This window comes from Chenopodium quinoa, unplaced genomic scaffold, assembly GCF_001683475.1.
Source record: "Chenopodium quinoa cultivar QQ74 unplaced genomic scaffold, ASM168347v1, whole genome shotgun sequence".
Taxonomy (NCBI): domain Eukaryota; kingdom Viridiplantae; phylum Streptophyta; class Magnoliopsida; order Caryophyllales; family Amaranthaceae; genus Chenopodium; species Chenopodium quinoa.
Genome location: NW_018745523.1, coordinates 840,074 through 901,021, shown reverse-complemented (window position 1 = coordinate 901,021; position 60,948 = coordinate 840,074). Strand labels below are relative to the sequence as shown.

The window sequence follows — 60,948 nt, the reverse complement described above, 5'->3', positions numbered from 1 at the left end:
AAAATTGTTTCAATTTTCTACGATAAATTGGTAGGTTTTAGTTGAAATGTAGAAGCTTCCAATATTTATGGAAAAAGCGACACGTGGGCAATGGTGACGTGAGCAACTTCTGTTTTAGTAATATTTAATACATTACGGAATATTGTAAGATAATCCGTGACATAGATTTAGCGTACACGAGTTTTTTTTTTTTTTTTATGTATTTTGTATATTTATCGAGTATTATAATACAAGTATGAATTTCCTAACACGGTTTTCCTCAAAAATAAATATAGTTGCAAACACGATTAGGACTAGTTTATACCACCAAACCCATGTATTCAAAATAAATGTAGTTGCAACTTCTGTTTTAGTAATATTTAATAGATTACGGAATATTGAAAGATAATCCGTGACATAGATTTAGCATACACGAGATTTCCTTTTTTTTTTTTTTTTTTTTTTTTTTGCTTCAAAATGAGTTACATGTATTTCCTTATTTTTTATAACCATATATAGACTATGAGATACTTACTACATATATCAGCATTAATTAACCTTCAAAGAAAGTTTTCATAATGTACATATTTGATAGTTCATCACCTAAAAAAAGTAATAAGTATTCGTACAATTTTATATATAAATGGAAAACATCCTACCCTATGTTCACCAAGAAAAAAAAAAGGAACATCTTATCCTATTTAAATTCTTATCCTTTTTTCTTGTCAAAAAAAAAAAAAAAATCTTATCCTTTTTAAAAATAAAATTAAAAATTGTACTTTTGGGGTGAAAATATGCTAATCGTAGCCTTGTAGGGTTGTCGTGATCAATTATTTTTAGAATTGACCCTTGCAAATAATCCTAAGGTGTGGTTTGTCAATTGCTACTAATTGTTTGATTAAAATAATTAATTTTGCCTATAATAACAATAAGAAAACTTAATTACGTACACGTTAAATTCATTATATAAAAGTCTCATATAGGAAATATACGTGAAATTAGCTACCCTATCTTTTATAATTATTAGGCTAATACGACACTACATTACATTGCACACGTCAAAAATTTTGGCTGGTTCACTGTGTGGAGTAGCATAAAAGAAATTGATATATTTGATTTTGCAACTTAAACAAATGGTGTTTAGGTCGGATTAGGAAAAATATTTCCATAATAAGCAGTAATTTCTTATCTCTTCCCGTCTTAATTAAAGCTTGTCTTCTTTGTATTGATACTATGAGCGTCACCTCCTTCCATAATCAAATAAAATTCATTACGAATGATAGAGAAAAATCTATTAACGTAACACAAGATAATTTACTTTTAATTTATACCGAGGGACAACATTCACATCGATCACACATTCACACTTGTACCAAGCAAAATGATGTCTCTTTGACCGTCCTTATTAGTATTTCTCCTTCACATCATTTTCACGAGGCAATTTTAAATTCTTTTCTTAACAATGACCAAAATGGCAAAATCAAATGGTTAAGGATTTTTCACAAGGTGCTCTAATAATAATAGTTTGAAAAAATAAAATCATTTTGTATCCTTATATTTTCATTCAATATAATTAATCGACTCCTTGAGATATATTCATTATCGCAATAATAATGTTGCCCCCACATTTCTTTTTTCCTTTATTGATAGAAATTTGAATGATTGTTTGTAGTTTAAAAGTAATGAATTTATTAAATGAAGATTTAGCGAAACTCATAGATTTGTGACACATTTATTTTGAAATTATAAGCGCACTACACCTCAATACCTCATCATAGATTCCTAGTGATCCTACTACTATTAATGAAAATATAGTTTTTTCTTTAAAAGTAACTTTAATTATGTTTTTCCCGTAATTATTTTAACAAAAACACAAAATGGTCAATGTCAAAATTAATAATTAAAAAAAAAAGAAAAATAAATATTATGTATAAAATTTTCACACCGAAGCTAAGAGCAACTATAATGGTTGGCTAATTCATATAATAGCTTGTTATGTCAAATTATCTTTGTAAGGTACAACAATTCTAGCTATTTGTTGCTCCAATGGTTAAGCTAGTTATAAATTAATTTATTTTTAAATTTAAAATATTTTTTATCTAATAAATATCTACCAAGCTAATTAGCTCTACAAAGCTAATTTGCTTGCCAAAGCTAATCAGCAAGATGTGCAACAATGGTATAGCTATTAGTTTAAGAATTTTAATATTTGCAAGCTAGTCCCTTTTTTCAACCATTAGAATTGCTCTAAACTACCTACTTTTTGGCAACTTTTTTTTTTCTCGTGACAAATTTGCGGTTCTAGTTGATGCAAGGCAAAAATGCATGGGCCTATAACTAACAACCCATTTTTGGTTAACTTACATTCAACAAGGAAAATTAATAAATTATTTGTGACAGCTAACCCTAGCTTTAATTTGTTGAAATATCTTGATCAAAGCCACTAAAGCTTAGCCTAGCAATATGGTGAAGACATTATATTTAATGTACATGAATTTAGCTCCATAACATCTTGTTATTTTAATCAAGCAATATTTTTGTTATAATAATGAGCACTATCATTAGGTTTTTTACTAGCAATATTTTGTAATAATAATGAGCACTTTCAGTAGTTAAATTTATTCAGTTTTCAGCACTATAAATATTGTATTGATTGCTTATATACATAAAGTGTGCTTATAATTAGTTAGCCTTAGAGTTATACTCGTATTTGTCAACTTTACATGTTGGAAAACATAAATAATGTGGAGTCTTTATTACTTGATTAGAACTACTATTTTTTAAAAGAAAAAGAAAAGGAAGAAGAAGGAAACATATCATGTGGTTGTAAGGGTCAATACTCAATAGATACAATATAATCCAACATACAAGAACATAACTTTCAAAGTACATTAAAAAAAAAAAAAAAAAAAAAAAAAAAAAAAAAAAAACCTCTTAGTTAAACCTAGGCATGTTATCAGTAAATTTATTGATGGTAAGACCCAATTTTTTAATTTGTTGCAAAGTTGATAAATATACACCAACAGTACGTATGACGATTATAGTCCTAAAGTTTAAAAATCATGAAGAACAATATAAAGAAATCTAAATGTATTTGGTAGCAAAACTAAGGGTCTGTTCTCTTACGTTGAAATTCAGTTCGGTTCAGTTCAGCTCAGTTCAGCTCCTAATTTCCTTCTCTTATAAAATATTCATTTCAGTTCATCAGTTCAGTTCAGCTCAATTCAGTTCAGTTCAGCTGAGTTCAGTCAATGAGAACAGACCCTAAATAACTTTGTTTAATATTTCTATTGGGAATTTAGATCTTGCAAGTTGCAAACGGTATGGACTTTTGTTCAAGAAAATCACCCATCCCTTATATCTCATTAATAAAAAAAATAAAAAAAAAAAATAAAAAAATAAATAAACATTTAATAAAAAGAGATCAACATGCCATACTAGGAGCGGACTTTAATTTACTTTAGGGGAGATGAAATTACCAATTCCTAACTCTAAAAATATATGTTGTGTACATTTTCAATGGATATACATTTTCAATGGAAACTACTAATGTTCATAGTTTTAGGGTAGTAGTGAATGAAGGTTAAAGAGAATTTATGTATGCTTGAGCCTTATGTATGCTTTTTAATTGAATAATAAATAATAAAACAATAACATATTGAGTAGGAGCATTACGGTCAAATTAGAAAGCTTTTAAAAATATATTATTCTACTAAGCACAATAAGAATTAAGAGGCATAGTATGATGGTACATGTCGTTCTTAAGTTTAACAGTTTAAATTATAATTCAATCATTAATTAACATTGAATATTGGTATTTATTATAGATGAATAGGTCATTATATAATATAATATAATATAATATATATATATATATATATATATATATATATATATATATATATATATATATATATATATATATATATATATATATATATATATATATATATCTTTCGTTATCAAATTACAATGTATACTTATAACTGCATGAACGTATTTTAATGAACCACCAACATGACCCAAACCTGCGCATATGTGCTAACAAACCACACAAAGATAAGGCTATCAGCCCACTACCAAGTACCAACACTCCTACTTTGTAGTTTATACTTTATACTACTACTTACGTTTAACACGAATGATACCTAATTTGGTCAATCTTTTGGAAGTGATACTCAAAATCCATATAAATTTCATCTACATTATTTGACCTTTCTACGCTAATGAAAATTACAATTGAATAAACATAGTTGTTACCCCTAAACAAATGAATTTACAAGTACGATAGCTCAAAAAATGACCCAAACCACAAACCATAAAATGGATTTATAAATTTTTTAAAAATAAATTATTTGTTACTATTGCAATATTAATACTTGAATATGTGCTTGTTTGATTGAACCTAAAGCAAATTCCTTAAAAAAAAACTTATCCTTCCACTTCCTTGATTTTTTTTTTCCTTTTTTGATTTAGTCATCAGCCAAACAAGCACTAAATAAACAACTTAAAAAACGACGCAAATTCTTTCATTGACTCAAAATAAAAATTGTAAATACTTTGTATTTATTTCATGAATTTATCACCTTAGAAACGCAAAGAAAACCCTTGTTCAATTCTCCGAACCTCAGCTTAATTGGTAAGCGTAATTGAGTATGAGGTGCCTTATTATATAATTCCTTAAGAAACACGCTAGCAACTCCAATTTCTTGGTCCGACCTATTCTCCTTAACTTGGATCACACGAAACTCGAGTGTAGCACTTTGAAATAGACTTTGAATACAAATCTTGAACGTCATAGGGTAATTCCAATTAACGCAAGACGTCCCTTCATCATTCCTAGTGAGTTGTATTTTAGTCGTTTGTTGGCTCATGCGCAACTTTTGGCCACGGACCATGGATTTTACATAAAATCGCGGTGGCTCTAATGGCTTCGTATTGACTAAATCATCACTTTGCTTAGGATCATTAGTGAAGTTTTCGGCGAAAAGGACTTGAATTTTTAGCTCATCGAACCATCGAATGCTAGAGGTTGACAAGCGACACAAAAATAAATCCTTGAAGGGTGGCATTGTTTTGTACAATGTTCGTTACATGGGAATTAAATGTGGAATTTTTTGATGGATTGTGGTGTATAATTTGTTAAGAGGCAAAAATGTTTACTGAAAGAGATTGGGATTGATTATATGGTGTAGATAGATAAGCTTAGAACTTCGGAGTTAGTTAGGGTAGAATTTGTTGTAGGTTTTTTTTTTTTTTTTTTTTTTTTTTTTTTTTTTTTTTTTTTTGTAAAAAATATAGTAATTTGTTGAGAGTTATTTATTTATTTATTTATTTTGAAGAAAATTTGTTGAGAGTTTAGATATTGGAATGTTAAGACGTAGTCAAAACAGTATTAAAACCTTTTTTAAGTGGGTTTTTTTTAGCAATTTTTCTAAGAGATTTATTTTATTTATTTATATTTTTTTTAAGTGTTAAGTAAACTACAATTCCGTTCAAAAAAGAAAAAAAAAAAAGTAAACTACTTAGCGAATAGAAATGCGAATTAATGCCTTTCTGTCTTTAGAATAGTTGAACTAAAACAAAATATTGATTATTTTTTTTTTTGAAGCAAAAACAAAATATTGATTATTGGATGGCGAGAAATTTTATTTTAAAAAATTAAATATCTATCTTTGAAATTGCGATTGATAAAATTGGAGAGGATTTCATGGGAAGGATTTTAAGGCTGTTGATTAGAGATGTCAGTTTCTGACCTGAACCGTTAAACCCGATTGTTTCAAATCGATCCGAAAAGGAACTGAACTGTTTAAAACCCGTTTTTTGGAAATCGAAAACTGATCCGATCCAATTTTTTCCAAACCGAAACTGAACTAAACCGAATTTGTGCAAATCGTTACTAACCGGACCCGTTATCAAGCCAAACCGTTACAACCCGAAACTGAAAGCAACCCAAACCGATTACGTTTAAACCCGATAGTAACCCGACCCGTTTTAAACCGAAAACCGTTAAAACCCGATAAAAATCCGATAAACCTAAATCGTTCCAACCCGTAACCCGTTGTGACCGAATCGGTTATAATCCGTAACCCATTGTGACCGAACCGTTTACGACCCATAGCCCGTTATGACCAAACCGTTTAAAACCCGTGACCCGTTATGACTGAGTCATTTACAACCTGTTACCCAATATGTTTATGATCTAATCTGTTTCAACCCACTACTCGATAAACCCAACTTATTTATGACTTGACTTGATTATAACATGACTCGTTCCTACCCATTATCTGACTAATTCGACTCGATAATCATCCGACTCAATTTTAACCCGATATGATTTTGATTAGAAACCCGTTTCAAATTGGGTAAACTCGTTTTCAAACCAACCAAGTTCAATCTAAACCGATTATAACCGAAACAATAATGGTTGGACCCGATTTCACCCGATCTATTTTGAACTGAAACCCATTTTCGAATCGACCTAGTTAAACCCAAACTGATTATGACCCGAACCAATTACGACCCGTCTTGATTAAGACCCGAACTTTAAACCGAAACCCACATTAAATGGGCTAAACCCGTTTTCAAACCGACCCAGTTCAACCCAAATTGATTATGACCCGAACCGACTAGAACCCGACCCGATAAGGACCCGATCCGAATAGAAACTGCAATTAAAAAAACCAAACCGAACTGACCCGATAATTTTCAAAACCGACCCAAACCGACCCGCTTATTATTTCAATCCGTTATAAACCGACCCGTTATAACCCGAAACTGATAAACCCAACCCAAACCCGAACTGTTTAACCGAATTGACATCCCTACTGTTGATAATAGAAGAGTTCTTAATACATACTATGTGCCACGTGTTGCCTTTTTTAAGCACTATAAATATATTATGTTTGCAATATGTGTCACATGTAGAGGTGGTTATTGGATAGGGTAGCCCAATGATAATAGGGTTAGGGCCAAGTTTATAGGGCTTTTAATGGACAGGGCTATTAATGGACAGGGCCCTTATTGGATAGGGTCAATATAGGGCTAACATGTTTTTCCGATTTAGTTGATAAAGAAAATATATAATGTAAAAATAATTATATAGATTAATTTGTATTCATATGTATTTAATAATGGCTTTGTCCAATATTTATTTTAATTGATATTTTGTAGGCCCGCCCATTATCGACCCGCGACCCGCATTGGCCCGACCCTATATTGACCCTATAAAATGTGACCCTCTTTGACCCTGACCCGCAACCTACCCGCACCGACCCTGACCCGACCCACCCAATAACCAGGTCTAGTCACATGTCATATCTTTGAACTTTATAAGAGTATTATGTCATCTTTGCGCGGTTTTCAATAAACATTGTTGACCATGAATATCTTTTGCTATATATAAGTGAAAATTTTAAAAAGTTGACATTTTTAAAAAATTTATATTAAGAGGAATTTAATAAGATCTTGCATGAAAGAATAAAGCATTGTTCTATATTTTATAAAGTTGGATGGGAGCCCATCACAAGCTCAAAATGACATGAGATATTGCCATGGCCTATGCATCAATATAGTACAAGTAGTATAATATTTGAAAAGTTGGCATGGGCAAGACGAGTGTGTTTGCGTGTTTATCTTTAACTATTACTTGTATTATATATGTCTATGACATGATATAGCATAATACTCCCTCTGTTTTTAAATACTTGCTCCATTTTTCTTTTCTGGCCATTTTTAAATACTTGTTCCATTTCCTTATATAGAAAGTTTTTACAATATTTAATTAATTTCTCTCACCAAGTGGACCCAATAATATTAATTACATATTCTCTCTCCTTCAATTCTCTCCACTACTTTAGGGTTTTTCCAATTTTTTATTCTTCCACTAATCCCACTACCTCTATATTTTATTACTTTCTACAATTTTTCCTAAAACTCCGCGCATGGAGAAATGGAGCAAGTATTTAAAAACAGAGGGAGTATGTGAGTAATGTGACCATATAGGCATGTACGGACTCTGTCTCTATACTTGGTAGGGAGATTTCGTGTTCGATCCACCACAACAACAATTGAGAGGAAACTGAAATCTAACCACTCAAAACTAATCTCCATATTTGGATTAGCCCAAAGGGTGAAACAAATGAAAGTTGAAAAAAAAAAAAAAAACGTATGGACTCTGTCTAAAAAAAACTAGAACTTTGGCTCGTTACAAATATGACCTAGTTGGACACAAGACACGTTCACATGGGATGTGGGCTTACATAGCCAGACCCATACTCATACCCAATGCAACTTTAGTTCAATAATGCTAAAACCAAGCCCACCAACCTCCCTATATACAAACACATGAATCACAAATCTTGTGTAACAACAAACATTCAAATGCTACTTCGAGAAGGTCTCAAACTTGCCAATTATTTTTATTATCCATGTCATAAACAGCTCAGCAGGAAGACTAACTGACTAACCAATATTCTACTTGTAGTTGGCCGTTTAACATCCCACTAAACCTCTCGAACTTTCGATCATTTTGTTCTGTTTCATGTCATAATTTGATTACCTGCAAAGGTACTCGATCAAACTTTCTTTTTATAGAAAAAATATTTTTTAATTTCTGATTGGATTGAGTTTTATATATTTAATTCAAAAAGCTGATTGATATATTACACGTTACAGTTGGAGAGAAGATTTCAAGGAAAATGACGATCACTAGCATTCCTTCATCCCCCGTAATCCAAGATGGTTGTCTGTTGGTCAACGGTAAAGCTGTTTTCACCCGAGTGCCGAAAAATGTTGTCATTTTTCCGGCGCCGTTTGGGTCTGCTTTGGTTGGGGCTACTTCTCCTACGTCTAGTTCCCGTCATGTCTTCTCCCTTGGCGTACTTGAGTTAGTTCACTTCTTTCATTTCTTTAATTTGTTCCTTTTATTTCTCTATTCGGAATTAATTGTCACGTTGATTGATTTTTTTTTTTTTCCGTTGGGTGTTGGGGGGGAGGGGCTAATTTTTGATACTCCAAAATGTCTAATTCTTTCAAAATGACTATATAAATAAAAATTACTACCTCGGTTACATATTATTTGCAGCGATTTGTCAAAGTAGAGAGGAAAAATGTCCAATCGTTGCAAATAATAAGTAACGGAGGTAGTATAATCAAATGTATGTTTGTTTGCGAGTATTTAATTAATCGAGAGGTTCAGCTGTATGCAACCTTAATTCTGTTGTACCGATCAAAGGGGTAATAGAGGATTAAGTATAGTAATGCAATGAATTTATGAATGGGTGTTGCAGGAAATACACATTTCTATCACTTTTTAGATTTAAGATATGGTGGATGATACCAAGAGTTGGACATTCTGGAAGTGAAGTACCAGTTGAAACACAAATGTTGCTGTTGGAAGCTAAAGAAGAATCTGACCTCTTAGATAAGGAAACTGAGACGAATACTGACAGTACTTTCTACATTTTGGTGTTGCCTGTTTTGGAGGGAGCTTTTCGAGCGAGCTTGCAGGGGACTAAAACAAATGAGCTCGAATTTTGTGTTGAAAGTGGTCAGTTAATGGGTTTAAACTCATGCAGTGATTCAAGTCTTTGTAGGTTGGTAGTGTGTTTGTTCTGATTGTTTTTCGTTGTTCTGCGTATTGATGCAGGAGATCCTGATGTTCAGACTAACAATGTGTCAGAATCAGTGTTTATAAATTCGGGGGATAACCCTTATGAGCTAATGAAGAATTCAATTAAGTATGCTTGGTTTTAGCACATTACATATCTTAGCATAGAATTAGTCAGGCATTTTTTTCGACTTTGGTGGAAGAGGATTTTAAGTGTGTTCTGTCTCAATGTAGGATCCTGGCTGAACATAAAGGGACATTCAGTCACATAGAAAATAAGAAGGTAAAGCAGTAGGCCAATTCTGTAATCTGTATCAGCACTTAAACAAAAAGGACTTGTTTTTCTGATTGGTGTAGTGTTTGGTTACTCGCAGATGCCTGCTCATTTAGACTGGTTTGGATGGTGCACCTGGGATGCTTTCTATCAAGACGTCAATCCAGAAGGAATCAGAGCGGGTCTTGAAAGGTATTCAAGTCACAATTGCCAGAAGAAATTTGTTGTTTTGTGTCTGTTACAATAGGCCTTTGCTACTAGTTAGAACTATCTACTTTAAGGCATATTTACAGCAGTTATTAACAGGTTGTTGCTCATTTTGTATCAGTTTATCCTCCTTGGTGTCGACTGCTGCATTGTGCATTTTGTCTAACACGACTTGATATTCTTTGTGAACCACAGTTTTTCAGTAGGAGGTTGTGTTCCAAAGTTCTTGATTATTGATGATGGATGGCAAGACACTTATGATGAATTCCGAAAAGAAGGTGAAGAGCGTATTGAAGGGACCCAGTAAGTTGTCTTTCTAGTAAAGAGTTTATCTGCAAGACAATTTTGCTTGCTTAAGAAACATTAACAATTTTCTGTTTTGGTATTTGATAGATTTGCTATACGATTAAGGGACATTAAGGAAAATGAGAAATTCCAAAGGCTTAGTTCAGATGACTACACCTCCCTTCCCGAGTTTATCAAATTCATCAAAGAGACATATGGATTGAAGTAAAGCTCTTTGCATGTGTTTTTGTGATTACATTTGTCTTTTAGATTGTGAGATACAACAAGACTAAGGCAGGTGTAATTGGATAATATAGATATGTTTATATGTGGCATGCTCTTGTTGGATACTGGGGAGGGCTCCTGCCATCATCTGAATCGCTGAAGAAATACAATCCTAAGATTGTATATCCTGTTCAATCACCGGGTAATGTAGGAAATCTTCGAGATGTTGCAATGGACAGCATTGAGAAATATGGACTAGGAGTTATTGATCCAGAGAAAATTAGTGATTTCTACAACGATTATCATAATTATCTTGCCAGCATTGATGTGGATGGTGTCAAAGTGGATATTCAGAATGTGGTTGAAACAGTTGGTTCTGGTTATGGTGGCCGGGTTCATTTTACTGGTCTTCACCAAAAGGCACTCGAAGAATCTGTTGCAAGGAACTTTAAGAACAATAACCTCATTTCTTGCATGAGTCACAATTCAGACTCTATATTCAGGTATGCAGGTTTAGTTTGTTAAGAAGAAAGTTTAGGTATCTTTGATCTGTTTGAAGTAACTTCTGATCGAATATTTGCTTGACAGCTCAAAGAAGAGTGCAGTTGCTAGAGCATCAGAGGATTTTATGCCTCGGGAGCCTACACTTCAGACACTGCATATTGCCTCTGTGTCTTTTAACAGTCTCCTTCTAGGAGAAATAGTGGTTCCTGATTGGGACATGTTCCATGTAAGTAATCTTCTAACTTATGCTAATTTTTCTTTCAAGTAGTTATGTACATAATCTGCTTAGCCGAAAAATCTAATCTTTTATTGTTGATGGTGCTGTTGTTAACATTATAGAGCAAACATGACACTGCTGAATTTCATGCTGCCTCCCGAGCAGTGGGTGGCTGTGCAGTATATGTCAGGTTAAACACTCTACTCGTAGCAGTTTCTGTCATTTAGTTCAGTTGTTGAATTTTCCTTCATATGAATTTCAATTTCTAAACTTCTGTACAATGATATTTAGTTGATGAAGTTGTTGCTGAACTGCAGTGATAAGCCTGGAATTCATGATTTTAAAATTCTTAAGAAGCTTGTGTTATCTGATGGTTCAATCCTAAGAGCCAGGTATGCTGGTCGGCCTACTCGAGACTGCTTATTCAAAGATCCTGTTATGGATGGAAAAAGGTAAAACTTTGTCTCAATAAACTAGTCCAAATTGAATGAATAACTTATAGTTTATTATAGTTGCTCTGCATTTCTTGCTTCTTGATAGTTTAATGAAGATCTGGAACCTGAACAAATTATCTGGCATTATCGGAGTTTTTAACTGCCAAGGAGCAGGGAGTTGGCCATTGAAAGATAATACTCTTGATACTCCAATACCAGAAGTTATTTCAGGCCAAATCAGTCCCAATGATGTCGAATTCCTTGGAGAGGTTGCTGGTGATAATTGGCAAGGAGATTGTGCAGTTTACGCTTTCAATTCTGGTAAACTTGTACTGTATTTTCTAGCAGTGCAGCCTAGCCTAGCTTAATAAACCTCCCTGATATGTATCAGTAGTAGCTCAAACAACTAATAATTCTTCAAATTACCGATACATTACAGGAACCATCACCAAAATTACAAATAATGGAAAAGTGGAAATGTCATTAGGCGTTCTTACATGTGAATTATATACAATCTGTCCTATTAAGGTTAGTAATCAACACAGCCGGTTCTTACTTTTAGTATCCTTATTTTCATTTCTTGTATTAAGTGCGGCTAATTTTTACTTTGGTTGTGTTCAGGTATTTGATGAAGCTGTTCATTTTGCTCCTGTCGGATTGCTTGACATGTACAACTCTGGTGGAGCTGTGGATGCTTTGAGTTCGGCTACAGGGCCAGATGGATGTATTGTGAAGATCAAAGTGCGGGGTTGTGGCCGCTTTGGAGCTTATTCAAGCACAAAACCAAAGCATTGTACTGTTGACAAGAAGACGGAAGATTTTACATACAGTCCAGAAGATGGATTACTGACCATGACACTGGAAGGGGGATGCCAACTTAAAGACATCGAATTTGTTTATTAACATGAGATGTTTTTATCCAGGAACTGATTTGTTCTAGGATTCTTTGGTTGATTACTTGATATTCTCTAATCTCTATATTGGTTAAAGGGGAAACTGTTCCTATGCTGTGGAATTTGTTTGTTTAAATAACATATGATTAACATTATATGCTGACGATTTATAATGACTGAATGGCTGATTATGATTTCATCAGTCTCAAATATTGCATTTTTGCTACCTACAATTATTGTTCCTTTATTTGTGATTAATTTATATGATAGTTTAGGGGAGAAATTGATGTAGTCAAATGTCTTGTGAAAATCCTTCAGAGTAGTTACTCCTAACATACTTACTTACCTACTCAGAAAATATCCCTATTTTTTTAGAGGAAAAATACAGTAGATAGTTAGGAGCCTATATATAGTACTCCCTCCGTTTTTAAATGCTTGCTTTACTTTTCTTTTCCGGCCGTTTTAAAATACTTGCTCCATTTCCTTTTTTGGAAAGTTTTTACAATATTTAATTTATTTCTCACATCTAGTGGACCCAACATAATACTCTCTCTCCTCCTATTCTTCCACTACTTTCGTTTTTTACAATTTTTTATTTTCTCAACTACCCCACTACCTCCAAAAACGGTTCCCTAATATCAAATTGACTGATTTTAAATAATTGTTTTGAAAAGAGCAATTAAATAAAAGTAAAACCCTATCTGCCAACAAATAATCTTTTTGTTGCTTAAATTTCCTACTCAATCCATGTGAAGGGGATTATTTCACTTTTTCCCTCACTCCACCTCCCAATTTCTTTAATATGGTGTTTAAGCTTAACAAAAAGATTATTTAAGGACTTTCATTTATACATAAAAACAAAAAAAAAAAAAAAAAAAAACAAGGACAAAGGGAGTAGAAAAAGTGGAGTTAAAGGCTTAAGTGACCCTTTAACTTATAGTAAGACTTTGTTACTATTTTGGAACCTATTATCTTATACAATTACATAAATTCATAGTTTACTTGAAACATATACTCCACTTAGGTAGTTAATGTTTTAGGTCAGGCCAGGTCATTTAATGTTTCTAGTGAAGTTTGAATTGTTATTTCGAGTCCAAAGTCGGATTACATATTAAGTAATCGGATACGAATCAAATTTGTCAGGTCTAAACATGACCATAAGTATTAAAACTTATACTAACAAAAGAATAGTTCTTATATACTGACTATATGCCCAAACATGTCAAAGTTTACATCAATAATTTGCATATTCCCACTTTGAAGAATTGAGTTGTTACCTTACACAATTACACGGACCAATTTAGAACAATGCAAGATACAAGTCACGCATTGAAATCAACTTTTGACATACTACAATAAAGAAAATCTTCTAAAATTTTGTACTATAGCCAAAGTATATTAATTAGTCATTCAAATCGTGCTTCGTATGAATTAATCTAATCTGTCTAGAAAAAAATAAGTTAGATATTAAAATGAGATTTCATATAAATTCATCGCACTGTTTACATAGTAGCAAACAATTGTATAAACCTAACAATATCTCGAGACTCAAACCCCATCTAAACCATCCAAACATCAACAACAACCCCATATCCATAGAACCAAATTGACAACAACCCTTAGATTTAAAGATTTTACACCAAAATTTAAGATTATTTCTCCAATTGAGTCAAGTGGGGGTGAGTAAAGTGTGACTCACTTGTTCTTGGTTGTATCTTCATTTCTACTCCCACAAAAAGCCTCACTCTATCAATCCTCTTATCCTCACTCACCCCTTTTCTCCTTAAACCCTCTCTTCTCCTCTTCCCTTCCCTTCTTCTTCGCCTCCCAATTCAATCTCTCCCCTAAAAAAATGGCGACTTCAACAGCAAACCCATTACTCAAAACCCTCTCAATGTCCCCAACTTGCTTCTATACTCCCTCAATTTTCAACCCTAGATCTCTGTATTTCTCAACCCCATTAAAACCCACCAAGCTAAGTCTTTCACTCTCTCAAAGACCTCCTGTTGTTGCTTATGTTGCGCAGACCTCTGATTGGGAGCAAGAAGGGTCCACCAATGCTGTTCTTGAAGGAGAAGAAGAGGTTGCGAGTTGGGGTTCTGAACCTCAAGTTGCTGAATTTGCAGGTGAAGATGAAGGTGCTGTTGAAGGTGGTGAAGGGTTCCCTGAACCTCCTGAAGAGGCTAAATTGTTTGTCGGTAATTTGCCTTATGATGTTGATAGTGAGAAATTGGCTCAGCTTTTTGATGGTGCTGGTGTTGTTGAGATTGCTGAGGTAATTTCATTTCTTTTTTGGGTTTTTAATTATGTGAATTTTGATGGGTTTTGTTGAAAATTGGGGAGTTTGATTAATTGTTTGTGTTTAAAGTTTGTTAATTTTATTGGGTTTTGCTGATACAATTGTGAATTTTATAATTTTTTTTGGGGTTTAAAGTTTGTAAATTTTGATGGGTTTTGGACTTTTGGTGATGATTTGGTTTATTTTTGGTTTTAATTTTGTTAATTTTTGATGGGCTTTGTTGATAATTTGGAATAATTTCTGGGTTTTTCTTTGATGTTGTATTTTTGTAGGTAATTTACAACAGGGAGACTGATAGGAGTAGAGGGTTTGGATTTGTGACAATGAGTACAGTTGAAGAAGCTGAGAAAGCTGTGGAATTGTTGAATGGATATGTAAGTTTACTTTCTTATTTTAGTTTGCTGCTTAATGCTATTGAATTTGCCTGTTTTGTTTGTTGTAGTTCATATATATACATTTGCAAAATTTGGTGTCATATGTAGTGATAAAAAGTTTTTCCATGTTATTTGTGGAAATGGTGTTCAATTATTGATGTTATTGTTAACAAAGAAGTGATTTTAGTTGATATAGCTCAATTATGCTGTTGAGTGATGAGTTTAATTTATGGCTAATGAAGTGTATTTAGATAATGTTTCTATGTGGAGTCATAAGCATGACTGTTGAAAAATTCCTGCTAATTCTGCATTTTATGATCAATATAATACTATGATTTTGCGATTTATCAATGTATATGACAGTTTTGAGATGAAGGAGAAAAACTCTAGATAGTTGTAGTTTGCAAATGCTGGTAACCTTCCATGGGATGTTGCTATTCATGTAAATGATGCTGCAACAGTTTAAAATGAGGAAGCAATTCTATCTTATGAATGAGAATTGGATAACATGTTTGGATGTGGAGGGCATAGTGATTTTAGACTTAATGATTAGAAAGGAAAAGATGTCCTTTGCATTTGTTTCTTGTTGCTTTGGCTGGTTTTCTTACATATAATTTTTATTTAGTGGTATTTAAATCTTCTTTTTTTCCCCCCTTTTTATGGGGTTGAGGGGAGGGAGGTCAACTGACACCCTAGAACATTGTTGTGAGTTCAAATATGGAAAAGAGTGAATCTGTTTATGATGTCTGATAACATATAGATGAACAAGTTTCTCCTAGATTGCTGACCTACAGTTGCACCGTTAGACATTTTTGATGCGATTTTGTTGCTGAACTTGTGTAAGTTCTAATTTAGCATCACTTTTTAAAGCTTGCCCAATTTGTGGGAAGCAATAAAGGCTTGAACTGGTAACCATCTTGGGGTAGAGCAGACTTCAGACTTGTGGGCTGTTTGTTTTTGTTTATGTTCATTCATGATTCATTTGAGGCTATTGAAATGAATTCATAAGTTGTGTTGCATCTCTTGTATTTTGAACAGGATGTGAATGGAAGGCTATTGACAGTAAACAAGGCTGCCCCAAGGGGATCACGCCCTGAAAGGCCTCCCAGAGAGTTTGAACCTTCTTGCAGAATTTATGTTGGCAACCTTCCATGGGATGTAGACAGTTCACGCCTGGAGCAACTTTTTAGTGAACATGGAAAAGTTCTTAGTGCCAGAGTAGTTTCTGACAGGGAGACTGGCCGTTCACGTGGATTTGGCTTTGTTACAATGGCCTCTGAATCAGAGGTGAATGATGCCATTACTGCCCTTGATGGACAGGTAACTCTAATATGCCATTCTAAGGAGTTTAGTATCTGTTGTTTACATGCTTTTGCTATGGTGTGTTACTGATCTCTAAATGCTCTTTATTATCACAGACCTTGGATGGAAGGGCAATCAGGGTAAATGTTGCTGAAGAAAGACCAAGGCGTAGTTTTTGATCTGCTCCACAAGCACAACTCAGCTGGTTGATAGTATTAGTTCTTTGTCTTTTTTTTTTTTGCCCCCAACCTTTTGATTGAGACTATTTATAGCTCATATTTTGACAGCAGCGGTTCCAAAGAATGTTGTGATTTTAGTTAGTTTATGCAATGGCTGCAATTATGGCAATACAAACCCATTTCATATTTTAATATACGTAAAGTTTGTTAAATTCATTATTCTAGGTTTTGTAACTGCTGTCAAAATTTTGTACTGTATAAGGAGCAGCAATTGTTTTTTTTTGCAGTATCTATTGTTTAAAAGACTACAAGTCGGTTCAACACCCTTAGGATCAATCAGTTATTGCAACCTGCACATTACACCCTTTGCTCCCCTCGGTCCTTTCATCTTAACTACCTTAAAGCAGCGTCCTAGTGGTTTTCAACGGTCTCCAAGTCTTGAGACAATGAAGCCTTCATCTTGTTAAGTCTTTGTATACCGCATAGTTTGTGTTTCGAGTAAAACCAATTCAACGAATTGTAATGAAGAACCCCTTTTCCACTGATGAACTCTGGGCATGTTCACTTACATGCTGAGATATTCAATGGTAGAATTACCATAGATTTGGCCTGTGTGGGAGCATACAGAATCAGAGTCATCTGCCGTTTCATGCTCGTCCAATCATCCAAATTCACGCCATGAAACTGAGCAAATCTTTACATTTATGAAGATTCATCTGCTCATATTACATGTATACAAAATACAGTTGGCAAAACAATCAGTATTAGATATTATAACTCATGGAACCAAGTCTTTAGTGATGCTCAATCACAACATGGTGTTGTCATGACTTGCAAGTAGATGAGCTCCAATACTCCAGACAGCGACCCACCTGTACCTTCATCTCCTATTGGTGATACGCTCTATTATGCGCCTCATTTGAATTTTATGAATATATGCAGTTAATCTGTAATTAGATCAGGGAGGGGGTCATTCTAAAGTAAATTAAGTGATGAAACATTATTTTCCCCAATCAAGATTTGATATACTTACCCCTATTATTCTGTCAATATATACAACGGGGGAAGTACATACTAACATAACTCATACTTGTACATAACGTCTTGGCAGATAAAAAGGAAAAAAAAAAAAAGTAAGATGATCAATATAGAGCATATATAAGCTGAAGGGAGTTCATTTAACCCCGCAACTGATCCTCTCGACTAGTCAGTGGAACATATCTCACGGAAGTTTCAGTTTTGACACTGAGAGAGCCATCCTCTTTTTTGTCAATCACCTTCAAATCCTGGAAGTAGGTCCCCACAGGAATCACCAATCTACCACCAGGCTTCAGCTGCTCAACCAAAGCCTTTGGAATTTCTGGAGCTGCAGCCCCAACATGGATCGCATCATAAGGCGCAGCCTCAGGATATCCTAGCCTTCCATCTATCATCACGTTGCCATATGATCATTGCGTTAGAAGAAATGAAATTACAGCATTATAAACAACCTATTGTAAAACCTATTGCTGGCACCAAAATGTTGCAACTGAATAGCCAAAGATGCATCAATACATTCTCTGAAAATATTACAGGGCAAAAAAGAAAAGATGTTGTAGAGTAACGTGCAAGTGCTTTGTGATCTTACCACCAACATGAACAGACAAGGATCCTTCTTCCAGAAAAGGAGCAGCTTTACTTTTTTTGATATTTTCAATAGACCAATTGACCAGTTCAGGTATGTGCTCAATGCCAACCGCACGACCTTCTGATCCAACCATAATTGCAAAACATGCAGTCAAGTATCCTGTGCCTGCAAGCAAAGCAATAATATATCAGCAATGACACTCACTAGAATAGAAAACAGGGCTAAGCTAACAGCCAATTTAAAGGGTGTTTAAATGATGACGAAGCATTGAAACTATTGAATGATTGAATCAATTCAATCACTCAAACCAAATTTGGTTATTCCGTGTAGTCATCAACCAAAATCTTTCTTCTCCATTACGATCCAATGCCATATACTTCAAATCCATATCCTCGTGCATTTTGGTTGATGACTGTTAGTTTAGCCCTGTTTTCTACTCTGCACAGTGTAGGAAACAGGGCTTAATTATCAGTCATCAACCAAAATCAATTGCTTATTTTTATTTTATCTCAAACATAACCCTCAATCTCTCATCCTCAACAATTCTACTCAATTAGATTTTGCAGTACACCAGGCTTGATCATGCTTGTTTATAGTTAATGACCTTGAAAAAAATACATCGATACAGCAAGAGCGAAATGAGACTGCATAGGCAAGCATATGAAGAAGAAAATCACCTGAACCAACATCTAAAGCGTGCATCCCAGGCTGCAGGTTATCCTTTAACAGTTCAAGGCACATTGCATGCATATGAGGAGCAGATATTGTTGCATTATGGCCTATCGGCATGGGGCTATCCGCATAAGCCGGAGTTCCATCAGGAACAAACAAACCTCTATCAATAGTTTCCATAACTTCAGCTACCTTCTCAGATCTAAAAACTCCACAACGCCGTAACTGATCCACCATACCTTTGTTTCGATTCATGTCACCACCAGACCCAGAAAAGTATTTCTGTAGATAAATCACACGAAAATAAATAAATGCTTTACTCAAGTGAAACACACAAAGGATATCAGTCAGAGTGCAAGCAATCAACTTGCAACGAGTACAATAAAACCTTCAAAGTTCCAAGCCATCAGACCAAAATATGTCTTTGCAGGTTGTTCAAGTGTTCGTTTACAAAATTCAACACAATATATTCAATTCAGCCACAAATTCATCTGATTTTATGCTGATAGTGAGAACTCATATCCCCAAACAAAGGATTCCAAAATAACAATGACAGCACTTTAAAACTAACAGGTCATTGTACAATGAACATTTCACTATACCAGTCTCCAAATTTTTGATTACTGAGTTCTGACTAGTATCAAATTAATTAACCTACATCATCCTAATTCAATTTAAAGATTCAATACAGCATCATAAGCCAAATATGGCTTACAACAAAAAGCTAAATCTTTTTTTCCTAACCAAGACTCTAATAGAAGACATTAAGAGTGCTTACAACAAAGCAACAAAAATCAATAGAAGACATTAAGAGTGCTTAAGACCACCATCTTCCACAATAGTCATGTAAGTACTAGTATTAATAAAATCTCTTCAACTTATTCAAGCCTTTCTGTAGAGCCATTGATTTTTACATATACAACACCAAATTACAAAGTCCAAGTACTTATTTTTTGTCATAGGGAGTCGCAAAGGTAGTGATGTAGACGAAACTCAATCAAATAAATCAATATCAACTATGTTACTGACTAAAACACTTCATTTCAGCTACAGTACCCATGTCAGACCCTCGACACTCCAACAATATAAGAAGCAACATTTGGGCACTTCACTTGGAGCCAAAAGCATGGAAATTTTCACAAATTAGCCAAATTTTAATACTATATCAATAATCACATGTCAATATCAAGAGTCAAAGATCATCATTCATCATCTCCATGATAATTATACAAATTCAACACCTTATTAGTAAAATCAACCTAAACCCATTCATCTTATTAACAAAAAAAAGCATGGTATTACATAATTTGATACATTCATCATCAAATAAAATCATAAGAAACCCCATAATCTTGTGGGGTTTTGACTCAAAATACAAAAAACCCAAATTACCATTAAGACGCTGGAAATCAAAACAAGTAGGACCAAACCAAACACCTTTCTCTGTCACAATTTACGCAAAAATTAAAAATAATTTTCTAAATACCATATTATAAAAATAAAATACAAATATTAAAAAAATGAAAGAAATAGATAGAGAGAGAAAGAGAACCTCCATGCGAGAGAGAAGAGAGTTGCCCGTGTTGGGAAGAGGAGAGCAAGAATTGAAAAGAGAAGAGGTGACACGTGGAAGAAGGAGAGGAGAGTAGAGTTGAAACGTGGGAGAGGAGAAAGGAAGAAATTGCTTGTAATATGGCGCACGATAGCGGTAACCATACGCCAGGATAGAAGATGGAACAAGTAATGGCATCTCTTTCCTTTTCTCAACTCTTCTTTTTTTCTTTTTTATCTAAAAAAAAAAAAAAGAATTTTCTGGGAGTTTCATTTGTTTTAAATTTTTTTTTTTTATTTATTCTAGAATTTTGGATTATCTATCCATTTGCAAAAAATTGTATTGTTTTGGGTTGGGTAAAGATATTGGTTGAATAAGTAGCCCAAATTCATTTTCAACAAAAAAAAAAAAAAGAGCCCAATTTCATATTTGCAACCCAAATCTATGTTAGGGTTAAAAGATGGCCTGTTTATGCTATGTTAAACATGTGAATCAATCTCATACTTGTGGGCTAGAGTGGCTAGACACATATGTGGTGTAGGGTTGGCAATATATGATCATAAAAGTATTATTACTATCCAACGTGAAGTTATCAAGAAGTCTGAACACAACTTGAACCTTACCCGAACAACTCAAACTCAACGTGTTTTAATCCATATTATTTTTTGTAATAATCATAATATTATGTTATAGTACAACCCAAAAGCGACCTAAATGTGATCTAAATCTATGAATGGTCATCCCTAGGATGGAAGAGGGGGACATTTTGGATCACAGAGAAAATTGCAAAGTGAGTGGATGCATAAATTTTCAAAGGAATTTTGTTAGAAAATATTTACTCCGTATGAAGGACTACATTTGAAAATAATTAACTTTTTTATTTCTTTAATAATGAATTACCCATCTGCGACCCCCACTTTTTAGATATTGGGAGATCAAAAGACTTCTTTGCTAAGTTTTCTAGTATTCGTTGATTAATTTTCGAGTGCTATTGATTTGCAATTTCAAGAGCTTAATAACAATTACGACCAAGTAAAAATGTTTGAAGTTTCCTATTTAGCTTGCTTAACCCCTACCAAAATTATTTTGTCAATAATGATTTGTTGAGGCTTGGATTTAGACTTAAACTTTATATGACATGCAAGATTCGGAACATAATTAACTTTTATCTATTAATATCTTCATACATCTACAATTAAAATCAATAAAATAAAAATACGTTTTACATATAAAAAAAAATGAATAATATGATTTCACATTATTATAGATTTTATTATCCAAATTCCAAAAATCACAATAAATGGTCAAAATGAATAATATGATTTCACATTATTATAGATTTTATTATCCAAATTCCAAAAATTACAATAAATGGTCAAATGCAATCAATTGTTGTGGTAATTATAAAAGAGCAAAGAAATCTCATTGTCATTTATATATTGTGAAGTAATAACCTATAGGCTTTTTTCCCGTACCACTTTTTCACATAAGATACACGTGCTCATACTAATATATGATTACTATTAGTACGAGGGTTTATAAATATATTATTACTAACAAAATGTGTTTTAAGGTTATAGGCAGAATCTTATTATTATTATTATTTTTTTACTTTAGTTGCTTTTACTTTTAATATAATGAACCACATGCAATCATATTATTCTCATATACTTCAGACAAAACTTAGTTGATTATTAGCTAAAGAATTTCCAAGGAAGAAAAAAGATGAAATAATTAATATATTATACAAGAGCATCATTTATAGAACCACATATTACTCCATCCAAAAACTTTACAATTCAAGTAGTAACGATACTATATGGTCTATATCATAAGTCAATTTGATCCCAAGTCTCCACAAGACCACGACATCTAAATAATTTTAAGATTATGCAAAAAACTTATATTAGTGTCAACAACATTTATAGAGGAAATGTTTTTATAAGACCAAAATATAATTTTAATTTTATTTGCATGAAATTGATAATATTTTATTACTATTACTCAACCCTAATAGTATAGATAATGAAACAAAATTGTAAAATTTAAGCTTGTGTTCACCCATAACTATATATATATGGAGTATATAACTTGCTCATTAGTTTCTATATCCCTTCTTATATATAATTTTACACAAAATAAAGAAGAGATTGAAGACGGTAAATGAACTAACTTATATTTTGTCCGGTTCACCTATTTAATTTAATTTAATTTGATTTGAATTTTTATAATCCGATTTGATTTGATCTAGTCTCATCTATTTCCTAGATTTGACCAATCTTGAATCTATTTACATACTAATTTAGGATAAAATTATCAAATGAGATTTCAATCATCAATTTCGTATTAATATGCAATTTCCACATATAAAAATTTTATACATTTTTTTATTAAGAGTTTAAAGACAATTATTATGTAATAGTTAAATTATAAGTAAAAAAAATTATAAAAGATAAGATTTGATTTAGTCTAGTCTGATATGATCTAATTATGTACGAAACAAACAAATATCAAATTAAATTCTTGATATAATTAATATAGATATTTAAATTCTTGATACTCTGTATTTTTTTTTTTAAAAAAAAGTATAACATTATGTTTTCCATTGCATAATATTGAACATTTTTATATTTTTTTTTTGGTGTTTAGAGAGTCACAAATGCAGATGATGATAATCGATCGCATCTATGAAACCAAGACAAAAGTTTTAACCAATTGAACTATCCTTCATTGTTAAATATTTATATATATCTTTATCAATTGTCATATAATAAAATTATTAAGTTTTTCATATATTAAAATTATATATTGAAACGGTTTCAACAAGACCTCAACATGAATTTATGTTTCTCTAATATTTAAAAATTGAACTTGTTGGTTAAAGGGTATTAGTATGTAAATAGTGCTAAAGTCAACATTATGTAGTTAAAATTATATATAAAAAAATCGAAGGAAGTAACTCAATTCACTCTAGCCTTTTAGTAATTACTAGTACTAATTACTAGTGTTTAATGTGTTTTTGATTTGTCCTTTTATTTTGTATTGATATTAATTGTAGTAAAAAAAAAGTTTTTTTTTTTTTTTTTGACAAAAGAGCTATCAAATAAATGGAAAACTAACAGAAACAACATCAGTCAACGAAAAGCTAAAACATAAAATACAACAACTGACGACGCCGGACACAACCTGCTAACCAGTGACCCGGAGTAACCCACAAACGAGGAACCTTTTGAACCTGGCAAACCAAAAGGGATTGAACTGAAGCCCGCAACTCCTGAATGAGCCACCAAACCGAAATTTCCATTGACCCAGACGGAGGACAAAGAGCAAGAAGGGCAGCACAATCTGTATAAACCCGAATTTTCAAGAAGCCTCTACGGATAGCAAACTCTAAACCCCAAACACAAGCTTGAAGCTCAGACTGCAACGCTGAACTTGCCATAAAAGCCCGACATCCACCTCCTAGTACCTTAGAAGAATGAATATCACGAACTATCCAGCCTGCTCCAGCCCTATAAGTGGAACAATCCTAGGCCCCATCTATAATCAAACAAACCGTTGGAGAGATATTAGGTAACTCTCGCAGACACTGCGACCTGACATCCTGCTTATCCTCCAAACGAACCAAACAAGAAGATTTCGAAGACCTCTTCCACTTTTGAGCCTGCATAGCACGAAGAAACCACTCTGACGTCAAACCAACAATAGTCCCAAGCGACCAAACAGCTTTCCTAAACCTCAGATGATTACGAGAAATCCAAATTTCCCAGAGAAGAGAAAATAACAAAGCAACACCCTTCCAATCCCTCAGTGACGAAAAATGAAAAATTGTACACGAGAACCAAACACCGAACGAAGGAAACTGCATAAGATCCCATTGAATGCCCAACGCTCCAGACAGCCAAAGACTACTGATAACAGGACAATCTCTGAATGTATGAGACATAGATTTCACATCCACATGACAAAAAGCACAAACTGGATCGATCGGGAGCCCTCGAGCATGGAGAGTAGTCGCTAAAGGAAGAGCGTCATGCAACAATTTCCAACCAAAGATTTTCCACCTTGGAAGAATTGGTAAAGCCCAAAACTTCCTCCACCATGCTGGAGAAATTTGAGATTGACTACTAGACAAGACCCTAGGCTCACAAAGAAGTGCATAAGTAGATTTTGTTGAGAAAACACCATCCCTAGTGAACTTCCAGTAAACAAAATCATCCATCAACTGCAGTGGCCGATCCAACGAAAGAATTCTAGCAGCAGAGCTAGATTCAAACAGACCATGAATGATAGTAGCATTCCACGCGCAAGAACGCGGATCAAGTAAAGAAGACACAAGAGTCGGTCGAACCGACTTAGACGGAAGATCCTTAAAATGAACCGGTTCCCCCGGAACCCAAGAATTCTCCAAAATACGAACACGAGAACCTGAACCAACCTTCCAAAACAGACCTTTCGACAACACGGAAAATCTCAACATAAGACTTCTACAACCCCAAGAGGGACAAGAAACCGAGAACGAAGAGCTGGATATTTTGCAAACAGAAGCCGGGAAACCAACAACTGAGGGCACTGAATAATCCGCCAACTCTGCTTAGCCAACAGGGAAGAGTTAAAAGGGGCAATACTGCGAATTCCCAATCCTCCTAAACCCTTTGGAAGATGGAGCAATGACGAAGAACGAAGAGCTAATCCTCGATTAGAAGAAGAGGACTTCCACCAAAACCTGGCTAACAAATTATCCATCCTAGAACATATAGAATCAGGAATTTTTTGAAAACAGACAAAATATGATTAAAGGAGGCAATGAGCACTGAGTTGATAATAACAAGCTTCGCCGCCGGTGAAAGTTGAAGAGCTGCAAAGGCCTGTAAGCGTTTGGCAACCTTGTCCAAGAGGAACCCAAACTCAGAGCATTTACTACGGCCCAAATCAACAGGTAGCCCCAAATATGAACCAAATCTAGATTCAGACCGCATTTTCATACAACCAGAAAGATAAGCTCGATAGTCCTCTGGAGTATTAGGACTAAACTTGACAAACGACTTCTGCAAATTAAGCATTTGACCTGAAATATCACAGAATGCAGAAAGCACATTCATCACATGTTCACACGCAGGAGGAGAAACCTGGAAAAATAGTAAGGAGTCATCGGCAAAGAACAAATGTGAAATAGCTGGAAAAATTAGTATTGTTAATTTCCCTCCAAGTAAAACTTTTGAAGTCCATCTCTTCTAGTCTTCTGTATCTTTAAAGATTCAAGACTTGAAGTGCAAGGCTCATAGTTTAAAGGAAAGTTGTTTCCAATGTTCCAGCATAGATTTCTGAGGAGAATTTGCTTCACCTTTTATTTTAATTTCCAGGAACATTATTCTTGTCATTTTTAACTTCACATCGTTTTGTTAGGCATAGCCAGAGGATCTACAACATATCTTCAGAATGTGCTTTAATGCTCGTTCAGTTTGGAGGGGTGGTTGCCTAGGCATCCACTCAAAATTTTATGGAGACCTTTCTCTCTCAGATTGGATCCAAGGTTATATCCGACTTTTTATTAGTCAGGATGGCCCTTCTAGTTCCCGCTTAGGTACCTTTGTCGGTACGCTTTGGGGTTTGTGGTTATGTCGGAATGTCAGGATCTTTAGGGATTCCTCTACCTCCCGGCCATTTGATTTACAGTTTGCGGAGGATATGGAGACTCATTCAATCTTTGTAGCCTCCGAGGAATCTTCTTTTACCTCTAATTCGGTGGGAAGGGATGCTGGGGCTTCTTCTCCGCCTGGGTTTTACTTAGCTCACCTTGGTCTAACTAACCAGGGGACGGCGTTACATACTCTCCAAATTGATGGCTCTTGGTTTCAAGACTCTCAACATGCTGGGATGGGTTGGTGCTTAGATAATGATGATCCGTTAGATGCTCGTATCCTCGGTGGCAGTAACTATGGCCAGTGTTCTTCAGCTTTACATGCGGAGGCTTTGGCTTGCATGTATGGCCTTCAATGGGCGTTGGATCAACGGTTTAATTCCATCACAATTTTTACTGATTCGTGTAATCTCGTTACTCTTCTTCGGGGGGATGGTCAAGGTAATGTGGATTACCATTGGCTCATTCGAAAAATTAGACGGCTAGGCTCTTCCTTTCAGGTTTGCAGTATCTATAAGGCGGATCGTCAGCGTGTTAATCGAGCTCATCAAATTGCTAGAGAAGCGGCAGTCAATTTTATTTGCTTTAGTATTAATATATAATCTATTTGTATCCTTTGTCTAAAAAAAAAAGTTATAGTATAGAATATTGAATGAATAAAGTAATTCATAGGCTTACGTGTATTGGGCCATGCATGGCACTATAAACACTTTTTTATAAGAAGATACTTGCATATTTCTAACACTGTAAGATACTCGACAATATGAAATTAGCGCAAAAATGCAACATAGATTTAGGCTACAACACTCTACATGGTATATGGAATTTGAATATTTATGTCGGATATAAGTACCTGCATATCTGAATATGAAATTAGCGCAAATTAGATATAGAAGTATGGTAGGATATTATAAGCATTTTGTCAAAGGATCTTATGAAATTAGCACAAATTAGATGTAAAAATGTAGAATGTTTAAAATAGATTACTACTTAAAGGATCAACTTGACTAAAATCCATATTGAACATAAATATACGTCTATTTTAATATAAAAAGAGTGCATGGGACTATAATCTGTTGCCATCTTAAATTATTCAGTTGACGGTTAAATTAATGATCCATTTATATTTTATCACTTGTGTACGTGGTAAAATGAAGAATTGAAAAACTTATACTTCACTTAACTACGAGTACTTTGCAAAAATAATTAACATGTATGAAATAGTCTACTTGTTATTTATTAAAATTTAGTACCAAATCAATATTTAAGAGATCATCATATTGTACCGCTAGGACTCATCTTTATCGTTGTTAATTTTGGCCAATCACGCAAATTACCGACCTAGTGAAGGAAAGGATAATATTATTACTTGGAATTCAAGGTAAAATTACTTTTTTTTTTTGGGCGTTATCCATTATGTCATATTGATGATGATCACAATTTATCGTAAGTAAAAGTAATTTGAAGGGCCAAAGCAATTTAACTTTTTAAAATATGACTTTCAACCACATGTCCCCAAGTAAAGCTAAGAGATGTAAAAATGTTCACATTAGACATGCTAAAGCTCATTAACAACATTTTGAAAGCATTTCTTAGAGATATATTGGATGTTAAACATATGATGAATAAAGTCTTAAATTGTATATAAATCCACTTATATACAATTTGAAGATAAGACTTTTAGTTTGTATTACTAAATCATACAAGTACTGTTACACTCACTATTAATATCGGGTTAGTAGTTAAACTAAAAGATTAATTTGATGGTTGAAGTCCTTAGTCCTATAACGATTACTTTATCACGGGTGTTTAATTGAAGTAAATGAAGAATCGAGTAACATGTAGTACACTTGTTATTAAGCCATCTAGCACCAAATTAATTTTTTAAAAGATCATCAAACCTTACCACTAGAACTCATCTTTATCAATGTGAATTTTGAAATACCAACCTTAAGAAGGAAAGGATGCTATAACTTGATATCAAAGGTACAAATGCTTCCTTTTTTGGGCATTATGTCACGTTGATGACGGATCAAAGCTTATTGGTAACTTACAGTAAAATCGCAATTAAATTACTTGGTATTAAAAAATGGAAGAAAAAATTACTCGAAAACAAACTAAGAAGTAATCAACTCTGTTTTTAAGCAAATATGTTCTTAATAAATGATGATAATAAACTTTTAAGGATGCTGTAAAGACGTTGAAGGGACCACCAAAGCTACATAACCTTATCTTATTACTTGGCTTTAGGTTCTATGCAAGCAAGGAACTGATTCAAAGATCTTTTAAAACTTTATATCACATTATCATATTATGTAATTAAACAAAAAAATAAAATAAAAATTATTACAAATTTTTATCACTATATAATGTTCAGTTTACTGAGCGCTAGTAGAACAGTTACACTTACTTGTTCTAGTAACAATCACAAAGTTTTTAGTACAAAGGTAGCTAAGAAAAAAAGAAAAATGTCTGCTGCACCATCACATAGGCAGATGGCTAGGAATGAACGTCGGATGTTTGCTGCATCCGACGACAGCACAATGCTGAAGCAGATCCAGGGAACACATGCTCCTGATGGCCGCGATGTAGATGTCAGGCCGATCTTAGAAATCATTGAGGATGTCTTTAAGCGTGCTGCCCCTAGCATTCCTGTATGTTTATTATTTCTTCAGTCCATTTTTAATTTTTTTTTGTATGTGTGTTCTGTTTTTAAATTGTGATCATTTTATTGTTCATTTTGCAGGGTGCACATATTGAATCTTTGGATGATAAGACTGGTGCAGCTGTTGTTGATGAAAATGGGATGCTTGAAGCATTGGCTTTTGTCATTCAGAAGGTTTCCTGTGAGGTACTAAGACCACTCTCAATGGTGAGCAAAGAAAATGTTCACCCACTCTCTCTCTACCCACTTTCTCTCTCAACAAATCAATTTTGTTCATGGGCAAATTTTTTTCATATTTCCTCTCCCAATGGTGAGCAAAAAAAATGCTCACCCACCACTATCTCTCTCTTACTTTTTCAATACCCTACCATAACTTTCTCTCTCCTACACAACACTTCTTTATTTATTTATTTCATTTATATTTTAACATTATTCCAAATAAATAAAAACTAGTTTAATTACGTGTAACTTATTTTTTTTATTTTTTTCTTTTTTATCGTTAAAATTTATCGTAAAATTATTTATGTTATTATAAATAATTGTAAAAAAAAAGCTCATAATTTTTTATTTATTTTAAAAGCGGTACAATATTAGAGAACAATTAATTTGCAACGTCATGCGCAATTAAACTTAGGAAATAAAAAAAACACAACAACTACATCGTCTAATTTCTCCCTAATTACGGGGCCCGTATCGTTGCCAAATATGTTCGACTAAATCACGTTTCAGAGATAGATGAATTTCTCTGTCACGGAGGGAAGCTTTTCGCTGTAGAAATGCGTTGAAGTCAAAGTTGGTAGGTCGGCCTACGTTGAATTCAAACGGTGGCGTTGTAGATGTTGATGCTGGTGTTGATTCTTGTTGATCTTCTTCGTAGAAGGCTCTTAGAACTTCGGCTCGAGTGTTGATTCTGATGCAGTGGAGGTGGTTGCGTCGACATATTGCCCATTCTTTGCAAGAACAACTGAAACTCGGGATTAGTTAGGAAATCATCACTAAAACCCGAAAGTTGTTGACGGAAATTTGGGTTGTTTGGATCCATTAAAATATTCTGCACCAAAAAACAAAAGATCAATATCGTTACAAACATTTACTCAAAAAACAAATTAAAATGATAACAAATCCAAAAAAATATCAACAACTTTCTTCAATTGCATAATGCAATAACATTACATGCCATACAAAATAACATATATACTAATTTTAACACATAACTACAGGTACATGTTAAAGAAAATAATTAACCAATACTTGCAACACTTTAAGAACATGTACATAATGCAATATAATTTCGTGGCCTATAATTTTTTTTTTCAATAAAATCACATATATACTAATTTTATTAAGTTAATACATTTATATATAGCAACAAAAATTTACCATTAATTAATTGCAACAACAAATTCAGAAATTTATGGACAAAATATAAACAACTTTCTTAATAATTACATATTGCAAATATAATTACATGGCCTAAAATATTTTTTTTTTTTAAAAAAATCACATATAATATACTACTTATATTTAACTGATTTTAAAAATTAAATAATTTTTTTTTTACCTCAATATGGATGAATTGCAATAGCAATATTCTTCTACAAAATTAAAATACTTTTAAGAAAATTAAAATTTGGAGGATTTTAAGGTGTTTTTGAAATTGTATCAAAATATATCAAAATGCATGTCTATTTATAGAGAATTTAATTTTATGACCGTTGGTAATTTTTTTTTTTTTTTTTTACAAAATATATTTTTCTGAAAATGGGAAATACATAAATAACCGTTGTAAAACGGCTAGTATTTTCTGATTGGTTGTCTTGCTGCCAGCTGCCACGTGTCGCGTCCTCATTCGCCAGCGAACTGCACGCGTCAGCTTCCCTTTTTTTTTTTTTTCTGATACTCAAAACGACGCGTTTTGAGGCGCGCCTTTGAGGCAGCTTCATCAAAACGCGTCGTTTTGATGTTAGAGTCAGCTTTTTTTTTTATTTTTCTGACGCGTGTGGGGCCCACTTGCAACACTGTTCATGGCAAAAAATGCTCAACTTTTGAGCTTTTTAATAAATGCTCATGAGCATTTTTACCTATTTTTCATTTTACTCACCATTGTGAGTTGTGAGCATTTTTTTTTCCTCACAAAAAATGTTCACGAGCTAAAAAAACTCTCACCATTGAGAGTGCTCTAAATGAGTCAATTACTCGCGATTTTATATAATTTTGTTGCCCCTTTAGGCCATGACCATCAGGACCACACCTAGTCATTTTAACTGAATGTTATACTTGTGTGTCCAAAATAAAGTATCTAAGGAAAAACGAATTTTAAACCAGAAGACTGATAAAATAGATGTACAATACATTACATGGATTGGCAATTATACTTGTAAAATCTCAAATGAGCCAAAAAAAAAGGTCTTATCTTCAAATATAATTTCATGTTTTCATAACATATGTTCTGTATACTGGCAGATAACATGCAAATGCGCGGGAGGAGGAGATGCACATGCGACAACAATGGCACTTCTCAGCTTGCTGTCAAGCTATTCATGGGATGCAAAGGTAGCCATAGCTCTAACGGCACTAGCAATAGCCTATGGAGAGTTTGGGTTGGTGGTTCAGCTCTTCTCTAGTCACCCTCTCGCCAAGTCTGTTGCTGTCCTTAAGCAACTACCTGATGTAATGGAGCACTCTAATGCACTGAAATCCCGCTTTGAAGCCTTGAACAATCTCATTGGGGCGATGTTGGATGTAACAAAGAGGATTGTTGAGTTCAGGCAGCTGCCTCAGCAGTACATCTCAGCTGAGCAGCCGCCTTTATCTGTTGCTATGACACACATTCCAACTGCTGCTTACTGGACTATCAGGAGTGTTGTGGCCTGTGCCACGCAGATTTTTAGTCTTATTGGCATGAGCTACGAGTGAGTTTACTCTTAATCAAAACAATCTAATCTGATCATTAGTTTATATATACTGTATTTTCTATTGGCATCATACTGTTTTCATTGTTTTCTAGGTATGTTTCATCAACGACGGAAGCATGGGAGTTATCAAGCTTGGCTCATAAAGAGAGGAACATTCATGATCATCTTATGCAACAACTTGCACTATGCTATCAGCATATAGGTCAATCTTCTTCGTATTTCCTCCAAAATTTATTGTTGCGATTACTAATAATTAGTGTGATATTTTTACTGATAGCTCCTGTATGTTTGAACCATTTCTCCACTATTCGCTTTACTAATTTAACAAACTTTCTTTGCATATAGTATAATTGTATTGTATGTGAAATCTAGTATAATAGTTCTATAATGACGATTATTAAACATAGTAAATAATTTCCTTTTGTGATAATGCAGGAAACTGTAAGGTATGTCAGGACTCCCCTGCATTTGCCTTAAAAAATCTGTTTCTTTAAGTATATTAGACAAATGTTTGATGGCTTTGATCTAGTAGGATTACTGAATTTATCAAGTTGAATTTTCTTGGGCATTTTTAGAAATTAATGTGATATGCAGATGAGAAGAAACACATTGAGGCATACAACAATCTTGTACGCATCCTCGACTTACCACAGCTTGACAACACCAGGATTCTAAGGCATTTGATATACTTGAAGGATGATATTATGCCCCTTTATGAAAAGCATACCAATTCAAGGGTTAACTCTTACACCACATACTTTTTCCATCCATTTTAGTTCATTTTCCTCCTAAAAATAATCGAATCCTAACGACTCAAGTGCAACAGGTTCATGTTGAAGCCCTCAGGAGAAAAACAGTCCTGTTACTCATTTCAGACTTTGATGTCACCGAAGAAGAGCTGAGGATTCTAGACCAAATTTACAGTAAATCAAGGTCAAAGCCTGAGCTCCAGTATGAAATTGTGTGGATTCCGATAATTGACAAGACTATCCCTTGGAGTGAAGCACTACAGCAAAGATTCGAGCAGCTCGAGTCCATGATGTCATGGTATACTCTGCATCACCCAAAAATTATGGAGCCTGCTGCTATAAGGTATATTAGGGAGGTATGGAATTTTGACAAAAAGATGATCCTTGTCGCGCTAGACCCCCAAGGGAAAGTTGTATGCCAAAATGCTCTTCACATGTTTTTAATTTGGGGAAATTTTGCCTACCCTTTTACTACTATGAAAGAAGAAGCTCTTTGGAGAGATGAGTCTTGGAGGCTTGAGCTTTTTGTAGATGACATCCAACCTCAAATCATCGAATGGGTATATCCTCTTTCATATCGCTGTCAAATTTCACTGTTTTTTTTAAACAGTTTTCGGTTCTTTTACTTCTTCTGTATGATATTTCAGAGAAAAGACATAGAATAGATCAATAGATTCATTGCATTAGCATAACCATAACGAGTTTTAAGCTTAATAAATGTGTGCCTTTTTTTTCGTAGGCTCATGAAGGAAGGTACGTTTGTGTGTATGGAGGGGAAGACATGGATTGGATAAGGCGGTTTACTCATACTGCCAATAAAGTAGCAGCCGCGGCAGGAATCACTCTAGAGCTAGTATATGCCGGGAAAAGCAATGCAAAGGAGCGAATGAGGAAAATTGTTCAAGTCATAGACAAAGATGGACATAGCCATTATTTGCCTGACTTGAACTCAATGTGGTACTTTTGGATTAGGCTCGAGTGTATGCTCTATTCGAAAATGCAACATGGAAAGGGTGTTGAGAGTGACTCGATTATGCAAGAAGTGATGACAGTGCTTAGCTTCGATGGAAGTGACCAAGGGTGGGCTACTATGTGGTTCGGATTAACTGATATGGCTAGATCCAAAGGAGACATGATACTAGATTGCCTCATGAAGTTTGAAGATTGGCAGGAAAATGCATTAAGGATAGGTTTTTTACCTGCTTTAAAGGAGCATTTGCAGGAACTTCATACTCCACACCACTGCAACCGGCTTATTCTTCCTGGGGTTGGAGGCGGTATCCCTGAGAAGGTGGTCTGTGCCGAGTGTGGAAGACCTATGGAGAAGTACTTCATGTACCGCTGCTGCACTGATTAAAACACTTGCATCTTCTATAACCCGAAAATTATTCAGTTCATTTGATTTTTTATATGATAAGTTTATGCAGTGTATAACAATTTTATGGTTAATGAGTGCCAAGATTCTGCTATGTTTACAAGTAATTACTGAGTTTTAGAGCTTTGTAATAGTCTGCAACAGAGTGTGTGATCATGTAATGCAGTATTAAGATTAAGAATGTAAGATTATTAAATTCTAGTGACAAAGCTGTTCTTTTTTCTGATATATTCAGTTTTTCACTACATACATTCCCTACAAATTTTGATCACACATTTTACTGACCATAAGACATAAGCATATATATTTAAGACTACAAACTGACTGGTCACCCCTTGGTCTAGTTATCGATCATATAGTCTCATACTTCCCGTGAATCTTTTTAATTAGGTCACATGTTATGACATTTAATAATCCGATTTACATGTAACATTTAATTACCTCGATTTACATTTAATTTGCCTTGTATTTTTAAATTAATATGGAGTATCAAAGTATATAATGCTTATTTGTATCCTAAATGGCTACTATGTCATTATTTTACCTTTTATTTATTTTTTTATTTTTTTTTTGAAACAATTATTTTACCTTTTATTATCCATCTATCTATTTAATAATTTTAGAGTCACTTTTAACCTGCACCAAAACTAAGCTAAACCATGCATCTATCAAATTTTGTTCCTTCTTATACTACTTAGTTAATTTTTCCATTTCTACGCGTGAGATCTAAGTTCTTTCATAACCATACTTTCTCCAATATAATATGTAAAATGATAATTATTTACACAATTTATCTTTTTTAATACAAGCTGTCAAGCTAATGACTAAATGAACGTAATATTTCTTCAAAAATAAAAAAAAATGAACGTAACATATAACAGGTAATAGAGCCGAGCAAATTAAGGATGAAATATCCTAAACATGGGATTTTATTTACATAAATAAATAGGTATTCCATATTGTTTACACTAATTAATGTGAGGATATTGTGCTACAAGCCTACAAAGCCCATAATAACTTGTTAGGTCCCATGCTAGGCATAAGATGTAGTTTTCAAAAAAAAAAAAAAAATATTACGATTAATTACTATTTAATTAATTACTCAGTACAAGGTAATAAGATGTAGTTTTCAAAAAAAAAAAAAAAAAAAAGGTAATAAGATGTATGTAGACTTGTTCATTGTAACAATATTCTTCACAAATTAATTTACTAATAAATTGAAAATAATAATAACTAACAAATCAAATATGATTATATGAGCATTACGTACGTATGTAGACACTGAATCATATGTGTATCCATGCATATTATTTTAATTTTAAACAGAATCAATACAAATCAAGAAATAATTGGAATTGATTGATATAGTAATAAATAAAAATGTAATCAATAATCATCTAGGGAATAGGGTAGACTAATAGTATAAAAGGGTGATCTACTATATCCAACAAACACACACAAACATTCCATTCTACAAAATCGAATGGATAAGTAATTAAGAAAAAAACAAGCTAGCTATATAGTGCAAACTAAAGAGAGAAATTAAAGTGGAAGATGGAGATGAAGAATGTGGTTAGTTTGCTAGTATTGGCATCTGTTTTGATTGCTGCAACCATCCCTCAACCTACCTCGGCAGCCCGTATAATCCCTATTTTTGAACCCCCCATTATCCCCTCTGTCTCAGATAGGAGTTTAATCCCTACTCCTCAACCCCCCATTGTCCCCTCTGCTTCAGACAAGAGTTTAATTCCTATTCCCCAACCTCCCATAACCCTCTCTACCTCAGACACAAGTTTAATCCCTATTCCCCAACCCCCCATTGTCCCATCTGTCTCAGATAGGAGTTTAATCCCTATTCCTCAACCCCCCATTATCCCCTCTGCTTCAGACAAGAGTTTAATTCCTATTCCCCAACCTCCCATAACCCCCTCTACCTCAGACAGAAGTTTAATCCCTATTCCCCAACCCCCTATTGTCCCATTTGTCTCAGATAGGAGTTTAATCCCTATTCCTCAACCCCCCATTGTCCCCTCTGCTTCAGACAAGAGTTTAATTCCTATTCCCCAACCTCCCATAACCCCCTCTACCTCAGACAGAAGTTTAATCCCTATTCCCCAACCCCCCATTGTCCCATCTGTCTCAGATAGGAGTTTAATCCCTATTCCTCAACCCCCCATTGTCCCCTCTGCTTCAGACAAGAGTTTAATTCCTATTCCCCAACCTCCCATAACCCCCTCTACCTCAAACAGAAGTTTAATCCCTATTCTCCAACCCCCCATTGTCCCATCTGTCTCAGATAGGAGTTTAATCCCTATTCCTCAACCCCCTATTGTCCCATCTGACTCCTTAGACATGATTTTAATCCCTATTCCCCAACCTCCCATAACCCCCTCTACCTTAGACAGAAGTTTAATCCCTATTCCCCAACCTCCCATTGTCCCATCTGTCTCAGACAGGAGTTTAATCCCTATTCCTCAACCCCCTATTGTCCCATCCGCCTCCTTAGACAGGAGTTTAATCCCTCTTCCTCAACCCCCTATTGTCCCCTCTACCTCCTCAAAGAGGAGTTTTAATCCCTATTGCCTAACCCCCTATTACCCCCTCTGCCTCGAACAACCTCTTTCCATCTCAACTCTACTCGTTTGTCCCCATTATTCCCTGTCCTTCAGAGAACCCCTCTCAAGAGGTTCGCGACCCATAATATGGGTAAAAGTTATTCAAGAGGCAAGGGAAACACGTGAATAATAATGTACTTCTCTTTTATTATTTAAATTAAAATAAAAGATCAATATCTATCTTTGTTTTCGATCTTCTAACATTTTCATATTTGTGATTTTATATTGCACAATGACTTTTAAGAATAAACGTCAATATTTTTTCCTCTCTACTTTTATTAATTGTCATCTTTTTAAACAATAACCAGATTATTTATCACTTCGTAATATTTATGAAATGTGACTATTAAGATTTAAGTCATCCTAATAAAAACAATGCGAGAAGTAATTAAGATTTTAGTGGAGCCTAAAAATTTAAACACATCATTTCAAATATAGATTATGTAGATGTGAATAATGTGATGCCTGATGCATGGCGCTAATGCAAAGCTTAAAGATAAAAAAAAAAAAAAATGTTGCAAAATAATTCATAGGATGACAAAGTAAAATAATTCTTTACAACTTTTTGTTAATCCATAAACTTAACTTGATTAGAATAATAAACACCTTAATTCTTCATGGATTCAATCATTTTGAACAATTTTTACAATAGTTGTGTATGCGTCTTAGGTTTTGTGGTTGATGATGCTCCAAAAAATAAGCCCCATTCAGTTCAATATTTATGAAGTCGTTCGTTTATGATAAAATCTAAAGTATAAAGCAAGAACACCAAGATTTCTCCATCTATTGCAATTTGGAATTATATAGGGTACATTTAGACTGCAAGGGAAATTATTTGCAATAAAGTATATGAAAACCAAGATTTCTCCATCTATTGCAATTTGGAAATACATAGGGTATATATATATATTTTTTTTTTGACAGCTGAAAAAAGGAGATTACTCCCAGCTGTTAGGGTATATTAAGACGGCAAGGAATTGCATAAATTTATTTGATTTTCGTGCCAATGACACCAAGACTACAATATATACTTGTAGGTTTAGAAGTTCTATGAAAACTCATAAGAAAGATTGTAAAAGGCGAATTGATATTAGGCGTTTATACATATACATTTAATTTTTGATTATTTATTTGATTAAATAAGATAAGATACAATTATTAAATTGCTCTCTAATAATGTTGTATAACTAAATACTCATTTGGTAAGTCTGCAAGATTGTGTTATCAAACCAGGGTTGCTTTTAGTGATAACATCAATAAAATGACATTTTTCTTCTTTGCATATCACTGCTAATAATATTAACCAAAGCATATCAAATCCATCTATAGCATATGAAATCATCATTGGGTACGCTCTTAATAACTTGAAATTAAGTGATTTTGGTGTTTATGACTCTGTGCTACCCTCGGCTTAAGTCCTACAACTCGCTCTCACAAGCTTGATCCAAAATCCAAACCATACATTTTTAAAATAGTTATGCATATTATTGTTTAGACCCAAACACAAATTAGGTTTATGTATTCAGACAATCAGACATGGTTGGTTTATTAAAACTGAAATTCCTTGTAATTATGCTCTTCTTTTAAACAAAAAGACTCTACTTACTCTCTTCCAAACAAGGTGTTTAGTGACTTCAGTCCAATTGTCAATCTTTGAGAACCTAGTACATGAACATCCATACTCTCTAGGCCCAATCTCATCAATGTATTAATATCTTGGACAGCCTAGCCCACCAACTCATTTCACTTCAAATGCTTTTGCCCCACCTTAAAATTTTTTAAAAACTAATACTTCCTCCATCTAATAATACTTGAGACGTTGAAATGGATACGTACTTTAAGAAAATTACAAGTGGCTCCATTTAAAATATTTGTTTATTAGATAAAGAATTCTCTTTTGTATTTTTATATTGCAAGAAAACAAAAGGTGGGGGAAATGGAGGTAGTGGGTAGTGATGACTCTGATGAGAGAGAAAGTGTAGGATTTAATTGAGTTTGGGGTTTGCGGTCCCAAAGAGGGTACAACAAAATATATTTTTTTATTAGTGATCTCATTTCATATTTGGTAACGTGTAAAATATTTTGGGACGAACAAAATGATAGCTATGTCAAGTATTATACAGCGGGAGGCCATGTTTGGTAAATGGCTTTTTGATGACTTTTTGGTTAGCTTTTGGCTTTTTTTATGTGGTCAAACAGCCAAAAAATGTGTTTGGTAATTGGCTTTTTAGTCAGCAAAAAGCTGGCTTTTAAGCCAAAATAAATAAATAAAAAAAAAAAAAACTGCTTGGAGTTGCTTTTTTTTGTTGGCTTGTGGCCCACAAATTGGCCATGTTTGGTGTAGGGAATATTTCAAGCGTTAATCCCTAGCTTGAACCCCATTGTGATCATACACTAAAGTACGGTGGCGTCCAAAGGGAAAGAAGATAGAGCAAAAGAGTCGCCAACAAGTTTTTTAGGAACTTGTAAACCGTTCACGAGGTGAAGGTTACACCCCTTAACGATCCAAGAGATCGTCAACTCCAATAAGGTCTTGAACCAAATAGGGTTCGGGGATGAAGGTACAAATCCAACCTAAAAGAGATTGAACCTGCCCTAATAATAGGCCTCTACTTTATTCTGATCGTATTCATGTGCGCTTTCTGACTAACATGCAATCAATAGGATTAATCCTAAACCTGTTTATCTATGTTGGTTGAATTTAATGCACAAATAAAACTATTATTGGCGATCACTTGAATTATAATCAAATTAACCCTAAACAAGATTATTAATTATCTTATTAAGCGTGATTACAAGTACAAATTCCCTTTAAACATGCATAAAAGGTGTGTTCAAGCAATAACAATAAATATATATCAAGCAACATAATAATAATCATCACAATAACAATAATTATAACAATTATAATCATAATCATATTAATGTTAATATTAAAGCATAGCAAGATCCTAGGCATGATACTAACAAGATTAATAACAAACCCTAGCATGTCACTAAACATCAAAAATCATATATGTAGCCCTAACATGATACTAACAATCATAAATATTAGGAAGAACATAAAAGGCATCATACTTTTAATCATATACTTGATATTAAATTTACCCTAGACATGATACTAGGAATATAATCAAAATAACAATCTAAGCATGATTTCTATATCATAACATCAATAAAAACCATTAAAATACTTACTTTGATGCCTCATGCCTCTTTCTAATAACAAAATACACGCGTTAGTAACTTCAAGGAAAATAATAAATAAAACAATAATTAAATTAAATAATGGAAAGAGAGATTTGGGACCAAACCCTCAGAAATTAAACCTTTCACGTCTAGGGCGAAGGCAACTCCGAATATGGCTAGGTGTATCTAGTGCTAATGTATGAGGAATTGTGTTCATAAAAGGGTTGGTTTAGAAAGAGGGAGAGAATCAAGAAATTCTTGATGAGAGTTGATGTATTGGTTAATTGTAGATTGTAGATTATTGTTGATGAATGAAAACGGAGTTTTTACGACGTTATTTATAAAGAAAATCAGCCAAAAGATAAAATATCAAAACAGAGTTCTGGCGCAAATAAAATCTGATTAGCGCCAACGCTGCCTATTGGTGCCAGACGCCAACATTAGCACCAGGCGCCAACATTAGCACCAGGCGCCAAGCGTAGCGCCAGGCGCTACAGCTGGCGTTTGGCGCTGATTCAGAAATTCACGCGTTTTCTTAAAATCAGATAGAAATTGCCGTACAGGAGGATAAAATCGTATTTTTTCTTAAAAATGCTCTTTGATTTTAATTAAAACTCTGAAAAGTCAACAAAAGTCAATTTATCAATGCTAATTGAATTAGGAATGAAAAGAACCTTCTAGAATAATCTAGAAGACTAAAACCATTCCTAATTGCATTAGGAATGATAAATCATATTAGGCCCTCCCCTAGATCATTGGGTCGTATATAAAGCTCAAAACGGGCCCAGTTTAGTAATTTGGCCATAACTTCCTCAATATTCATCGAAATTTGGCTTATAATATATCGTTGGAAAACTCTTGTCAAGCCCTATCCAACTACACTACTATTGGACCCATATCATGGACCAACCAAACTGGATTGGCTGTTTTCTTAAAAATAGGTTTTCAAAAACAAAGAGAAGAGAAAAGAAATTAAAACTATCCGCAACACTAAACTTTCCACACTTTCACTTCATTCGATTATGATTCGACGCGAAAGATACTCATCACTGGGTTTGGTTTTGGGGAGACACAAATGGGTGTCTACATTTGGTAATTGGCTTTTTAATGGCTTTTTGGTTAACTTTTGGTTTTTGGCTTTTTTAGGTGGTCAAACAGCCAAAAAATGTGTTTGGTAATTGACTTTTAGTCAGCGAAAAAGCTGGCTTTTAAGCCAAAATGAAAAAGCTGCTTTGAGTAGCTTTTTTGTTGGCTTTTGGCTTGTTGGCCCACAAATTATCTAATAAACAGCCAACAACCAACAATTAATTTACCAAACACTTTTATAAACAACCAGCTTAAACAGCCAATTTCAAAAGTCATTATAAACAGCAGAACATTCCAGCTAGTCAAACAAGCTAAGTGAACCAGCCAACAGCCAACCGCCAACAACCATTTGCCAAACAAGGCCATTATCTAATAAACAGCCAACAACCAACAACCAACAATTAATTTACCAAACACTTTTATAAACAGCCAGCTTAAACAGCCAATTTCAAAAGTCATTATAAACAGCCAAACATTCCAGCTAGTCAAACAAGCTAAGTGAACCAACCAACAGCCAAACAAGACCGAAGTAATACTTACACTGTAATGATGGCTTTGGGTTTGGACTGATAAGTTCATATTTTATATACTTTATTGTATCATTTTTACTCTATTTTAGAGTATAAATTATGTGTTTATATATAGATATTAATGGCTTATCATGAAATTTACTTTGTTGAGCTTAATTGATAACATTTACTTAATTATACCCCTAATATACGATTTTGACAAAGGAATTACTAAAATTTCAACTTTCATATTGTTTCAGGTTTATTACTTACAAAGACTAAACAAAACAATAGAAACAAAAGCCCACTATATACTCACGTGCAACATATAAGCAAAAGAAGTAGTAGTAGTGGTATTTAATACCCACCAACCCCTAATGGCCCAAGAAACAGAAGCTGCACACGCACAAAGAATTGGAAGAAAAACCCTCAAAATTGAGATACTGTATTTAAGGGAAAGTAGAGGCAGTAGCGAGAGACACACAGACGGCGAGCACGAACACTTAAAGACAGAGACGAAGAGCAGCCGGAGAAGAGGACGAAGCATCAGCAAACCACACCTCTAGACGAGCCTTGAGCAGCGTTCAACTTCTATAATTGGAGTTTACTCTTCTCTCTTTAAGATTATGCAATTAACAATGTTATATATTATTGATTGTGTTTTCTTAATCTCCATGTCTAGCTAATTTCCTTTGTTCTAGGATAGGGATGTAGTCCATTATAATCTATCAATGAATTGAATTACTTTGTTTGGGTTTGATTTATATAATTGCAATGTGATAATCTTGTTTTAATTTGTACTCTTAATCTGGCCAATTGATTGTATGTTTAAGGTATTGGATTATTAGCGGAAGTGAAATTTCAATACTAGTTCGTGGGATTATCAAACGTCAAGTAGTATAATTTTAGGAATAGTTATACACTTGGGATGGTCTTTTTGAATTCCTATTCTTAATGAGTTTATTTCAATTGTTGTGATCACGGAAGTAGACATAATGTTGATTTGAATATGCGTTTTCTACCTTGGAAGAGGAGATTACATACTATTGGTAATTCGATCATTGTTATATTATATATGTTCAACCCTGCAATTAGTTTAATTACATTATAGAGAGTAATTGGCGAAACCCGAAACCTAGAACTACTTCTTATTATTGTCTATCGTTTTATTAGTTTGCAAGCCTTAATCGTTTATAGTTTAGTACTACTTTTCTCATATTTTCGTCGTCTAAATAATATTCTAGTTTCTTAATTTGGTACTTGAGTAGACCTCCTTATGGATACGATACCTTGCTCACCCTATATTTACTGTAATTGACTCGTACACTTGCGGTAGATTTAGACCCGACCAAGTTTTTGGCGTCGTTGCCGAGGAGGCAATAATTCAATATCATACCGTAGAAACTTTCGTATTAGTTTAGACTTTATTTTTATTTCTGCCAGTATTAAATCGCATTTTTTTATTTTTATTTCTACTAGTTTATTTTCTGTTTTGTGTCGTTGGCAGTTTGTTTAAAAAAAGAAAAAAAATTTGTTACTGCTACTGCATACAGCAGCAGTTTATAGGAGAAAAAAAAAATCTGCATTTTTTTTTATTGTTGATATTTTGAGTTTCTGTTTTCGATATTCTGTTTCAGCATTATACTCTACTTTTTATGGTTATTTTTTAGTGTATGCCACGTACTAATCGTTCTTTAATCCCTTTTGATCCAGAAATCGAAAGAACGTTGCACGCGTTGAGGAGACTCCAGATTTCTGAACAAGAATCTTCCATCCAACTTGGAGTCTCTTTTCTCAGAAACTGAAAACATGGTAGAACCACCAGCTAAGATGTTGCGTGAGTATGCAATGCCCGATGCTAGTTCAACCTCTGCAAGTATAGTAAGACCTTCTGTCCAAACTAAAAATTTTGAACTTAAGCCTGCTTTAATCCATATTGTTCAGCAAGATCAGTTTGGTGGGTCACCAGATGAATGTCCATTAGAACATTTAGCTAATTTTCTTGAAAAATGTGATACCATTAAGATAAATGGTGTAAGTGAAGATGCTATTAGACTTAGGTTGTTTTCATTTTCACTTAGAGATAAGGCAAGAAAATGGTTGTCCTCTAAATCGTCTAATCCTTTTACCACTTGGACTTCTTTATCTCAAGCTTTTCTAAATAAATTTTTCCCACCTGCTAAAACGACTAAATTGCGCAATGATATTACTAATTTCACTCAAAATGAATTAGAGCCACTATATGAGTCTTGGGAAAGGTTTAAAGATTTGCAACACCAATGCCCTCACCATGGAATACCTGATTGGCTACTTGTGCAAACTTTTTATAATGGCTTAAATCACTCTATTAGAAGTACTATAGATGCTGCAACAGGTGGTGCTTTAATGAGTAAGACTACTGAAGAGGCTAATAAGTTATTAGAAGAACTTGCTTTTAATAATTATGGTTGTTCTAGTGAAAGATCAGTTGCTAAAAAGAGTACAGGGATGTATGATGTGGATGGTATTAACATGTTAAATGCTAAGGTTGATAATTTGACTAAAATTTTCAGTAAAATGAGTAATGTTAGTCTTATCTCTAGTCCTGATTTGTCTTGTGATAATTGTGGGGGTGCACATGCTAGTAGTGATTGTCTTAATTTTGAACAAGCTCAATATGTTTCTAATTATAATCGATCACAAAATGACCCCTACTCTAATACTTATAACCCTGGCTAGAAGAACCATCCTAATTTTTCTTGGAGAGATCAAGGAACCCAAGGTAATAACCTTAGACCACAAAATCCACCTGGTTTCCCTCAAAGACAACAACCACAACAAGAGAGACCGTCATGGGAATTGGCTATTGAAAAACTTGCTAATGCTACTTCTGAGAGAATCATAAAATTGGAAAATAAGGTTGATCAATTAGCTAATTCAAACAAAAATGTGGAAGTTCAGTTAGGCCAATTGGCTAATTTATTAATTCTAGAAACCAAGGAACTCTGCCTAGTCAAACTGAGGTTAACCCTAAAGAGCAATGCAAAGTTGTAACCTTAAGGAGTGGTAAAACCCTTGATGATGTAAATGTTCAAGCCAAGGCTAAAGAAGTAATTAATGAAAATGCTGAAGTTGAACCTGAAAAGCAACCTGAACTAGGCAGTGATGGTCCTAATCCTACCCCTATTCCTGTTAAGCCTTATGTACCTCCCATTCCTTTTCCCCAAAGGCTTAAGAAAAATAAAGTGGATCATCAATTTGAAAAATTTCTTAAAATGTTTAAGCAATTGCAAGTTAATATTCCGTTTGCTGATGCATTGATGCAAATTCCTTCATATTCTAAATTTCTTAAAGAAATCATGTCTAAAAAGAGAAAATTGGAAGATTATGAAACTATTGCTTTGAGTGAAGAATGTAGTGCTGTAATTCAGAATAAGCTTCCTCCTAAATTAAAAGATCCTGACAGCTTTTCTATTCCTTGCACTATTGGTGATGTTAATTTTTCTAAAGCTTTATGTGAATTAGGTGCAAGTGTGTCTCTAATGCCATTGTCTATTTACAAGAAGCTTGGTTTAAATGATTTAAAATGCACTACTATTTCTTTGCAACTTGCTGATAGGTCTGTTAAATATCCTCTAGGTGTAGTAGAAAATGTGCTAATGAAAGTTGGTAAATTCATTATACCTGTTGATTTCGTTATTCTTGATATGGATGAGGATGTTGACGTGCCTATTATTCTTGGAAGACCATTTTTGGCTACTGCTGGTACTGTAATTGATGTTAAAAATGGCAAGTTAACTTTTAAAATCGGTGAAGAAGAGGTGCAATTCAATTTATTTAAATCTGCCAAATATCCTTCTTTTACTGATCATGTGTTTAGAGTTGATGTGCTTGATGAATTAAATAAAGAAACGATTGATTCTATTTCTAAAGATACCCTTGAAGTGTGTCTAACAAGTGCAGGTACATCCTATAATGATGATATTGAGGTGTTGGAAATGGCCAACGCTTTAGAGGCATGCCCTCTATGGAAGAAAAGAGATAATCAATTTAAGAAACTCGAGAAAGGTAATCCTCTTCCTCCTCCCTCTAATGTGCAAGCACCTACTTTAGAGTTAAAGCCTCTACCATCACATCTAAAATATGCTTTTCTAGGTGAAAATGATTCCTTGCCTGTGATTGTAAATGCTTCAATATCTGATGAACAATTAGATAAACTTTTGCGTGTTTTAAGAGAAAGAAAGAAAGCAATTGGTTGGACTATTTCTGATCTTAATGGAATAAGCCCATCTGTTTGTATGCATAAGATTTTGCTAGAAGAAGATTATAAACCTGTTGTTCAAAATCAAAGAAGATTAAACCCTAACATGCAAGAAGTGGTTAAGAAAGAAGTTTTAAAATGGTTAGATGCAGGAATAATTTATCCTATTTCTGATAGTCCTTGGATTAGTCCTGTACAAGTGGTACCTAAAAAAGGTGGAATGACTGTTGTGCCTAATGATAATAATGAATTAATTCCCACTAGAACAGTGACTGGCTGGAGAGTTTGCATAGACTATAGAAAACTTAATAGTGTAACTCGAAAAGATCACTTTCCTTTGCCATTCTTAGATCAAATGTTAGAGAGAGTTGCAGGTTATGACTATTATTGTTTTCTTGATGGATATTCTGGTTTTAATCAAATTCCCGTTGCTCCTAATGATCAGGAGAAGACTACCTTTACTTGTCGTTATGGTACAATTGCTTTTCGTCGTATGCCTTTCGGTTTATGTAATGCTCTAGCTACCTTTCAGCGTTGTATGATGTCTATTTTTTCTGATTATATAGAGAAAATTATGGAAGTGTTTATGGATGATTTTTCTGTTTTTGGATCATCTTTTGATAATTGTCTAGCTAACCTTTCTCTTATTTTGCAACGTTGTGAAGAGACTAATTTAGTTTTAAATTGGGAAAAGTGCCATTTTATGGTACAAGAAGGTATAGTGCTTGGGCATAAAATTTCTGCAAAAGGAATTGAGGTAGATCGTGCGAAAATAGAAGTAATTGAAAAACTCCCACCTCCAATTAATGTTAAGGGAATTAGAAGTTTCTTAGGCCATGCGGGTTTTTATAGACGTTTCATTAAGGATTTTTCTAAGATTTCTAAACCCTTATGTGATTTGTTAAATAAAGATGCTCCCTTTGATTTTAATTCTGAATGTTTGCATGCATTTAACAAATTAAAGCAAGAGTTAATTTCAGCACCTATTGTGATAGCTCCAGATTGGAATTTTCCTTTTGAATTAATGTGTGATGCAAGTGATTATGCTCTTGGTGCTGTTTTAGGGCAGAGAAAAGATAAAAAGCTGCATGTAATTTATTATGCTAGTAAAATGCTTAATGATGCTCAATTAAATTACACAACTACTGAAAAAGAAATGCTTGTTGTTGTGTTTGCCATGGATAAATTTAGATCTTATCTTATAGGGTCTAAAGTAATTGTCTTCACAGATCACTCTGCCTTAAAATACTTGTTAAGTAAAGAGGAACCTAAGCCTAGATTAATTCGTTGGATTCTTTTACTACAAGATTTTAATTTAGAAATCAAAGATAAAAAAGGCATTGAAAATACTGTTGCAGATCACTTATCTAGATTGGAAGTTGATAATAATTCTGATATACCTATAAATGAATCATTTCCTGATGAACAATTGATGGCAATTGCTAGTATTCCTTGGTATGCTGATTTAGTAAACTATCTGGTAAGTGGTATTATTCCTTCAAATCTAAGCTATCATCAGAAAAAGAAATTTTTGTGGGATGTTAAACATTATTTTTGGGAAGAGCCTTTGTTATATAAATTTTGTGCTGATAGTCTCATTAGAAGATGTGTGCCTGAAGAAGAATTTCATAACATATTGTATCATTGTCACTCTTTAGAGTGTGGTGGTCATTTTAGTACGAATAAGACAGTAGCTAAAGTTTGGCAATCTGGGTTTTATTGGCCTAATATGTATAAAGATGCTAGAGATTATGTTAGCAAATGTGATAGATTCCAACGAGTAGGTAACATATCTAAAAGAAATGAAATGCCTATGAATATTATGCTTGAAGTTGAGTTGTTTGATGTGTGGGGAATTGATTTTATGGGCCCCTTTCCTTCTTCCCATAACAACAGACACATTTTAGTTGCTGTTGATTATGTTTCTAAATGGGTAGAAGCTATAGCTACTCACACTGATGATTCTAAAGTTGTTATGAAATTTCTTAAAAAGAATATTTTTTCTAGATTTGGTGTTCCTAGAGCGATTTTAAGTGATGGAGGCTCTCATTTTTGTAATAAGCCGCTTGATTCTCTTTTAAGAAAGTATGGGGTTAAACATAAAGTCGCATTAGCTTATCATCCTCAAACCAATGGTCAAGTAAAGCTTGCTAATAGAGAGTTAAAACAAATTCTAGAGAAAACTGTGAACATTTCTAGGAAGGATTGGACTAATAAGATTGATGATTCACTATGGGCGTATAGGACAGCCTTCAAAACACCTTTAGGCATGTCTCCTTATAGACTAGTTTATGGAAAATCTTGCCATCTTCCCGTAGAAATAGAGCATAAGGCATTTTGGGCTATAAGGGAGTTAAACATGAACCTTAAGACTGCTGGGGCTAAGAGATTGCTACAATTGAGTGAATTAGAAGAGTTTAGGTTAGATGCTTATGAGAGCGCTAAAACATATAAAGAGAAAACTAAACTTTGGCATGATAAGCACATTAATCACAAGACTTTTGAAGTGGGACAGAAAGTTTTACTCTTTAACTCACGCTTGAAATTGTTTCCAGGAAAGTTGCGATCTAGATGGTCTGGTCCATTTACTGTTGTGAAAGTTTATCCATATGGTGCAGTTGAAATACAAGGAAAATCTGAAGTTTTCAAGGTGAATGGTCAGCGACTTAAACCTTACTTGGTTGATGAGATGGTGCCTACAGGAGTGACTTACTCCTTAAAAGAACCCACTGAAGATTAAGCACCAAAATAGTCAAGCTCGTGACTTAAAACACGCGCTTCTTGGGAGGCAACCCAAGTTCTTTTTCTTTTCCTTTTTTTGGTTTTTGTTTTTTTTCTCATTCCTGTTTTATCTTTTCTGTCTATTTGTTCTGTTTTCTTGCAGCTTAGAAAATAAGATGGAGAGCTGGACACTTCCATTCTAATTGAAGAAAAGAGAGTAACTGTTTTGCTAGCTATAATCTGCTAGAATATGCTGCTTTAAAGCTGTTATGTGTCATGTGGTGTAGCTGCTTGCTGCCAGTTCAATTGTTTTTCCGAGTCTAAAATGCTTCCCTCTTAACATTCAGTGGAGCTGCTGAGATTTTACATTGAAGGAACAAGCTTCAGATTTTGCTACCAGGTTGTCTCTTTCCTTGTTTCCCTTCTAAGTATTGTAATTTTCAGCATACTTTAAATACTCCTACTCTCTGCTTGCATTTCAGTTCTTTTTATAAACATTGAGGACAATGTTTGTCCTTAAGCATGGGGGAGAGGTTTTTGAAATTTTCTGCAACTGCCTTGTGTTTTTGCCATGTATGAAGCATGGCTGGGATTTTGTGCAGGTTTTGAATGACTTTAAAATTTTGATATATGCCTGTTTTAGGGGAAGTGCTGCCAAATTTTCTGCAGAATTTTCATGAAAAAAAAGAGTTTCGTTTTGATTGTCACTAATTGACTTGTTTTGGATCAATAAAAAAAATATATATGGTATGTAAAGATAGCATAAGTCCTTCATTGACATTGGTTGTGACATTTTTTTGTGACTTTGTGGTAAGATGGATTGCTTTTCCCTTATGCGATGAATCCCGAAAGGAGGGCCACGAACCTCGTAAGACTCAATTTTCTACATATTTATCCTTCTTCTTGATTGCTCAAATTGGGACTTGCATTTTAGCTTCCTGAGATCAAAGACCAAGGTGTATGAGAAATGATAAAGGCATTATTTTTTTTTTTCTTTCATGATTAGAACCTTCAGAATTTAGGCTCACTCATATTTTTTCTCATTTACATTTTCCTGTTGCATAGCCCTGTTGTGCCGTAATATCCATCTTTTGGTTAACCCTACATTACAAGCTTATGGCCTTTACCTATGCCTTGCTAAAAGGAGTGATATTATTATTGAGTTATGTCTTAAGTTTTGCAATAGAAGAAGGAAGAAAAAAAATTTTGAAAGTATGAAAAAAAAAAAGTTGAAAAAAAAGCAAAAATATCATACAATCGACATAAGTTGAAAATGATGAAAAAAGGGTTATAGTTTAAAAATTGGAGTACAGTGATGATATATTGGTAAGAGTGAATATGATCTCTACTTTTAATGATTGTGTATTACTCTTTTAGCTTGGCATTTTTACCACCACATTCCTAAATATTCATACCCTTAACCCTAGCCTCGTTACAACCATATGAAAGTCCTTTTGATCTATATAAACTATTGGTCTACAAATTGGTGGAGGGTTAGATTTTCTGCAAGTCCTGACGAGGGTCATCAAACCGAAGAGAGGCATGAGCTAAACGGTTGAGCATCCCTAGGGTGGATTCAAATTTGGGGAAAAGAAGCGGTAAGAATGATTGGTCAATGAGGGTGCTAATTCTTGTTTCGTATCACATTTGATCCATTCTTGTTGATTGTGACAGTAAACTAATGTTGAAATGAAATTGAAATTCTTGATATGATCTATTATTATTTGCTCGAGGACTAGCAAATCTCAAGTTTGGGGGAGTTGATAAGTTCATATTTTATATACTTTATTGTATCATTTTTACTCTATTTTAGAGTATAAATTATGTGTTTATATATAGATATTAATGGCTTATCATGAAATTTACTTTGTTGAGCTTAATTGATAACATTTACTTAATTATACCCCTAATATACGATTTTGACAAAGGAATTACTAAAATTTCAACTTTCATATTGCTTCAGGTTTATTACTTACAAAGACTAAACAAAACAATAGAAACAAAAGCCCACTATACACTCACGTGCAACGTATAAGCAAAAGAAGTAGTAGTAGTGGGATTTAATACCCACCAACCCCTAATGGCCCAAGAAACAGAAGCTGCACACGCACAAAGAATTGGAAGAAAAACCCTCAAAATTGAGATACTGTATCTAAGGGGAAGCAGAGGCAGTAGCGAGAGACACACAGACGGCGAGCACGAACACACAAAGACGGAGACGAAGAGCAGCCGGAGAAGAGTACGAAGCATCAGCAAACCACGCCTCTAGACGAGAATAGAGCAAATATAAGTTGAAAAGGCTAAATGTCTTGCAAGAATATAAGCATTACAAATAATAGTATGATTATGAAGGGTTTGCATCAGCCAATTGAACCAAACAATGACAATTATATCAGCAATACAAATTATATAATCCCAGCTGATCGCGATTAAACAAGCATGAGAAACAATGAGTGCATATCCATATCCTAGTATCCTACTCCAAAAATTTTAAAAATTGTTCTACATAAAATGCAAGATATCGGAACCAATCTAAGGTTATCGACTTATCAGCAGTCTCGTTCCTTTCGAATTTCAACCTTTACCAACACACACTAATACAGCACCCCTACCACTAATCTTAATTAAATTATCACTCCCCATTAGAACCTCCACAAAACCTACATTCATACATTATATATAATGTTCATCATCATGAAAACACAACAATTCCAACAATTTAGCTTAATTTCACAACTAGACACCGCCATTGACACCAAGTTTCATCGATTGCGATATCGAATTCAGACCAACAAACATACATAAAACTCCATAATAGTAGCATTGTTAAGAAAGCCAAAATGTCGCCAAACTAAATTAAAATCCAAACAATTTTCTGTAACTAAAAATACTCAAAAAAATCAATTACATTTTGCTCAATTTGACGAATTTAATTAAAATTGTCAACAAAAAATTAAAAATAAAGCGTCGGAATTTTCCTCATTGTCTAGATTATCAATGCCTTCATTCCTTTCTCTCTCTACAATCACAAAAATCAAATTAAATGCATAATTAATCACAAATTACGCGATTAAGAATGTAATTATCATTTAGGAGAGAGAAAGAGAGAAAACCGAGTGCTTTTTTGCGCCATACGAGCTTGAAAATGGCGTGAACTAGGTCCTAATTACCGATAAATCACTAAATTAAAAATAATTAATTAGAAATTAAAATTCATGATTAAAGGAATTAAAATAATGTAAATAGGAAGAAGAAAAACTTACAGGATCAAAATTATCCTCCATTTTCAGAGAGAAATTTCAGGTGTTTAATGGAATCCAAGTTAAGTGGAAATGGCGTTTTTTGTCTCTCTCTCTCTATTTATTTGCGATTTTTTTGGGTTTTTTGTTTTGTTTTTTTAAAATTAACTGTTTTTGTGGCAAAATTAATAAATAGGTTCGATCCTGCATGGGGACATTTTTATTTTAAACTGTTTTATCATGAATTTTGGATTTTAAACTTTGCATATTCCAATTGTATAGGAGTATGGTTTGATTCATGAATTTGATATCATGTTCCAAATATTTGTTCTTTTTATTTAAAGGACATAAATGATAATTTTTAAAGTATTTTTTCTAGTCAATCGCGAGAAATTTGGTATTTTGATCCGATTTTAGGACCTATTAACCGATTAGGTTACCTTATCCAATATTCAGTTTCACCGTTGAACAAGGTGTACAACTGCACAAGGAGTCAACTGCCATCTCTAATATTGGTTTTGTAAATTGTCAAGTCCAACTCCTGATTTCAATGTGGTAATTATTGACATAAGATAGCCTAGTTGGCACTTGGCAATACACGATAAGTTTGGTATTTTAGCTCGATCCCAATGACTATTAACCCATTAGATTACCCTATCCAATATTCAGTTTCAAGTTCGATCAAGATAGAATCTGGTATATTCACCCGGGTCGCCGGGTACACCGTACACCCAACTAATCATAGGTGTATGATGCACCCGGGTGTATAAAACAATGTCAATCAAGAAGTACAACTGCTGAACTGCATAAGGATTCAAGGACTACCATCTCTAAGTATTGGTTTGGTAAATCGTCAAGTTCAATATATATAATCCGTGGACCTAGTTGTGTATAAGGCCCAGCATTCCAGACTTTTGGGTTGGTGTAGCTTTATTAAATTACTGATAGGAAAAGGCGGGTATACTTTATTGTGTTCTTAGCCCAACTATATTCAAGCCCAGTATACAAATAAAAAAAATAATAAATAATTTTTATTTTTTAAAAAAAAAACCCCAATGATGGAAAATATTAGATTACCTAAAATGCCCTTACATCTCTAATCCTTAAATTATAAAGTTGCAATTACTCCAATACTAACCCAACCAACTTGATCTGAAAAAATATTCGATTCTGATTTTGACTCGTAAGGACGCAATAATTTAACATGACTCAAGCTTGAAATTAAACTCGACCTGACCTCACTGAACCCAACCCGGACACCCGTATTGACTTTTCTATTTGCAAATGCCTACTTCATATGAACTTTTTTGTGAACACTACCTTGAGATATAATCCATCAAAAGTTTAGCTTGTGGGGCAACATTTATTAAAATTACACCTAATTAACTTACATTACACACATTTTACCCAGGATAAAACCATTCTACACACTTTAATGCTATATTTTGTTAATTTAGACTTAAATACGGAGTATTTTTTTTAAAACCCTAAAATATGGGCAATTTACTAATTGGGGCTAAATGATGGATTTATTATTTAAGGGTAATTGGGGATCAGTGAGTGTAATTAGAGGTCATTGGGTTGAATAGACATTGATTGTGGGCCTCATTAGCTGAGATTTGGACTATTTCTGTTTAGAGTAGTGTTATCAACAAAAAAAAAAAAAAATAATAATAATAATAATAATAAATAAATAAATAAAATAAAAAATAAAAATTTGCTTATAAAAGGTAATTATTTCAAAATAAAAATACATAAGGTAATTATATACATGCAAAAAAAAATGTTTTATAAGGTTGTTTCCAACACATGAGTATAGAGAGCGTATGAAGTGCTAATTAAGCTTTTTCGTTTACCTATGTTATTAGTGTTTTATAACACGAAGTACTCCATGTTACATTAACAATTGTGCAGATATTAAAAGAAGCAACATTTAGAAACAGAAGGAATACTTGAATTCTATTTGGTAAATATGAAAGGATCCTAGATTCCTAGGCATATACGCCTGATGATGATCTTTGGCTAGATGGCTAGGATATAATTGCGTAACAAAATACCATTATTATGTGATGCAATGAGCATGAAAAAAAAAAGTGCAATTAGTTATAATGTCTAAGCAAAGCAGTTCCAGGGGGCGAATAATTTGATTTGGTTGATCCAATATTATAGTAATAGAAACTAACATATAATGTTTAAGTTTAACTAATTAATTACTAGTAATAGTTAATTATGAACTAAGATGTAAGCAATTACGCTATTATGATATAATTGCAAATTTGTTTAGTGGAGTTATAGTTGAAGTTGATACTGTATTGATGCTTCATTCCTTTAATTAAGCTAATTAATGTACTTAATTAAGATAATTAGTGTAAGCCACATGCTCCCACAAAAATGGAGTTTAACAAAGTGTTTTTAGTAAGCATTCCCCCAAAAAAATGTCGTTATTATTGGCAGGAGGGGATGATTAGAAACTTGCCTTTTTGCTAAGCATCTTTTAGTTTCAACTTTTGAGTAGAATAACTCCAAGGAAGTAGCTTTAATGCATTGCATGCCATCTTTTCATACCATAAGTTTATTAAATTAATATTTTGACTTACTTTAAGGCTTCAACAACACAAAAAATTGGATCCAAAAACTCAAAAAGATATGTATCAAATACATAATGTACAAAACTACAAAAGTCATACATATTTGACATTTCATTAATAGGTCGATATTAATTATATATATATATTGAATGAGTATGCTACATACTACACGTATTTTTTGACTTATAATGACATAATAAAATGACCCAATATAATTAAATAAGATTTTCTCATAACCAAATTAGAAGGGAAAAAAAAAACCGATAAATCGAGTAAACCACAAAAAAAATAGCCTCTAAAAAATCAAACAAAATGCATGTGTATGTGTATACCAAAGCTTTCACTAACCAAAATCAATAGTCCATTTAAGTTGTTATACCATGAGCGTAGAGCACGTTGCTTCCAACACGTACGGGTGCATGATCATGCATTCATGTGTTTCTAACTTTCTACATCATGATGATCATGTGTTATATTATATCACTTATATAATTATATGTACTGTACTATTTTTAAACTATTACAATTTCAACATAAAATCACTAGCTATATGCTCAACGCTCATATATGAAATTCTTTTGTTATACAAGAAAAATGTCATTATGAACCTTTTAATTACAATATTTACACATTTCATAATGAGTCATGGAGTACATATATTTATGGGCTCTCAAGTTTAAATAAATATAATCCTTTGATTATATATACTTTAGAAGATATGATCCCTTTAATTTAAATGCATCATGCATGCTTTGAGCATCATGCACTAACATGAAAACGAATGGTAGCTAATTTAATTCTCAGGGCTCTTATGACAGTGCTTTTGTTACAAGAAAAATACTAATATCAACTCTTTTTACAATATTTTTTTGGAAAATGTTATACATAGCCCTTAGGGCTACATATAAGCATTAAATATACACTTGAAAATCGTAAAAAATTAAAAAATCATCAAAATATAAACACTAATAACACTGATTTACGCGTGTTTTTGTCATGAATTTCTAATTTTATACAATTTTCAAGAGTATATTTAATGCTTATATATAGTCCTTAGGGCTACATATAACATTACCCATATTTTTTTTACACATTTATTCTAGAAAATGAGTCACTGGTACGTAGTTGCATACATTTATGGTTTTGTGTTGGTTTTTAAAAATAATTATGCATTTGATTATACTTATTATTTACTATATTTAGAGCATAATGCTTCCTTTGGTTGCATCATGCATGCTTCCAGTATCTTGCACAAACATGAAAACGAACCCTACTTCAATTCTCATGGCTCGCAAGTCTATTTCACGTGACGACGTCTCCCAATTCCAGCCAAAACAAACAAGAAATCAAAACCATAAACAAGTAAAATAGAATTTAAACATATAATATGACATCAATGTCATATTAATAGGAAAATAATAATCATTAGTAGGGTCCGACAATGAAACCATATTTTATAAATAAACATACACATAATCAAAGATTTAAAAGCAAAAAGAAATCGTTAATTAATTATTATTAATAATAATATTGGTCAATACAAAAAATTACCCAACAGCAGAACTAGTCGCCGACCAAACGGAAGACCACACTAGTATAGGCATATAGCTCTGCCACATACATCATTTTCTTAATTAGCCTAAACTTAACTACCAAAACAATGTCATTTAATCATTATTAAAATAGGGAAAGAGATTTGATATTGTGTGGATTTGATTAGACACAATATGATTAACTTGGTCGATTTTTTAATTATTAGATTTGGAATATTTATGGGTTAGTTGACATTATTATGTCGTGGAGTTATTAATTTGGGTTATTTTAAATTATAAGAATTATTAGTATACAAGTACATATATACAAGTATATATTAGTGTCTTATACTCTTATATCACTAGGGTTTTTGTAAGCTAGTCTAATAAACCTATTTTATAAGAAACTCTACATTCTAATCCTTAAATATTAAATCAATCAAGATTGAATCAGGATTATGTTTTATTATTATTTAGATCTAGGGAATCAAAACCTTAATCCAATGATTATATATATTAGGAGTGGAAATTGTTTATTTTTGCTTGTTTTGAAATAATTAATAAGCCATTTATTTGTCAATTTAGATTCGGTTTAGTTTATTTGAATTTGTCTGATATTATACAATATATTTGTGTCTAGACTTTTTTTGTGAATGTGCCTAAACATATTTAACCTAAACTTATTTTTTATCATTAAAATTGTTTTTTTGTAAACCTATTAAATCTACTTGTGAGTGATATGTAGCTGTGGTATTTTTTATTTTTTATTTTTTTGTTTTTCATCACTAAATGTTATAATAGCACAACATTTAGTTAAGTATATATAAACAAGTATAATAGCAAGAGATCAAAGTAATTACATGAACTCACATCTTATTGAAGGTTACAATTCCATCATACACTTTAGCATGCATGCAATGCTTCACATCATATATATATATATATATATATATATATATATATATATATATATATATATTTGCAAAAAGGGATGAATTGAATGAATGACCTCATAAACCTTATTTTGTAGGGCGTTCACATAAGACAATACATAAGGAAATTGTATAAAATTAGGAATTCATGATAAAAACACGCGTAGATAAGTGTAGTTAATGTGTTTTTGTCACGATTTTCTTAATTTTATACAATTTTTAAAAGTATTTTTTAATGCTTATACATAGAGGCTATGTACATATAGCATTTTCCTTAACTAATTACCAATTCTTATTAGAAAAGCTCTTTTTCGTCTTTGAAAATTAAACTATACAAATTTTAAGATCAAAGTTTATAATTATTAAGTATGATTAACGTCATGGATAAATAGTCCTTGTTGAAATTCCACTTTCCTTCTTTTTCTTTTCTTTTTTGCATGGACCAAAGAAATCCACAATAAATTAATTTTTGAGCCAAAAACACGCATTATTACGTACGGCAACAATCATTTGCAAATTGCAAGTGAGTCATGTTTTCAAGCCTACCCACTTGATATTTATATCCTTCTACGAAGGCGGATCCTGCAACTCAAAGTCAAGGTGTCAACATCATAACAATAGATTAATAGTAAGATTTGTCACAAATTATTTCCTCGTTCAATGGGTAAATTCGTAATTTTTTCTAAAAAATTTTCGTTAAGAATGGAGAAAGATTTAAATGAAATTGTTATCGACTGTTGTACACCATATATATCACGAATTTGAAAAAATTAGCGGAAAATAATTCCTATTTTTCAAATTTTTGTACTAAAAAAAAAAAAACACGGTTGCGTTGTTATTTTTATTAGAGACATGCACCTATATAACTAATAGAATGATATATTTGAATACGAAAATGAGATAAAATAATTTTGGTGAATAGAGGGAGTAGCATTGTAGCATGTAGCTAGGTTGTTACGTTACATTCAATCATCTTTAAATAATTTCTGCTTATTATTAGACAAACGATTAGTTAAAATTTTTAAAATTCCAACTGAAGTAGACTTATAACCAAACAGGTTTATTTATTTATTTTTTGGAGCAAATAACCTAACAATAAGTTTATGATTGTACTAAAATACGAGGTACTAGTTTGTTGAGACTTTAGAGGTGCTACAAGCCTACAATAGATATTAAAAGTTGAGGTTATATTATGATTCGATTGATTCCCTTATATGGACTGCGTTTACTTGCTGTCAATAATATGTATATACCACGACTGCTGCAGTGCTGCAGTGCTGCGGTACGTTTTATGTTTTCGGTGTACATATTTTTATATCTAATTGTCTAATTATGTTTGTAGGATTAGGATAGGTATATACAAAAAATTAAGGACCAAATAATTATTGGCTTAATGGTAAGGATTAAGCTTTCTAACCTTGAGGTTGGGGATGACATTTGGAATGTAGGGATTTCCCTTACCCTTCCTTCCTACTCTCAAAATGTTTAGCCTATAAACTCGATCGGGTTAATCTGTAAGAAGTTTCGGTCTAATAAGACAATTTATCTCACGTAGTTACTTAAAAAATATATACTAATGTATACGAAAATTTGAGAATTAATGATATATAAACACTCTAGATCAAAATCATTTATTTATTTTATTTAGATGAAGATTCTTGTGATAAATGACTAATTATTCATTCTCAATCTTTTCATTATGGAACCCTTAAAACTTCATGTAAACCACTTTTTTAAAAAAATAGTCAATTTTTTTTTTTAACGGAGGCGGTATAAAATATAAATCATATACTAACAAATATTACACTATAGATCTTAAATCCATTATTATTTTACTCTCCTTTTTTTGTCAAATTAAATATAAGTAGTCCTTATAAATTTAACAATAATGTTTTCTCCTTAATCAATAAAACGTAATCTAAATTTATTTTTTCAATTTGTACTTTTTTATTTTATTTTTTTGGGTTATGTACATGTGAAAACTCGTACTTTTAATAAACACACATTAAACATATACTTTTAATTGCTGATAAAGAGTACTATTAAGAAAATGTGCATAATAGTTTACATATAGAGGCATTTTAATTTTGACTTGAACCAAAATTTAAGATAAATAAAAAAAAGTATCCATGCACATATTTATAATAGGAGCATAAGATGAGAAATATAGTAATAATACTTTGTAATAATTCATTACATCACACAGTACATCAATACAAAGGATGAAGATTTGTCCGAGGTAACTTTAGACATGGCTTAAACAAAAATTTATAAACAATAGTGGATATCCTAATCAATAACAATTACCTTTGGAGAAATCTTTACCTAAAACAAACATCCATTCTTTATTACTCGTATAAACTTCTATCTTTAGTAATAAATAACTAATACTCCCTCCGTACACTACTTTTACCACTAATATTTTTTCATGTAGGGAGGCCTATTGTTAATGAGTTCAGACACCATAATTTCCCAAACCCTAATCTCCCCATCCAAGCTCCCACTACAAACCGAAACGACACCGTTTTCCGTCCTCAAAATAGTGGCCGCCACCGCCAACGACCTCACCGGTTTATCATGCCCTTCCAAAACACCCAAACAACAAAACAACCCCTTACTCCCACTCCCACACTCCCCCTCACCTCTCCCCCAAATCCTAACCGTCCGATCCGCACCCCCACTCACAAACAAATCATGTCCGTCCAATCCGAGCAAGCACAACACAGCTCCATCATGACTTCCCACAACCTCGCTCTCTACCATCCGATCATTCTCCCCTTCTTTCTCCCACGCCATTACGACTCCGTCACAACCGCCAGATAATAACACCTTTCCATCCTTACTTAACGCTAATGCATTCACAACCGTTGATCTATGATTCTCCAGGGTACTTACCCTGGAGTGTCGCACCACTTTATCGTTACCCCTCTCCCATACAATAATCTTCCCGTCAGCTGACCCCGTATACACCGTCCCGTTACTCGAAACCACTACCGCGTTAACGGCGTCTTCGTGCGCCGTTAACGACTCTAAACATTTATAATCCGTAGCCCTCCATATCTTCAACGTTTTGTCCCATGAAACGGTATATATTAACCCGTTACTTAACGTCATCCCTGAAACGGCGTCGTTATGTTGTATCCAAAGTTTCCGTTTATTTCTCCTAACTTGCACGTAGTTTTTCGCACAAGCAAAACGACGTAGCTTATCTTTCATTGTTGGGAGGGTTGTCTCTAAACGGTGTCGTTTCCATACTCGGATTTTACTATCTTGATGAGCTGTCAAGATTTTGTTATCTTCGCAGAATGCAATGGACTTGATGAACCCTCCAGAGGACAAATCCCGGCCCTCGAATGAAACTACTGGGGAGAACGTGGTTAGATCGAAGGTGGTGATTTGATTGCCAGACGCGGCGTAGAGGAGTTTACCTTGGGTTGCTAAGCAAGATATGTGGTGGTGGTTTGGTGTTTTTAAGGTGACTATGCATTTGTAATAAGGGTGGTGGACCGGGATTAGTTTTTCGACCGGTTCGATATTGATACGGATACAATGAGATAGGAGGTAATTTGTGGTGGTGCTACTATTGTTGGAGATTGAGGAAGAAGAGGTGCTTCTAAAACTCCATTCTTTAGATAATGTGGAGGAGTTGTTGCTAGTACTACTTTCAAAAGCCATGTTTTAAAGTTCTTTTGGATATCTTAGTGAAGTTTATTTGAGGGGTATATATAGGAGAAAATTAGTGTTACGTAATCGTATATTCGTATGTATCATAGACTATATGTTCCTTTATGCATTACTAATTTATTTTAAGAGAAATTATTACTTAAAAAATAAAAAAAACATGGAGGAAACCAAGAAAGTACATATCATCAGAAATCGGATAAATTGATTTATAATATTAAAATATGCTGAGATAAGTACAATTTTGTACCCCCATATTATTGTATTTTATAGTACATTTATGTAATTATGTTTTCAATTTTTGTTAACTATTTAGTACTCCATAAGTCCAAATTAAATAAATAAATGTATTTAAAATTTAGTTAATTTATTACACAATTTGTGCTTGCTTGACTGCAAATACTATACTATAGCCTAAGTTAAGTGTAAGACAACTTTTATACTACCTCCGTTACAGGTTATGTGCAACGATTAGACATTTTTCCTCTCTGCTTTATGTCAAATCGTTGCACATAACCTGTAACGGAGGTATTATATGTTTGGTATAGATCTAAGAAATGAATTGGAATGGAAACAAATAAGAAGGGACGGAAAAGGATAATGATAAGTGTTACTTGTAGTTCATTTTTTGCTATTTG

The 60,948-nt window shown here is 33.4% G+C and overlaps 6 protein-coding genes across 7 annotated transcripts; 4 read left to right on the top strand and 2 right to left on the bottom strand.

Moving 5' to 3' along the window:
- The first annotated feature begins 8,327 nt into the window (after positions 1–8,327).
- LOC110715484 (probable galactinol--sucrose galactosyltransferase 2) lies at positions 8,328–12,861 on the top strand. Its single transcript, XM_021894064.1, has 15 exons — positions 8,328–8,547; positions 8,656–8,866; positions 9,270–9,529; positions 9,629–9,719; positions 9,824–9,872; positions 9,964–10,055; positions 10,266–10,373; positions 10,464–10,580; positions 10,673–11,083; positions 11,169–11,310; positions 11,424–11,491; positions 11,619–11,753; positions 11,842–12,056; positions 12,175–12,263; positions 12,357–12,861. Exons 2-15 carry the CDS (start codon positions 8,679–8,681, stop codon positions 12,636–12,638), a joined length of 2,247 nt encoding a protein of 748 aa, XP_021749756.1. The 5' UTR covers positions 8,328–8,547; positions 8,656–8,678; the 3' UTR covers positions 12,639–12,861.
- A 1,471-nt stretch (positions 12,862–14,332) lies between these two features.
- LOC110715561 (28 kDa ribonucleoprotein, chloroplastic-like) lies at positions 14,333–17,073 on the top strand. The gene is made up of 4 exons (XM_021894146.1): positions 14,333–14,903; positions 15,200–15,301; positions 16,340–16,621; positions 16,720–17,073. Exons 1-4 carry the CDS (start codon positions 14,481–14,483, stop codon positions 16,780–16,782), a joined length of 870 nt encoding a protein of 289 aa, XP_021749838.1. The 5' UTR covers positions 14,333–14,480; the 3' UTR covers positions 16,783–17,073.
- A 662-nt stretch (positions 17,074–17,735) lies between these two features.
- Positions 17,736–20,882, bottom strand: LOC110715560 (protein-L-isoaspartate O-methyltransferase-like). Its single transcript, XM_021894145.1, has 4 exons — positions 20,634–20,882; positions 19,087–19,363; positions 18,410–18,574; positions 17,736–18,208 (listed from the first exon to the last, which is right to left on the bottom strand). The coding sequence occupies exons 1-4, from the start codon at positions 20,829–20,831 to the stop codon at positions 17,961–17,963; spliced, it is 888 nt and encodes a 295-aa protein (XP_021749837.1). The 5' UTR covers positions 20,832–20,882; the 3' UTR covers positions 17,736–17,960.
- Positions 20,883–28,656: 7,774 nt separating this feature from the next.
- On the top strand, positions 28,657–34,206 carry LOC110715537 (protein SIEVE ELEMENT OCCLUSION B-like). 2 transcript variants are annotated; one of them, XM_021894119.1, is made up of 7 exons: positions 28,657–28,928; positions 29,021–29,146; positions 31,403–31,851; positions 31,947–32,056; positions 32,449–32,591; positions 32,681–33,163; positions 33,343–34,206. In XM_021894119.1, exons 1-7 carry the CDS (start codon positions 28,743–28,745, stop codon positions 33,958–33,960), a joined length of 2,115 nt encoding a protein of 704 aa, XP_021749811.1. In that variant the 5' UTR covers positions 28,657–28,742; the 3' UTR covers positions 33,961–34,206. The 2 variants fall into 2 exon arrangements, with proteins under 2 accessions (XP_021749811.1, XP_021749812.1); XM_021894120.1 differs by having other exon boundaries at positions 29,021–29,125; positions 33,343–33,960.
- Positions 34,207–35,532: 1,326 nt separating this feature from the next.
- LOC110715427 (vegetative cell wall protein gp1-like) lies at positions 35,533–36,723 on the top strand. Its single transcript, XM_021894010.1, has one exon. The coding sequence runs from the start codon at positions 35,533–35,535 to the stop codon at positions 36,721–36,723; it is 1,191 nt and encodes a 396-aa protein (XP_021749702.1).
- A 21,758-nt stretch (positions 36,724–58,481) lies between these two features.
- LOC110715426 (protein JINGUBANG-like) lies at positions 58,482–60,304 on the bottom strand. Its single transcript, XM_021894009.1, has one exon. It carries the CDS (start codon positions 60,302–60,304, stop codon positions 59,045–59,047), a length of 1,260 nt encoding a protein of 419 aa, XP_021749701.1. The 3' UTR covers positions 58,482–59,044.
- Between the last annotated feature and the right edge of the window lie 644 nt (positions 60,305–60,948).

Coding starts and splice junctions, on each gene's coding strand:
- LOC110715537 (XM_021894119.1), top strand. CDS start 28,743: ATGTCTGCTGCACCATCACATAGGCAGATGGCTAGGAATGAACGTCGG. Junction 31,852..31,946: donor CTTATTGGCATGAGCTACGA/GTGAGTTTACTC, acceptor ATTGTTTTCTAG/GTATGTTTCATCAACGACGG. Junction 33,164..33,342: donor AACCTCAAATCATCGAATGG/GTATATCCTCTT, acceptor TTTTTTTCGTAG/GCTCATGAAGGAAGGTACGT.
- LOC110715426 (XM_021894009.1), bottom strand. CDS start 60,304: ATGGCTTTTGAAAGTAGTACTAGCAACAACTCCTCCACATTATCTAAA.
- LOC110715561 (XM_021894146.1), top strand. CDS start 14,481: ATGGCGACTTCAACAGCAAACCCATTACTCAAAACCCTCTCAATGTCC. Junction 14,904..15,199: donor GTGTTGTTGAGATTGCTGAG/GTAATTTCATTT, acceptor GTATTTTTGTAG/GTAATTTACAACAGGGAGAC. Junction 16,622..16,719: donor TTACTGCCCTTGATGGACAG/GTAACTCTAATA, acceptor TTATTATCACAG/ACCTTGGATGGAAGGGCAAT.
- LOC110715484 (XM_021894064.1), top strand. CDS start 8,679: ATGACGATCACTAGCATTCCTTCATCCCCCGTAATCCAAGATGGTTGT. Junction 9,720..9,823: donor CTAATGAAGAATTCAATTAA/GTATGCTTGGTT, acceptor GTCTCAATGTAG/GATCCTGGCTGAACATAAAG. Junction 12,264..12,356: donor ATACAATCTGTCCTATTAAG/GTTAGTAATCAA, acceptor GGTTGTGTTCAG/GTATTTGATGAAGCTGTTCA.
- LOC110715560 (XM_021894145.1), bottom strand. CDS start 20,831: ATGCCATTACTTGTTCCATCTTCTATCCTGGCGTATGGTTACCGCTAT. Junction 19,364..20,633: donor CTCTTCTCTCTCGCATGGAG/GTTCTCTTTCTC, acceptor ATTTATCTACAG/AAATACTTTTCTGGGTCTGG. Junction 18,575..19,086: donor CGCTTTAGATGTTGGTTCAG/GTGATTTTCTTC, acceptor CTTTGCTTGCAG/GCACAGGATACTTGACTGCA.
- LOC110715427 (XM_021894010.1), top strand. CDS start 35,533: ATGGAGATGAAGAATGTGGTTAGTTTGCTAGTATTGGCATCTGTTTTG.